This window comes from Acanthisitta chloris, unplaced genomic scaffold (assembly GCF_000695815.1).
Source record: "Acanthisitta chloris isolate BGI_N310 unplaced genomic scaffold, ASM69581v1 scaffold21475, whole genome shotgun sequence".
NCBI classification, from domain to species: Eukaryota; Metazoa; Chordata; class Aves; order Passeriformes; family Acanthisittidae; genus Acanthisitta; species Acanthisitta chloris.
This window is the reverse complement of record NW_008672426.1, coordinates 6,568-65,365: the sequence shown is the minus strand read 5'-3', so window position 1 is coordinate 65,365 and position 58,798 is coordinate 6,568. Positions and strand designations below refer to the sequence as shown.

At 39.1% G+C, this 58,798-nt stretch overlaps 1 protein-coding gene across 5 annotated transcripts; it reads left to right on the top strand.

Annotated features, from left to right (window-relative positions):
• The first annotated feature begins 10,457 nt into the window (after positions 1-10,457).
• On the top strand, positions 10,458-54,006 carry CNOT4 (CCR4-NOT transcription complex, subunit 4). Of its 5 annotated transcripts, XM_009074516.1 has the most exons (12): positions 10,459-10,699; positions 18,119-18,316; positions 20,574-20,660; positions 21,207-21,308; positions 22,068-22,193; positions 27,081-27,205; positions 30,419-30,574; positions 33,184-33,241; positions 33,537-33,786; positions 35,666-36,163; positions 52,452-52,664; positions 53,451-54,006. In XM_009074516.1, exons 1-12 carry the CDS (start codon positions 10,526-10,528, stop codon positions 53,750-53,752), a joined length of 2,289 nt encoding a protein of 762 aa, XP_009072764.1. In that variant the 5' UTR covers positions 10,459-10,525; the 3' UTR covers positions 53,753-54,006. The 5 variants fall into 5 exon arrangements, with proteins under 5 accessions (XP_009072766.1, XP_009072768.1, XP_009072764.1 ...); XM_009074518.1 differs by lacking the exon at positions 30,419-30,574 and having other exon boundaries at positions 10,458-10,699; XM_009074517.1 differs by lacking the exon at positions 30,419-30,574 and having other exon boundaries at positions 10,526-10,699; positions 27,081-27,214.
• Positions 54,007-58,798: the final 4,792 nt, after the last annotated feature.

Here is a 58,798-nt window from a genome sequence, read left to right as displayed (position 1 = left end):
AAGAGTATTAAGCTGTGTGATTAAGCTTCAGAGCAAATAATTCTTAGTTATATTCATGTCTTGGTACCATGGAAGAAAGGTTACATCATACGCTGATTTGCGCTCTCTCTGTTCAAGAGCAGCATCTCAAACAGTCTGAAATTAAGAACAACGTTCAAGGGGCCTCTTAGCTAAAGGCAAGGCCTGTGGGGTGCTCAATCCACCTGCTTATGCATAAACAGAAAATTTACTACTCGCCCTTTTTGTCGTATGAGGGTTTTTTGGTAATACTGATATGTGGCTGATACACTATTCTGATTTGATATCACTTGATATTGCTGTGACAACTCAGCAGTTTGTAAGGAGAGTTAAGGACCTTAGAAGGTTTCTGAGATACTTAGCAGGTTGAGGAAAAAAGCCACAACCTATGATCGTGCAGACTTACAGTTTAGTTTTCTATAAGTCATTTTGGTAATTCTTAGGAGCTGAAGGAGTATGTGTGTCTTTTTAATGCATGATGCTACAAATAAGAATGCATATCTCTTTGCTGTGATCAGCTTTTATCCATCTGCCTTTTCTGTGGTTTTTTCCCCCCTGCTCCCAGCAGTTCTAACTTTTGTCATTGTTTCCCATGATGATTTCAGAAGTGTGTGTTAACTGCTGGATACTGCTCCTGAAGAGCAGAAGTGCTGCATTGTTAACAATTAAAGATTCTTGAATTTTTGTAAAAAAATCTAAAGAGAAAAATTCTATGTGTGGTGAAATGCCTTTGCTCTGGCTGCATTTTCCTGAATTATGCTTTCTGTGGCAGGTACTGTCTCTGTAACTGTTTCTTCAGGGTCAAATAACAGGTAATCCTTCCGCTATACAGGAAGGTATTTATCTAATAGATGATTAAATCTCTGGAGATCTCTTTGCAGGAGGTATAACTGAATATTTTTTCCTTCATTTGGATAACATAAATATCTAGGAATTAATAAGGAAACTGCTTACAAGGATTTTGCATTGGATACCACAACTTGTAATTAATGGGTACAGCTGGATAGGCAGGCTAGGGCTTCTAAAGATGCTGCAGTGGTGTTCGTGCTGCACCACAAAAATGCAAATGAGAGGTTTTTAGAATGTAAAAGCTGAGCTGTCCTTCAATGCAAGTTTTTTTTTTAAAAATCATACTCTTCGTTGTGAGCATACTGCATTGCTAGTGCTCTGTGCCAGGTTGTGCTTCAATGGTGGTATGGGTCTTGTTCTTCAGGCATCCTTTTGGATCAGACCAATTGTAATGATTGATAAGTGTATGTGAACTAATGCAGCTGGAACTACAAGTCAAAAATAAATCATCTTGGAAAATTATCCAGAGGGTGATAGCTGCAGGCAAGATGTTGCAAATGGGTTATATTCAAATACGGTCTTGCAGCCTGAAGTGGGGTGACTTTTTTTTTCCTCTGTGTGTAAGAATTTCTGGGTCATGGCTCTCTAAAGGCTTTGGAGCTCTTCAGACCTGAGCTGTTATTCATAATTGGATCAGAGAATACTGGCCATTATTAGGTATGAAATCTAATACAACGTAGCACGAGAAATCATCATTACAGAATGGCATATTCTCACCTCTTTTCTTCCGTGAAGAAGGAAATGGACAGATAAAAACTCTGGTAGCTGGAAGCCTGGAACAAATACTGGTTTTCTTGTCTTTTGGATGAAGGCATCCTAGGAACATGTGAATAGGCTGAATGGTACCAGTAGACCAATGCAAATGGGAAGATGGTGAGAGGGCTCCCTAGGACACAGGCAGAGCTGAGCTGTGTCAGGGGAGATGGAGGAGAATATCCTGAATGGCTGTGCAAAGGGGAAAGGTATCAGTGATGTGGTGACTTGGTCAGTGTGTTGTGTGTTTTGCACTGTAGGTTTTGGGGTTTTTATGCTTTCAGTTGATCTGTAGATCATGTCTCTTAAAATGTTTGTTTGCTCAGCACCCCCATCAAAATCAATTTAACAAGTGTGTAAGTATTCCACATATAATTAATACACCTTGGTTGATGCTAGTACTGAATTCTGGCATTAAGTATACTAGTAGAGTTCACTAGTTAAAACCAGAACCTGCTGTATCAACTTCTCCTAGTGCCACAGTCAGGCCATGCCACTTTAATTTACTAGTCCAATGATTTGTTCACTTTCACTGCAGAAACCAATTCTCTTAAGGTCAAATTTTTTCTTGTGTTATCGTCAGGAAAGGAAAATGGGGATACACTACTTCTGAAAACTTAAAGGATTTGGAGACATAACCTATTGTTAACAGTGCTACTTTTGGATAACTGAATTGGTTTCCAGTTTTGTGAACATACTGTTTTCCATTGAGAGCACATTGAAGAGTTTGTGTGACTTCTGTACATTATGCTAATTTCAAAATTCCATGTAGTTTTTTTAAAAAAAGGAGTCATTAAATGTGGCAGTGACTTTGAATTAAGAAACAAACCCTCAGAAATCAGAGGGATTTATTATATTCTGAAACAGCAACAGCTTTAGTATGGGTAATACAGACTTCATGCTGAGTCACTTAAACCACAAACTTTGTGTAGTTGTAGTTCAACATTTATGGTAATTATCAATAGAAAAAATACACTTAGTAGTTTAAATTGAGTGGAGGGCTAACTTGCAGTTTGTATTAAAATTGAGGATCTTAAGTCAGTGAGTAAAGGGCAGCAGAAGGATAAGAAATTCATAGGTGAGATGCTTCAGTAATTCATGGTTCAGAGAGTTGCAACATTGGATAAATTTAAGTGTAGTTCTAGCTTGTGTCTCAAAATTTACTTGGGATAGTACCAATGAAACCTCTGTATTCAGGGTTCTTAATCTGCAGAGGTAAAAGCACTGGAGAAACTGGATGTTGAAAACATCTGTGAAACAGGTGGCAGTGCAACCGGTGAAGTTGAACTGCCATCACTCGCTTGTCATCTGCCTTCCTGTAGGGAGTCTGAGTGGCTTAACAGTGTTGGCTCATTATGTTATCATTAAAAATCTTAGTCGTCTGCAGCATTCTGCACTGGGGTGCCTAATACGGTTCGTTAGTGATTACCTTTACAATTAAATATTGTCATATCACAAATTACTGTGTGTATGTTCATTAACCAAGTGTTTAGTCTCTCAAATCACATGTCTTACACAGAACACTTTGTTTCTCCAAGATGCTGTTCCGACTGTCTGATCCTACTTCTGTGTTAGTATATGAGTCGTCCACGACAGTATCAATATACCAGTCTTGAAACACAGAGAAGACTGATAGACTAGAATGTGGGAAGAAGTTTTCCAAAGCTAGTAATGCTTTACAGAATAACAAGGACGACATTGTGTTTGAGTATGTATCACCTTGACTAAGCATTAAATAGAATTCCGTAGTATGGAAAAATTGAACTATGATACACTGATGTGTAGATAACTCAACTGCAGAACGAGTGTCTTGTGCTAGAGTGCTATGTGAAAAGAATAAAGGCACTGCATTCCCCAGATGGCCTGTTTAATAGCTGCCTGTGGTTGCTGCATGATTGGCAAGTTGGTCTATCTAGATCATGTTTCTGACAGTGACTGGTAGCAGATACTCTGAAGAAAAAGTACAAGAAATGGAGTAGTGCCCTTTTTCCCAGTAGTGAGATATTTAGGAAGTTCAGAATAGTTCTCATGGAACTTATTTCATGTTTAACAGGAGCTGATAGATCTGTGTTTTGACAGATTATTTTTCTATTATGTTATGATCTCTGCAACATCCTTTGACAAAGATTTGTGATATATAATTTGCTGTATGCAAATCTGTACAGGTATAGCTATTTTGTTTCACTCGTTGCTTGAGCATCTCCTGCTTATGTCTGGAGGAAATAGCCATACTGGAATATGTATACCAATATTAAATGGTCTATGTGTGTGACATAGGCTTTTAAAATATTTAAACTATTAATTGTGTAGCCCACATCTAATTCATTATCCAAATGCTTTAGACATACCATGTCTATATATAGTGGTGCTGTAGGTATAAAAATGGAATGGGGGCATGTGGAAAGAGGAAATAAGGAATCCTGGAACTGAATGTGAATGAATGTTGGAATTTTAATGTGGACAATTAGCAATATTATGCTTTTAATTTCATTGAGTGAGTTGTCCTATATGCTAGGATAGTGTCGTTTTGGGTAATTGTGTCTAAAGCTTTATGTGCTTGTAGATTAATTTGTCAGACTTTTATTTGGCTTTTTTCTTTCTCAGCAAAATTTAGCATCTTGATTCTGCTCATGACTTGGAAGAATCTGAGTTATTTGAGTCAATATCTTACTTGGCATTCATGTGTCACTGATAGTATGGAGCCCTTTATGCATCAGTGTTCAGAGTGCTGTAACAATAAGCCTACGGCAACCAATCCTCGGCTCAATTTAAAGGAGGGAAAAGCTTCTTTTTCTTTGCCACGTAACTGTCTTGAAATAGTTTGTGTTCACACTGGATTTATAAAGAGAGATTAGTTCACTTTCAATTTAGCAGGTGTCATCTGACTCTTTTTTTGTTATTAGCTGCCTTGAGGGCATTAGATAGAAACTTCTCTGGTGATTTCTTTGGGTGATTTTTGTGCTGTTGCCGAATATGCTAGTTGAGCAGTTGCTATCCTAGGTGCTTGTTTCTATGTTTTCACCATACTGGTGCTCCCTAAGCACATACAGGGAAGCATAAAGCAGAGGAGTGTCTATAGAGATTTCAGTTTTGACCTCTGAGCTAAATAGTTTGGGGATAATCATAGCCAGTGTAACTCTGTGTTTAGATATACTGAGATGGTTGCCTGATGCCTGGGCATACTTTTCAGACATTTGGGGCTTTGTCTGTGTCTTAACTTTTCTTACATGTTGTTTGTACTATGATCAAAATGTAGCTGCAGATCACAGGCAGAGTAATAAACATTATTCCAGAAAGAAGACATGGGTGAAAATGGACTTTGCAGTTACTGAGCATGATTTTGCAATTAGTAATGCAGTTTGCTTTAAATGTTCAGTGCAGTCAGGAAAGAGAAGTAGGAAGTGAGCTTTCCGTTGGTCTCAGATGAAAATTGTCTTAGGTGAATTCAAGAGCCTGCTTGCTTGCTGCTGAGGTGTCTTTGTTCTCAGTCAGTAAGAGAGCCATAAAACTTGGAAAAGCCCCTTTCAGCACTCCTGCTGTCTATGTCAGTGTTGCTAACCATGCAGTTGTAGAATATCACTGTATTTTGATGTGAGTGAAGGGCTGCGAGGAGAAAGGGACCACTCTTAGGGCTCAAAAAAAAGAGGTACGGGCTGACATGACAGAGAGATGGCCTGTGGAATTTTCCTGCATTTCTTCTGAATTGTGTGGATGACTTCATTAAAACACTTAGTCAGGTATCTTTATTACTAGACCATTTTTTCATGATTTGGGACATGCATATGTGAACTGCTTGCCCTATGGGTTCTCTGTGGGCCCCTGAATGACTAACTCACCAAATCTCCTTAAGTTCTGTGTGCTTAAAACAGGAAAAAACCAGGCTTTTCTCTGCAGCCTGCCTATGAAACATTTTAATGTAACTTCCCAGTGGTCACTGCAATGCAATGAAGTGATAGCCTTTCTTACTTTCAGAGTCTGGAGAAGACTGATATTGCTTTCCTTTCAGCAGTCACTAGTGGAAGGAGGTAGCCCAAGCATAGGCCTCAGGCCACTCTGCCCTCATGCCAGCCTGGAGGAGAGTGCCATGCTGACAGAGCTGTTGCTGCTCTCCTGATGTAAGGAAGGGATAACCCACTGTAGCTGCTGCTTGCCTTTCTGCCTCCAGCTTGTACGTGTGATCAACCCAGAGGTGAAGTGTGGAAAGGGAACTGATCCTTCTGCAGAGTGGGAGCAGGAGTATTGGTGGGGGGCTGCCTTCCCAGTGGTGTTACCATCCACACTGCTTTTTTGAGACTTCTCGTGACTGGTGAGTTTCAGGAGATATGAGGCCGTGAAAAAATGTCTGAGTTGGTTTGCGTAAGTTTAATGGGCCCTTACTAAAGGTTCAGTGCGTAGACTCCGACCTGTTTCACTTCAAGTGTCAGGTATGTTTGAACTCTAAGTGAAACATTAGCTACACATGTCTGAATTTTTTCCTTCAAGAGGCCCTAGATCTCCAGATATTTTCTGGGATGTGAGTCCTTTATAGAGGTTTTTCATTACTAGGTTTTGAGAACTGTCTGTGACACTTGCGGTGTCCTAAAGTAAGTATCAAGGCTGGATTCGGTCCATTGTGTCTGTATTCCCTGGAGCTAGCTGCCTGCCTGGAGGAACTTTAAGGACACATGTGCTAAAATGTACTGCTAGCAAATGGAAATGGTCTGGTGTCTGCTGTGGAGAGATGAGGAGGAGTGTGTGTCAAGTCTCAAATTGGTGTGCTTGGGGAAAAAGAATGCATAACAAGCTAGTTTTTTCCCTGACCCCTTGCTTTAATGACCCGTTTTAAATAGGGAAGATAAACTGCTAGAAGAAACTTGTTCACCTCAAGGGCAAAAGGAAAGGCAACAAACATCTGCATCCTAAACAGACTGAAATCACTAGCTGTATTAAAAGCAAAATTCTGTTGAGGTGAACAGTAGGATCACTTTCTCCCTGACTGCCAAGTTCAGAGTGTATCATCAGGAGAAGCAATTGTTAGGTGGAGCTGATTAGACACAGCTGCCATCAGCTGAGTAAGCACTTACAAAAGTTAATAAAAATTTATACTTTTTTCATTTTGCATGTGTTTGGAAAATAAAGGAACTTATTAATTTGTATAATAGGAGGGAGACAGCACACAATTACGTATTTCTGTAGTTTGGTTATTACCTATTACAAAATCACTATGTCTTAAACATGCTGCTGGATGTTGTCCACCTCTGTTTCATCCTCGTGTGAATGTTTTGGCATAGTCTCCTGTAAACAGGATGTGGAGCTGTTGAAGGCATGTTTGACTACAGTTGTTGGAGTTTTGGAAAGTGTATGGACAAACTCTAGCTGCTTGTATAGCTTCTGTACACGTGCACAACCTTCCTCCTTTTCTTCTCCTGAGATGCTATTAATTTAATCTCTTTGAACTTTATTCCAAAGACCAAATACTTCGGATTAAACTCAGCATGTAATACTGCCTTTTGTATTTTGCTATCGCTGCATTACTTTTCCTGTGACGTTAATGTGGAATTGTTTGGAATAGCCTTAGAGCTGACTAGTTACTCTGTTTCTTGGTAGTGCACGTGCTTCATGCAGAAGGCATTAATGATGCCTCACTATGCATGTTATTCTGGTTTTGAAAACAAAAGCACTGTTCTGATGCATATTTCAAACACAGATCCTGGTATATAAACCCTTCTAAAATGGAGATACACTTCAGTGGAGAATCTCTGAATGGGTTGTTTGAATGGGCTGTGCCCAAGTACATAAATATTTCCCCTTACCTAGTTTCAAGAAATATAGCATACAGCTGCTCCTTATTCTTTGTTGTGAAGTAACAGGCCATATGCTGTTTGAAGCAACTATTGGCATTATTGCTGGCAGCTGCTGAACTCTTACTGTTAACTTAAACCAGCTCGTAAGTGTTAATTATGTTGCAGTTTTGTTAGAGCTTGTCTGAATATCCCAGAGGCACTAGCTAATTCGTCATAGTGTTTTTTTCCGTATGAACTGATGACGTTTCTTAGTGGAGATTCCAAATCGTAATTTTGTAAGTTCAGAAGTTTCACTGTGGTGGTGGAAGTGTCTTAAAAACTGTGCATTTGACTACAGCTTCACTAGTACTAGCATAGCTTTACTTAGATGTGTTTTGGTAGGCTCAGAGCTGCTGAGTGTGTGGTGAAATGAGTATACAGTCAAAGGGAATTTGCTGTTTGCTTACTGATCTCTTGTGATCTCTTGTCTTTGTGACAAAAATCCAAATCTCGACTGAAGAGGATCTGTTGAGTTTATCCTGTGCTTTTCTTTAAAATCCCTTTGATTTGGTAATGGTTTTGCTGCTATACAAGTTGGAAAAGTTTACAGGAAATGTAAGGGCTGCAGTAAAAATTATTTAACAGCTTATCTGCATAATAAGCTGTTAAATAATGTTCTGTGGCCTTTTAACAGTCCCTCCCACTCTTCAGCCAGTGGGGATGTGTTCTTGAAAGTAAGACAAAGCTCCCAAACAAACTAATCCTTTCCTTCCTTCAAGTCAGATTCTGCTAGTGTTCTCTGTAGAAAACACTGGTAAAGTTCCAGTGCCTGGTTTTGAGACTGACAAAATGATTGTGAATGTAGCATGGATGAAAGTGTAGATAATGAAGTAAAAGCTACTGTATTATTGTGTAAGTTTAACTTTCTGATTTCAGTCATTGCGAAGGTCAGAAAGAGGACCGTGTTGCTGCTAGTGCATGCCACATAGAGAAATTATCCTTACAGCATCTAAAAGCTGTTGTGTCATCCTTAATTTTATGTGAGCATCCAGTGAAACTTTCTCTCTAGAACAGAGGTTTACCAGAACTGCACTTTGTGCTTAGAGGATATTCTTCCTACTAAACTAGTTGAGATTGCAGTTGGTCTGGGCTTCTGATATCAGCCTGTGATCACAGGTTAACCTGATGACCACACAGCCATTCCCATACAAAGCTGTATGTATGTTCTCTGCTGTCGATTTGTATGGTAGTTTGGTTGTGTGTATGTGTGTTGTTGTTCTTCATGATTCTCTCCTAGCTGCTTGCAGAGAAATTTCTGTCCCTGAAGTGGTGTGCAGGACAGGGACAAGTATTGCAGACGGATGCTAAACAGATCCTATCCTCTAAGGTGTGAGATCCCAACCTGAGCTGGAACCTTTTGGGCTTTGGATGTCAAAGGTCATAAACAGGACCTGTTGGTTTGGGGTTTTTTTTCTTTCTTTCTATTTTTTTTCTTTTTTTGGTGGTTGTTAAAGTATCAAAGCTACTTGAGGCTAACACCACACCATACTGAAATCTGTGAGGAAGGGTTTGATCTCAAAACATTCAGTCATCTTATTTCCAAGGACAGAATTAAATGTCACTCTTCTTCACGTAGGTGGATGTGAGAATTTGGTTTTGGACTTGCTCCTAAAAGCCTGGAGAAAGATTCAATAGTGTATGATCTAAGAGCTTTTGGTTAGAAATGAAGTAGAAAACTCTCTGGGAAACTAGAGGGGGACTCCAGATTGTTTGTGGTTCAATAATAGTTGTATTACTGATGTTTTGGGGAAACTTGTGATTGCGAAAAGATCTCTGGGTTTTAAAAAGACTTCTGAACTCACTTGCTTATAAAGAAGTGGTGTAGTTTGTTACATATAGTATGACCATCCAACTGTCAGTTCTAGTCACATCTTTTCGGTGATTTTTCAGTGGGTTTTTAGGTTTTGGTTCTTTTTTCCTTTTATTTTTCTTCCAAAGGTCCACCTAAAAATTCTGCTCTTGTCCTTAATTTTGTCCCATATATGTGCATGCCTCATGCAGCAGATGGAGACAGCTTGCTGAGACTGCATACAATTGCACATACCCAGAGTGGTACTTAGATGAAAAAAGAAGAAAATGTCCAAACTGATGAAGTATCTCAGCGACAACTCCAAGCGCCTTGTTTTGAGTCTGAGTGTAATTTTCTTGTGCTGCATCCTTAAACTGACAGAATAGAAGCATGTTCAAATGACTAAATTCAGGAAATGAGTTAAGAAAATGGTGACTTGAATTTTAGTCCTCTTCAAAATTCTCATCCAGAAATACTTTATTGTGGCTGCATTCTAAGTTTAAACTTAGGTGTTTTTCAGCCATGTGCATGTATTTGGGCTTTGGTGTGATTTGGGTGCTGATGAAAAGCATAGTTTACTTGTTTAAAGTTGTTTGACTCCAGTAGAAAGCTGTGTATCTGACTAATGCTGTAGTCCTAAGTCTGATCTCAGATCAGTCTCTGGACCAAAAAATGAGATGGACAAAAGAAACAAATCCTCCTGAGTAAGAAGCTTTTCTTGGTTTTGTTTGGTAATTCTGCAACCTATTAAAGTCTGAATGGATGACATAAATGTTACTCTAAATCTCATTGTTCCAAGTCTTTGACCAAAGCAATAAATTGGTCTTAAGCATGAAGTCCTGCATGCAGGATTTGACTTTTAATTTATAGAGGACTTCGAGAAAGCAATAGTTAAAGGAGCTGATAGAACAGAAGCAATGTATGGCATACACTGTTAAGCATTTCTTGGCAACAGTGTATTTTGAAGCCTAGATAGGCTAGTGAACTACCAAAATGCTTGTCTATCCATGTGGGGAGATGCATCACCAGTGCCATCTTTCTTATTTGTGTCACTCATGAGTAGGAAGGCACTCCAGTTTATTAGGGAGTAACTTGCATGTTGGTAGATAATGGGGGGGGGGTGGTGGTCAAGGAAGAGAAGTGATGAAGAACTGAAATATTAAAAGGTCCAAAATAAAAGATGGCAACAGTATTAATAATTTTTTTCTTTTTTCCTTCTTGCAGACCTTCAAGTGCTGACCTTCTTGGTCTATTAAGTTATTATAAACTTTTGCTGCTCTGCGAACATACAAAGATGTCTCGCAGCCCTGATGCTAAGGAAGACCCTGTGGAATGCCCTCTTTGCATGGAGCCTCTGGAAATTGATGACATCAATTTCTTCCCTTGCACCTGTGGCTACCAAATCTGTCGTTTCTGTTGGCATCGTATCCGCACTGATGAGAATGGACTTTGTCCTGCTTGCAGAAAGGTAAATATCCTGGAACAGCAGCTTGTCTTGGCATATAACACGAGGCTCTTACATTGTGTTGATACCAAAGACATCCTTTTCCTTCAGGGAAACATTCATCTAGTCATGGCCTAGATCATGGGTGAGGTGTTGGATCTTTCAGATTCTGTCTGCATATGTGTTAAAGCTGTTATGAAGCAGCTAGTCTTGGTTTATTAAATTCAGAACTGGATTCATAGGGGAAGCTGTGGATCAGAACCAAAGCATGCTGATGCTGAGAGAACTGCCAGAAGTAAAAATCCCTGGAGTTGGAGTGCTCATGCATTGATAGTCTTTTCAGGAAGGACAGTGAGGATTCCAGCATCAGAGGTTTGATGAGGGCCAGGGTTCAGCTCAACTGGCAGAGCTGACTGAGGCAGGCTTTAAATATAAAGCACTGGAGCTTTAAATCTGTATGTTAGTGGACACATGTAAAACCTCTGGAAAATATATCCGGTAGTGTTCAATTTGAAAGTGTTTCAAAATCTAGACCAAGTCTGTTTGTCTGGTGTTCTGATCTTGTTGCCAAACACTTCAGGTTAGTACTTTGAGCCACACTTAATTTCTCCCCATGTCTTGATATCTGGCTGATATTTTGGTTGGCCACAACTATGAACTTCAGCTTCTCTAAGTTGCTTGTTATTTTCTTTGGAATTATTTTATTCCTCCTGTTAGTGTTTTGCTTAACCTCATTATTTCCTTATCTTCAGTGTTTAATAAAATTCTTTTTCAGTATCTTCTCCTTAACTCTAATTACTTCCCTTGATTGTAACTTTTTTTGCCGGGGCTTCCTCTTTTTGTAAATGCAGCCACTTAGGTCTTGCCTTTCTCCTGCTGTTTAATCATGATCCTATACTCAGTATATGCCTTTGTTGTCTTCCTGTCTCATGTTACAGCTTCCTTTTGAGACCCCGAGTAGTCTTACTTGGTCTCACTGTCTTTATTCACTGCCACAGTGTTCTCTAAGCACTTCCAGTCTTATTTTCTTGTTGCTCTTTTGGCCTTTGACTGCACTAGAGCTATCACTGCTAACCTGTGTTTGGATGCCCCTGCAAGCCTGAAGGCTATCCCACAGCAACATGTGTTGGTTAAAATATTTGCAAATTTGATGCAATATTTGAGCTCTGTGTGTTCTACAAGGAAGATCCATATGTCAAATGGCCAAATCATTCTCCACGTACGATAGCTGCTGTAGATGACATGTGCTGTACAGCAATTTCCATAGTATAAGTGAATTTCTACTCTTCTGGTACAACGTGAGATTTCTGGAATTTATTTTTTTGTGTAAGTTGCTTCATTTACCTGGATTTATTGCACTATTTTTTGCCTGTTCGGTATTGGAAGTTTGTGAAATACATTTGAGAAGATCCCAGCAGCAGCTTGCTGTTCACTGCATGTCTGAAATATGGATACTGCCACAGCTGAACTTTTAAATGTGGAATAATCTGGCATGTGATTGGATGTGCAAATACTTTGTGGAATTGGATACAGTTTGCTCAGAGTGCTACAATTGGAATGAAGCATACAGACCATTCCAGGAGAGAAAGGAGACCTCTTCTTTCACAGTGGATGAGGATTCTCTTCTTGATGCTTTCTTCATCTACACACTACAAGATGCTCTTGTAGAGTTGCAGCTCTGTCACTGGATTGTAGGAGTTCGGCATGGAGAGGGCTGAGGAGGACACTTGTTTTGTGGTATAGACAAAGACATTGTGATGCAGAGACTTCACAGGATCTTGGGAACAAATCATTCTGAGCTACAGAGTTGCAGCATCAAATGTGTCTGAAGAAGCCACGTTTTGAAGTGTGCTGGACAGATGGAACCAGGTATGTGTATTTGTGTTCAGTATATCTAAGTAGTTCTTATCTGTATATAGTAAGGTTTCGGGGGAAAGACTGCAGCACTTTTTTCACATCTACTGTGGTGTGCATTGGTTGTGACAGCTTAAAATGCTAAAGCACAGAACATGGCAAAGCAACAAAATTTTAGCAGGAAAGTTTATGGTGGGTACAATGGCTTCAACAGGTATGTCATATTTTTATTATCTGTATATCAGTGCAGGACACTTACTGCAAAATGGACTGTGAGTAAACATATATTAAAAGAAGGCTGAGTATGTTATTCACAGTTCCATAATGGAAAACTGCTACTTGTGCCAATGTTATTGAAAGCAATGTGACTTCTCCAGTGGTTTGAGCACTAGTTTATGGACAGGAGGAATGAACAAATTCCCTGCCCAGGAATTTTGGTTGAAAGGTTTGGGGGGGATGTTGGAAAAGTCTGTGATAAAATAGTTTGGCTATACACTATAGTGGTGCTTATGCCATTAGTTTGATAGTTTTTAACTGTGCATTGCATATATACTGTTATTTTCTCAAGCTTCTTTAATGTACTTCTAACTGAAAAGGTGTTAGCTTGTGAGTTTTTTCTACCAAGGAAGAAACACTTGTATGTGCTTGAACTGTTACACAGCTTAACATCTGCATGTGCAGAATATGTTCGTGTCGTTGCAGTCAATTGATTTAGTTTGTCTGAGTTTCCTCCAGTGAATAACAGTAGTACACAAACATTTGCTTTGTTTTGATTTGTGAAAGTAAGGTGCTAGTATGAATTGAACTTGAATGCTGGCTGTGAACTGGTACTTCTTAGTCTTAACATATTAAAAGCTTTCTATACTTTGAATATTCTGAAATAGAATCAGAAATTGCATCTATTTAATTAACAAAAAGCACTTCCTTAAAAAAAAGAACTGTCCAGCTTTGAGTTCCTGATGCTCTGCAAAATTATAGGTGTAGTCAATTGTAAGATGCTAAGCAGGCTTTCCAGTCAATTGGTTTCTTAACTATGAGTGCAATAGCTGCTAACAAGTCAAATTAGAATAAAAATATGCTGTCTTAAAAAGAGATTTCTGAAGCCAAAAGTTGGTTTACAGGTCACCATAGTAGCTAGTTCTGGTTGTAAAGCCACCGATTTTTATCTCTGCAGTGTTACTACTTTTTCTTTTTTTAAAAAAAATTCAGCAGCCTCTAGGTACTGTATGTCATGTGAATAATACATACCATTTCAGTTGCTTTATTAGAGCGTAGCACTCTCAGACCTTAGTCCCAGTTTTGCACTCGGAAAATCCAACAATAAAAAAACCTAGCTCCTTCATGTTTCTTAATTGTTTTGCCTTTCCACCAAATAATGGAACTTGATAAACAGCTGTTCCTGTGTTGTGGCTTTGCCTTTTTCTTTAGTTTCTTGTCTTAGTGAACTTTTTCTCCTAGCACCTTGTGCTAGAGATGAAGAGAAATAGTAAACTGCTACATGCGTGACCTATAAATTAACATAGTTTCAGCATGTTTTTGTCCGTGTTTCTCCTACTACCTCTGTGTAAAAGGCACATTTGGTCTTAATTCATGGTCTCCAAATGTCAGTTGTTTCCTCTGGTGCTTTTAATCCCACAACTGAGTATTGGTGCGACAATTGATAATTTGAAATAGATAGGAAATGGCTATGTTTTCTTCTTGATGTAAGTGGTATGATGTATACTATGCATAAACCTTACTGACTTCCTCTATATTTCTCATTTCAGGACCTACTCAGTAGCAAGGCAACAACTGGGAAATGCTGGTACATCCATTGTGTGGAAGGAATGTGACCCATCTGGGAATGACAAAAGCAAAGTGCTTGCTAAATCCCAGCTCAGCTTTCATAATTGGGAAATGGGGAAAAAAATCTGAAAGAAAACGAAACTTAAATGACAAGACAAACTTAGTCAGGAAGACAGAATTCTTCAAAGGCCGTCTCGATTAAAGAAATAAGACTTCAGAAGAGACAAACTTTTGCTGAAGTTCTTATAGGAATACCAGCAACTTGCAGTTATTGTAAATAAAATTTGGTCGTTTTCCATGATGGCACGCTTATTCAGGTGGCCTCTGTTTTTTGTGGAAGAGAATTTGTGTAACTTAAGTGGAGGGTGTCAACTAAACTTAGTCATCGAATCAGTGATGTTGGCATCCCTTAATGTCTTGCATCTGAAAATGCATAAATGCTGCTAACACTTGAGGTAGCCACTTTATTTGGATCTCAAATCCTCTGCCAGCTAAGACATCAGTGACAGTAGGTTAAACAAGCATTTTGTTTTCAAAAAAACCAAAACAAAACCAAAAAAAACCCAAAAGTACCCAAAACCAAACCCCAAACAACGTGTGCATGTCAGTAGCATTGCCATTTTAGTTGTTTCAAGTTCTGAGAGCTACTTATACCTGTAGTCCTCTCCCTACCCCTACTTTGTAGGGTTGGTCAGAGAATAAACAGCAGGTGAAATAGTACTGAGAGATGCACCAGCAGTCAATCCACCTTGCTTGGCTTTCAGAGCCATGTTGCAGCAGTCTTCCCTGCATTCATCTGTTGGTAGCTGAACCATCATCTGAGTTCATTAACTTCAACATTGTGGGAAGCAATCACTCTGAAGATAATTTCTTTTCCTATTTTTAGACTGACTTTGTCTTTATTTGAAAGGAAAAGGATTTGTAATATTGAATATTTTTTAGAATTAGTTTCTGGTGCTTTGCTTACTTGCCTTCCCCCCTCCCTTGAAATATGCAATATATCTTAATCTGTTACCATGCCACACATTATATATAAATAGGAAAATCATCTCTCACTTTAAGACTGTGTTTCTGATTTATACTTGGGACTCAAGAGGTGCATGCAGATTAATTTACAGGTCCTGCAAGTTGGGATATCCAGGTACTCATATTTCTTAGAAACATTAAACATGTCATAAGAGTGCTAAACGTACATATGAAACACTTCATATATGATACAGCTCTGCAGTACAGTCAGTACAGTACACTCAGCTGTACAGCACAGCTCACAGTACAGAGTGAAAACTTTAGACGATAACATCACAAGCAAGTGCAGTTACCCATGGTGGCAAACCAACTGCTGCTGCTTCCTAATTACTGAAAACCTTGTTCAAGCAGCCTCTTATTTTCTGCAGAGATGAAGACATTTCACTGATTCTGAAGCTGCTGCTTAGTTGTGTGCCTACCACGAGTTCTTGTGCTCTCCTGTACAAACAAAAAGTACTAGTTTTACTATGGACCTATACATGTTCTGTTCAGGGTTATGCTTGAGCTACCCAGGTTGTTTCCTGGCTTATGTTCAGGACTTTCAGTAGCTGTGCAGAGAAGGAACCTAGTGTCTGACCTGCTTTACACTGAGAATATGCTCTGAATGTGGCTGTACCTGACAAGAAAAGAAGCTGATGGACTTTCACACTGTTTGCTGTAGTTTTCTGGGACCTTCAAGAGCCTTACTGAACCTACTGAAAACTGAATGCATTCCTTGCACAGTACCAGAGAGCAGTACACTTGCAAGCCTTGCCTTGGGATGTGAGGGATGTGGACAAGGAATGAATCTGAAAGAATGGATTGTTGATAGGATACCACATCCCTTGATGTATGGCAAGCCATATTTTTGGAACTACATCTGTTTTCTACTGGTGCACTTGTTTTCTTCCTGTTCCTACCTGAACTCAACTTGACTGTGATAACTGAGTTCACTCACTCTTTGCTGTGCAGTCTTTTTCTCCTCTAAAACAAAACAATGTTCTTTATTCTGTGTGATTGTCTAACACAGACTTTGAGAAGTTCATTAAATAAGTATAAAGCCTTGCAGAATTACTCTGCATCTCAGAAATCCTGAGATAGATATAGATAGATAGATAGATATGTGTTAAAACTCATGATAATAATAGGCTATATCAAATCTCAAATGACCTTACAAGCAGATCATTGGTGCTCATCAAGTACATCTGCATAAGGCATTTGGTGTTACCTCTGCATAGCATAACTTCTTAAGGAATGGTACAGTTTTGACTGTTTTTCAAGGATAGCTTGAGTCCTTATTGTGTTTTGATGTTAAGGACACCTTTGGCTATAGCTAAAATATCTTACAAGGTTAAATTCCTTTGTGATACTAAAAACATTTTCCATAGGACTTGGTGTTTAACTGTCAGATGCCATCAACTGCAGCATATATTCAGGAGGTGTCATAAGTATAGCACTTTAAACCGAAAAATGAGACTTGATTTGTACAGGGATGTACTTAGAAGATTATCAGGTCTGAGCACTTGGTGGCTCTTTGCGTGGCATCGTGCAACTATCAGGAATATATGCTTTTAATCTAAATCTTATTTTCATCTGTTACTGTAGATTTTTCTCAGGTTATAGATTATTTCAGCTGGTTTTGTACTCTGTCATTAACAGAGGACAGTCAGGAAAAAGTTAAATTCATTTTGGTCAGACTTGCACACTAAACCCTTTGATTATTGTAGTGCAGGCAAAGAAAGACCTTAGTCCAACATACTGGTGAGTTTGAGCTTAATTTCTTTGTCTTAAGTCTTTACCTTAATGCATATCTCCTGTACTCTTCTCATTTTTTGCTTCATCTCAATGTTTAGAAACAGTTCTTTTTATTTGGAATATATTTTTATGCGCTTGCTTTTTGTGCTTAGCATTACTTTTTTATATGGTGTGAAATCTAACTTTTCAGTCTGAAAAAACTGGGACAGGTAAGGAACATGGGACTGCCCCAGATTACTACTCAAAGCAGAGAACAGGGCACTTTAGTCTACAAGACCCGGCTAAAATAGTATCTTTATAGCAGTGCTCTGCATGAATAGAGCAGTCTTTCTAGGTAAGTCTGAGGGCACTTGTACTTCTGCTGGATACTTCTGAGATTAAAATCTAGTGTTATGTCTGTGTTTGAGGAGTTACCTCTGGATGATAATCTTGAGGTTAAAAATGCACTTTTGTCCAGGGAAGCTAGAGACCAATTTTCAAACTAGGGCTCAAGCATGGCAAGAATATTGTTAAATCAGTATGCAGGAACTGTACTGGAATCTGTTCTCTTCACTAGAAGTTAGCCATGTAAAGGTTGAGCAGTGTGATGGTGTTAATGTGTTGAACTTGGACCACTGAAGCTACATAAGTATTTTGTTTTCTTGTAGTCTAATACACCTAAGTATCTAAATCTGTATCAGACAACTAGAGGATATGCAATGCATGCCTTCACCCTGCTTAGTATGCTCTATTAGTGAAACTTTTAACAAGATGTGTTGGCTGCCGTGTTGCAGCTGCTTGTAATGTTGTAGTTGACTTGGCAGCTGGGTTAGAATGTGCCTATTGCCCAAATCAGTATTATGTCTATAAATAGGAGAATTCCGTTAAAATATGCAAGATGTTCATCTTTCCCAAAGGATTGAATATGCTTCTATAATGTGGGTGGTCCTAACAATCAGACCAGTGTAACAGAATGAAATTTGTGCATTAAAATGTCAGGATTACTGATTTTCAAATGTATTGTTTCTTATCTGGGTTGGTTTTAATGGTATTTGTTATATTTAGCCATATCCAGAAGATCCAGCAGTGTACAAACCACTCTCCCAGGAAGAGCTGCAGAGGATAAAAAATGAAAAGAAACAGAAACAAAATGAGAGGAAACAGAAGATATCAGAGAATCGCAAACATTTGGCCAGTGTACGGGTTGTACAGAAGAACCTTGTCTTCGTGGTAGGGCTGTCTCAGCGCCTAGCAGATCCAGAGGTGAGCACTTCACACTTGCAGATCTTGCTCTTAACTTTCTCAAGAAACTATTGAAATACCCTTGTGCCCACCCTTGACTTAGAGTATGGAGGGAATGTAGTACAGGATAAGATATGTCTTCAAAACTACTGTGCCAGATTAAATTCATGTTATCAGACTAAATTGTCTGGAGAAATGTCACACAAGTGACTGTTGCTGAGGACTCAGAGTATAGTCTGTATTTTGGTAGTCTGGGAAAGAACAAATGTAAAAAGCTGCTTTTAGTGAAGGGGGAGAAAAGGGAGGATAAGGAAGGAAGAAAAAAAGTTAAAACGGATCTGATGTATAACACTTCAGTTTCTACTGAAATGTAGCAGCAAGTATTTGTAAGCAGCTGTCAGCACTGGCTTGGCATTATTTGTTATTGAAAAATGAATGTGATTTCTTTGACCGGATAGAGGAACAGTGATAAAGTGAGTTATTTTATTTAAACCTAAGATAATTCTACACTGAATACTTGAAGTAACTAGAAGTGGTTTTTTTGCAGGGATGGGGGTATGCTGTACTAGGTGTGTTGGTAGCAGTATTCTCAGTGACACACCAGAAGATACATACTTATTGAATATGGTTTATAGCACTAAGATTGCTTGATTTCCAGGAAATCTAACCTGAGAGACGTGGGTTAAAGTATTCAGTATATTCAAGTTTTCTAATTATTAAGCAAGCAAAAAACTCCATAGATGAAGATTATTTGGGAAGGGAGGTTGGCCACTATTTGTTGTTTCTGGAAATAGGTATGTGGATCATAATGGAGTACATGTGGATCCTCTTCTACTGACATGCTCTTAGGAAAATTGTCAAGGCTATGCTGTCAGATCTCATCAGGAGTATGATCTGCTGTACTCAGGCATATTGCAGAGGAGTTTCTTCAGGATTGTGAGTCTCCTCTGGAATGATGCCCAGAGAGTGGGTGCAGGATATTGCAAGAGGATATAGACCAAGTGAAGAACAGTCAGAAAAGACCAGCGAACGACTGGTTGTGTATACAATGTGCCGTGTAGTTCTACAGGATGATCCAAATGTGGTACTGTTAGATCTTGAAGCCATTGATGCTCCCTTGAGAAGGGAGAGGAGGTAGTGAAGTTCTTGGATTAGTGGAGTTTAACTGCACTATTCAGTGTTAATATGGAGCTGAGGTAACAAATCTTGGTTTAAAATCTGTCAGGTTATTGTCTAGAACTAGAAATACCCTTATCTTACCTAGCTTCAGTCTGAGACTTTTGCACCTCCTTCTGTCACAGGAATGGCAAAAGAAAGGCTTTTGGTGTGTGTCAGATGTTTTTCCAATTTCATTGGCACACAGGTAACCATTATTCAGCAGAGTTGCTTAATATGCTAGTGATGTGGCTGCTTTGCACAGCATCCCTAAATGGTGTGTTATCACTAACTCATTCAGGGAAGGGCAAGATAGGCATATGTTTTTTCTTTCAGGGATGTGGTACTCATTCATTTTGGCATGATGTTGATTCTGAAAGTCCCTACCCTACATTGTCTCCCTGTACTTAGTTTGATCTTCGGAAAACTTAAGACTATCTCAAGCTAATTGGTTTACTCTCTCTTTGGAGAGGGGCAAGTGAGTCAGGATTCAGCATTTTGTACCTAATAATACAGTTGAATGGAAGTTTAAGGGGGTAGGTTGTTTTATAACTAGAGTGAAAGTGATTTTTGGTTTTTTTTCTTCCCCTACATTGTCTCCCTGTACTTAGTTTGATCTTCGGAAAACTTAAGACTATCTCAAGCTAATTGGTTTACTCTCTCTTTGGAGAGGGGCAAGTGAGTCAGGATTCAGCATTTTGTACCTAATAATACAGTTGAATGGAAGTTTAAGGGGGTAGGTTGTTTTATAACTAGAGTGAAAGTGATTTTTGGTTTTTTTTCTTCAGATTATAAAGTAGATATATAGAGGAACATTTCATGCTGATTGGGATATATCTTGCCAGGATATGGTTTGGGTAATCTGAGTACTGAAAGCACTTTTAAAAATTTGGCATAAAATATGGAGTATCTGTCATTAAAGTTCTGAGGTGGCAGCATACTCTGTATTGCAAGTAACCATGTTTTATGTGGAAAAACAAATTAAATCTACATGCTGTGCTCCTCTTTGTAGGAGAGATGTGTTTTATATTAGGTAAAGGCTTTAGTTGCACAGTTTCACAGAAGAAAAAGTACACCTCTGTGTGAATTCTAAATATACCACTGTGACTTTGTTTCCTTGTAGGTTTTGAAACGACCAGAATATTTTGGGAAGTTTGGTAAAATACATAAAGTTGTCATTAATAACAGCACATCATATGCAGGCTCACAGGTAAGTCAGAGGCTCTTGTGAGTTTTGTTTTATGGGGTTTATTTAATTCCTTTTAGAGAAAATAGATGTGTGCAGAGTGAATCCAGAGCTCCCTATTTCTGATTAAGCAATAAGTTCAAGAGAAGAATAAAGAAAAGGCATTGCAAAAATAGAATTACTGCTAAGTTATTGAGGCATTGTCCAGCCAAGCTCTGAGTTGGATACAGGATGCAACGCAGAAGAATTAAGAACTGGGAGACAAGGTGAGAACCTTCAGAGAAGCAGCAGTGTGGCATTTATTCACTAATCTGCATTTTGGGAATAAAATGCCTTTAAGTATTTTTAGAACTTTCAAGCAATGTTTTTGATGCATTTATTTGCTCAGTTCTTTATGCATCACATACGAGTTCGTATGAATTCTATCCCTTTTTGACAGCTTTCCTGTTAAAAGCGTCTAGCCTTGAATATACCATTTTATGAAGTGAGCTGCTGAAAAGGCAACTTAATCATCAGATCTGTCTTGAGAGAGACAACCAACCAATAAAATGCTGTATGTTTTCTTTCTAGGGTCCAAGTGCCAGTGCATATGTAACCTACATCCGGTCAGAGGATGCCCTCAGAGCCATACAGTGTGTCAATAATGTGGTGGTAGATGGCAGAACACTTAAGGTGGTAATATTTTTACATTTTTATGTATATGTGCTAGGACACCAATATCAGTGCATAGTATAGAATATTGTTTGTGTGGATAATCTTGTGTTGATAAACAAAAATGTCCAATTTACTGGGTATTGGGTTTTGATCTCTTTTCCTAGCACAAAAGTTCAGTGAGCTTCTAGCAGGCCATGTTTTGCTGGGCTAGCAGATAACTGTCTCAAAACTTTTGTTTTAAGAAGGGATGCACCATCTCCCCATTCTCACAGTGGCTTTTTTGTTGTCTAGTGTAATAGTACAATGTGAGAACCTGACTGTTTGCTTTTGCAGAGCATTTCTGTAGCCCAAACACCACATCTCTCAAAAGCTCCTTGGCAAATGCAAGTTTTTTTCCTTGTGGTGTCTGTGTAAATAGGTGTCCAGGCCCACTTGGCCAAATTGCTGGCTAGAGAAAATCATCGAGTTAATACTCATTTCCTGACCCTGTTACTTACTTGTCTCGTTATGATTATGAGTGCAGATATTTATTGAGGCTCTAATTTTGGCATTTATTTAGATTGGACGAAAATAGAAATACATCCTAATTACAGATCTAATTCTCAAATATATAGATTTCTTACAGATAGGTGTTTTAGTCTCTCTGCATTAAAAAATGCATTATGGCGGAACTCCAAAAATCAGAAAAGTTTTTGCTAAAATATGTGGGTTTTTATTTTATGCTGTGAGAGACATTCCAACTTCTACCACTTAAGTAATGATTTTTTTTACCTTCAGGCATCATTAGGTACAACAAAATACTGCAGTTATTTTCTAAAAAATATGCAGTGTCCAAAGCCAGACTGCATGTATCTACATGAGCTAGGAGATGAAGCAGCCAGTTTTACAAAAGAAGAAATGCAGGTAAGTGTAATGAATGGGAAACATGTGAAATGTGATGTCTTTTATTGTCTATGATTTGGTCTAATATCTGTAATGTAGCCTGTTGCTGAATGTTATGGCAGAGATGGATTTTCAAATCCAGAAGGTGATTAACCAGTTTGGATATTGGAGAAGAACAGTTAGTTCATTTTTTTCATTGCATGCTGTTCTCAAAGTCTGAGAAGTCTGGTGAGTATCCATGAGTCAAAAAGATGGAGATAAACTCTTAACCAAGAATTCAAATAACCTTGAGTTAGCTATTTGCCCTTTTTTCTCATACCAGTGCAAGGTACCGTTATTTTAAATCTCTGTGAAAGCAGTTAGTGCAGATCTGGGTTTTCCTGTAGCATTTGTATGTGTGGACATTTATCATGGATTGACTTACTGTACTGTGCTTGACCATGGTATCTGAATTCTGATATCCCTTTTAGCCTGTGAAGTATAGAAAGCATTTGCAAATAAAACACTGAGGATAATTATAATAGGGCATAAACAATGATGCTGGGATTGTTTTTACTATCTCAACATCAAAATGCTTATCTAGGGTAGGGCACCAAGTAAATAGATAGTTTTACTGTCTCAGATGTGCATTCTGAGGTCTTTTGGGTCTGCCTCTGTCCTTACACATGAGGTATGGTAAAGCTGTTAAACTCAGTCTCAAATAGGTTAGCCTTCCATCCGTGCTGTAATTTTTGCATGTGTATGTTCATGAAGCAGGGTAGTCCCTGCCCCTGGCATCAGCACAAATGTTGCTCCAGTAGAATTTGTGGTGTGTTAGGCTGGCTGGTGTAAGCCAGAGAATGAGGGTTCATATCTATTAAATGCTTTTTCCACAAATTAGCAGTTCTTTCTGAGGGTTTCAGCTACATCTTCATGATGAACCTCTTGCCAGTTCAGATGAATAGTCCCTGTAGTATATATTTTGTTGCTGATAATTGCAATAGATGGTAAAATTCAAGGATATGTTGCAAACCAGGTCACCTTCCCTGTTCGTATCCCTGTATTTCTCCCACCACCTAGATATGATGTGTTATACATGGTTGAGGGTGTGTTCCTGTCGAGGCATTTTAGGTTTTACAGAGCTGTCAGTTATGAATTTATTTAATTCATTTTGAACCTGCTGGCCCTGTCAACTCTATAGCCTTTTGTGGCAGCAAGCCCCAGAAGTTCACCAGCTGTTTTATAGAGTGCTTTCTTTTGCCTGTGTTAAATTCATCTCCAGTTAATTTTGTCAAGTGTCTCTTAATCTTAGCCTTGTAGTACTTGCTGAAAGCAAGAACCTGTATTCATTGCCTTTGTGATGTGGGAAAATGATCTAATTTCTCTCCAAATCAGTTTCTGAGCTTTTAAACTCCCTTGTCAAGCAGTTCCTCTCTTTCTGTGATAATTTCTGTTGCCCTTCTCTATACTTCCTAACTGTCGTCCTTGAGGTGTAGGGCTCAGATGTTTGATGTGGAGGAAGCAGAGTTTAATTTCTCAGTCCTCAGTGTTTTATGTGTAGTGTGGTATGTGCTTTTTTTCCCATTTTGTTTTTGTTTGGGTTGTTTTGTATTTTATTTTAAGTGCTCTTTCTAATGATGCCCAGCACATATTTTTGTGGCTATTGCATAATCAACTAGAAGTTTCAGAGATCTGCTGGCAGTAACCTCAGCATCTCTTCTCTGAGTTGCAACGCCTAGTTCACGGATAAATAGAGGGTTAGTATGGGTTAGGCTGCTTTTCCCTTCGTGTGTTACTTGACATGTCTCTGAATTTTTTTTGCCACCTTTTTTGCTGATTTCTCTGAGATTCTTTGGAGTTACTCATTATAAGCATGGCAGTTGACTACCCAAAGATCCTGGTATTGTCAGCAAAGAACTTGCTTTTCACTCCTTTCTCTACCTGCCTTTGCTAGGTAGAGTCCTGCATCCGAATGATCTGTGGAAGGACAGCGAAATCCTAAGTCATTTGCTTTGTCTTGTAATGACATCTTATATGCATACTGCAAAGGGGCCATATTGACTAGGACAAGTAAGCAGAGAGGAAGCTGTTTGGTTAATAGTTGGACTTGATGATCTTTGAGGTCTTTTCCAACCTAAATGATTCTATGATTCTGTAATTCATGATTGCCAATGGTGTTGCATAAAACTGATGCCAGTCATCAGTCCTCATTGCTTGCTTCTCTACCCTAAAAGAGTGACCAGTAAGTCTTACTTTGCCTTTGCACCTTTAAACCAGCTTCAATCCACACAAGAGCCTTTCCTCCATTCCATGGCAGCTTAGTAAATAACTGGCATGAAACTTTATCAAAGACTATTTTTAAAATTGTGTGTCCTCTTTATTTATCCTTACTGATTCTATAGAGAATTCCGTCAGGTTAGTGAAGCAAGATTCCCCTTCACAAAAGATGTTCAGATCCAATCCCAGTGGCTTGTGTTTATCCACGAACTTCTATCTGTCTTAATAAGATAGATATACAATCTTTGTGGAGGGATGGAGGTTTAACTTAGCAACCTGTAGTTGACAGGATGTTTTCTACAGCCCTTTTTGTAGAAGGCAGTGGCAATCTGTCAGTCCTCTGGCTCAACTGTCAGTTAAAATTGATAGGCTACATCCTTTAACCAGGATTTTAGTTTCACATGAGTTCCTTCAGAAGCCTTGAGTGGATTGTACTTGATTTTGGTGACTTACATGAATTTTCCTTCTCTGTTCCTTGCTACATTGCTTAAACTTTTTTTGATCTCATATTGTTTTCTTCGAAATGATTGGAAATGACACAGCTGATGAAAAGTGCATTGTGCTTTCAGTGTGCCAACTTTCTTGTATTTGGATTAGTGTCAGTGAATTTCCAGGTCCATTTAATGTGATTGAATGTTCACTGTTGCAGACTTTGCTTCTCTGTTAAAAAATTGTCAATGGATGAACTTGCATTCTAGGTTAAATAAGTGTTAATAAAGCTAACCTTGTGACAAACTGAAAGGAATTGGTAGAACTCCGGGAAGTCTCTGAAAGTGAAGTTGGGAATTTAGGTAAGGTGGGTTGGAGATGCTAAGTTTGGCCTCTGGGTTGCTTGTTATAAATAAAGCACAGTTCCTGCAAGCTCCTATATAGGATTTTAATCTTTCTTGCAATTATGTGACAAGTAAGCTAAGGTAAGACTGGCATCTGATGTACCTGGCCATCATGTTCAGTCTTTTGCCACTGAAGCAAGAGGAGATACCCAGGCAGGTTTCTTCTTACTCAGACGCTTAATGTTTGCAGTGCAAATCTGTGCATTGAGCTAGTTGCTTATATTCTATTCATGGTGGATGGTGAAAGAAGCATTTCCAGGGTGCAGTATATCTCAAAGTTTGCATTTATGTGAACCATACTCTAGAACCACAGTTTTTTCTACAGTAGCTAGCAGCTTGGATGTAGACATTGACGAAGTGGTTAGGATGATGTATACACCAGATGTTTCAATATCCTTTTTTGAGGGTTGTGTAGGTTGACTACATAAAGACATGTTCAGAATCAGCCAGTAATGGAGAACTGGAGAATTAAGCAGCCACAAACTGGAGGTATATATAGTGTTCGACTGACTTAGAGTATTCAAATGAGACATGCAGTTTCCCATAAGGGAATGTAGTTTCTCAGCAGTACTGTTTTCTGAATTTTGTCAAATAATTGTGTGTATTTTTTTTTAAAAAACCAAGTTATATTTTTCTTTTAGCTGATAAAATTTTTCTCGGAGGGTATCCTTGTTGCTGATGCATTAATACCATTCTTGTTCCACCAAAACACTTATGAAGGGAATTAATTTACTAATGTGAAAAATGTTAAATTTGAAATGTACTAAGTAGTGTGAGAGCTTTTGAATCAATAATGATGTGATAGGTTTGAAACACATAAGTTATCTAAGTTGCAGAAGACCTGACCATAGATCTTGGCCCTTGTTTCCTTAGCTAAAGAACATGTTTTAGTATCTGGAAACAGTAGATAAAAGCTGTTGAAAACTTCGTGTTCTCTGTTCTATTTTGTGTCTTGATTCAACACATGACAATACTTAACTTGCACATACTGAGTGTTAGCTTGGAGTGTCATAACAACCTACAAAAAACATGAATGCTCATCTTGAGTTTGTTTCAGATGTCACTTTAAATGTTGGGGTGGGGGTAGATCTTGCTGGGTTTGTTTTATATATAGCATGGAATGTTATCTGTAAGGTAGACTGAAACACACTCTTTTCCTTCACTTGCCAGTTGGATTGGACCTCCTCAATTTCTGAAAACAAGGAATTATTCTCAATTGATTCAATTAGTAAAAAAAAAAAAATTCAGTTTTTCAGTTATTAGAAAGAATGATTTTTCAGTTATTGCTTAGGATACACTGCTTGCCATGTCACACTGAACACTTAGACCACCTTTTATTAAGGTGATGTAAAATTATTTCAATTTTGAGACTTCCGGTTTAAGAGGAACTCACTACTTTCCCATCTCTGAAAACATTAGTGTGGTTGATATATCAAGTGCAGACTGCCTGGGAAATTTAGCTGTTTACAATTTATAAGGTATATTGTGAAGCTCTTGATTAGAACTGAGGAGCAAGTTCTAATAAGGTTGTAGCTATTTTTCTGCTTTAGAAGTCTCAAAATATTATAAATTGGTAAGTGCATCCAACTGATTTCTAGGCAAACCTTAAATTTGTTGAGACCACATTTGTGCTGAGAGTGAGAAGCACTGGCTTGAGTTTGTCAGGAATGACCCATTGAGTTGTAAAAGCTCAATTACTAATTACTTTGGGATGTACATACATACTTTTTATATCTGTATATAAAATGATATATAGAAATTGTAACTATAAAAATTTGACTTAAACTAGCATTCATTCACTGAGTTTCTCTTTCCTTAGGCGGGTAAACACCAGGAATATGAACAGAAACTACTGCAAGAATTATACAAACTAAACCCCAACTTTCTCCAGTTATCTACGGGTACAGTTGACAAGAACAAGAACAAAGTGACAGCACTGCAGAGGTATGATGCGTAACTACTGATGCTGGACTGCCTGGCTATGCTTTCTTTCTGGTTATTCCAAAGCAAACTTCCTTATTCCTATTACATCCTCTAAGTTGCCTGTTCTTTTTGGTACCTATTATAGGATAAGCTCTGACAGCAGTTTTCTCAGTGGATAGACATGTACCACTTGGTTCTAATACAGAGTGTGTGTGTGTGTGTGTGTGTGTGTCTGTCTTGGGGAGGAAATGTGCATTTGGATCAGTGGTTCAGAACAAGATATTCTTGTTCTGAAAGAAGACCTTGTATTTTATATTGGCAGAATCGCATCGTATTTGTTAAAGACCAGATGTCAACTTTCTTGGTATGGTCTCATTATGAATGCAGTTTGTACTCTCATAGCTGAGACACATTATAGTTTCAATATTTGTTTTTTACATCATAATTTATAGTGCAGTCCCTGTGTTTTTCACTACATTGTAATTGCAGATATCACTTACTATGAGTTGATAAAACAATATTTTTCAATATTTTCAAGCATTTTTTAGTAAGTTGTGAAAAGATTTCTGTCCATAGGAGTATATAGTAACAAAAAGATAAATGGAAGGTCATGAGTCATGTGAATTATTCATTTGAATGTCATATTTAAGGTAATTTCCTCCACTCCTTTTTGTAGATTGTCATAAAGGAGGTGGGCAGAGTGGAGTGTGAAAGTTAGATTTCTCTTCATAGCCACGATGGCCTTGTAATCAGGGTTTGTGTGGTGTGCCAGTGTATCCACTACTGAATTTTTCAGACAATACTTTGCCAGTGGCAGCATCACTGCACAGCAGTCTGAATAAGAAAGAGGGTACTGTATCTAAAATATTACCAGTGGAGCTTGAATAAGCAGAACATAATTCTGAGAACTGGTATCACAGCTGGTGTACTGGGATTATTCTCTTTAACTTCTGGAGGAAGTGTCATATCTTTGACTGCAAGGGATCAGAGCTTCCAGTTGGATCCTGTTTTTTAAAAGACAGTGCCACTTCTTATTTGTTGGGAACTGGTACAATATTGACTTGGAAGGTCAAGTGCAGCAAATAAAACAAATGTGCCACTTCTTGTATTTGGGTATTGATTATTTAATGTTCCAAGTCTGAACTGATTTTAATCTGAAACCCAATTAGATCCCTGCAAAATAAAATATATTAGCAAGGGAAGAATGCCCTGTCTGAAACTGCAGCACACTTCTAAGCCTTTAGAAAGCGATTAGGAGCTGGAGCTTGGCTAGTCTGGAGTGCTTATGGAAAAAATGGCACATTACTCTAAAGGCAACAAGTGGTGTAGAGTTAATTTCTCTTGTCACTCTGTTCTTTGCTAATGGCTAGGCACCACCTTTTGGGTTGCCAAGTGAATTTCTTCTTGCAGCTGGGATTTTGACATGTTTCTTCATCCTGTCTCATCAGTACAAAGTGTAGCTTGTGAGCTGCTGAATGTGTGGTGTTCTCCTTCACAGCTTTCTATCCAATTGGTTTCTTGTTTTTGTCTTACTCTTTGATACCGTAGTAATATTTCAGGCAGTTTGTCACAGCCTCTGACAATTTTCTGGTGGTTCTTGTTTCTGGGGTGCAGGATTCCTGTTCCATTCTGGGATTGAACAGAAGTTGAGTTTCGAATAGTAGATGTTTAATTTTAAATATCTGGTAATAGAAAGCAGTTTGTTAAACTGATAAATGTTTTTCCACAATTGTTTTCTAATTTGAAAGGTCCTGCTTGCAGACCTTTTATTCCTGCGGATGGCAACGCTTAAAATTCCCCAGTGCCACTTTATGTACTCATCTCTTGGTATGTCACTTCAGAGTCATGGTGACTGTTCTGTTACAATTGCAGTTATATTCCACATTTAAAACAGATCCCATGTTTATTTTCCTGATGGCCTTTTTCTAAAGAGCTGAAATGAATGCTTTCTTATGCCCCAAGTGGAAGTACTTGTTAAGCACCTGCTGATCTTTTAGAGAACAGCCCTTCAGAAGCATGCAGCTTTGAACTTAACCAAAACAAATAAACCCACAGGCACAAAAATCCACTCCAAAACATAAACCAGTTTCTTTCTCTTTGCCTTTCTCCTTGGATGCAAAACTGACTTTTAACTGACATTTGAACGTTAGTTTTAGTATAGAGGTAGATTGACACTGCAGTGGACATAAATTTGGATATTTAAAATAAATGTTCATGAACTGAAACTTTTCACATATGTAGATTACAGACCATTTTTCTGTGGGTGAGAATATTAAATGACTGATGTTGTGCTGCTGCTGTGTCTTCATTCCTTGATGTTCTGTATCTGATTGGCTCGCTGTCTCTGACTTATTCCAAATGTGTGCAAAGCGAAGGTGAAATCTGTAAGTCAGGTCAAGGCTCATCTGTGTGCATGTTGTACTGGTATATGAGAAGATGGACACAGAACAGCAAATCTTAAAATGCTAACTGAGATTTGAGGGCAGCTACTACTACTGATTTTATCTGAAGGAGTAGGTGTAGGAAACACTTGTGTTGCTATGAGCAGCTGCAGCAATTTCTGGATCCTCACTATAAAATTGCTAAGTTGAACTAAATACATAGAGTATGGACCATGTATTCAGAACATACTAATGAAGGGGAGCATCAGGAGGTACTTCTGGGTTAAAAAATTTTTTTAGAAAGCTTCTTGAATGAATATTGTGTTGGTCTGACTGATCTCACGGTCTGTAAGCAAAGCTGTGGATGCTTGTGTAGGTGTAAAACATCAACTTCATCTGTTGTAGCCAGGCTTGATAGGGCCTGGAATATGAAAAAACATGTATGTAAAGAAAGCTATTTAGCTCATGACTTACAGAACTTGCAGATACTTCAATGAGGTGTGCAGAGGTCTGGATACTTGAACTGTTGATGGCTTTTTTTCCTCCCATTTTTATTCTAATTTTTTCCTTTTCCCCAAATGGATAAGTTTAGACTTCATTTATTCAGTGAAGAAAACGGAATTATCCTTGGTTTTCTCTCTCCCCCAGCTATCTCATTAATTATTTTTTGAGTCATCACCATTTAAAACCTGAGAAATAATATCCAGATAAATCTATTCTTATGGGTTGTCTGGCACAAGGATTTATTTCCCCAGTGTTTACAATTTTTCAAGCACTTTCTTCATAACTCGAACTCTTTTTTTTTTTTTTTCCCTTTTATATTTTATTTTATTTTACTCTTGCCTTTTTCCAGACCCAACAGTAATAACAAAGATGCCTGGCCATCATTACAGAGTTCAAGTAAATCAGCCAACGGTTTAACAATGGAACACAGGAAAACGCCTCCTGTATTAGAAAATGGCACAGACCCAGAACACATGACTCCAGATGGTGCAGACTCAGATTTCGGGTAATTGTGCTGCCTTTTATACTTCAGATAGCTTGCTTTCTCTCTCACTGATTGGTGTGGAGGGAATGATTTTCCAGTCTCTCTCACTCTCTGGTTGGAGAGCTGGATTGAAATCCTGATCAGGTCACAAAAAGCCGGGCTTACCATAGCCCATGTCAAAAAGACCGATTGGCAGATTATGCAGGAGAACCCTAACATGAAGTTAGTAAGAGATGGTACAGGTAAGGGCTGAGGGGAACTGAAAAACCACGGGATCAGCAGCTTGTACAACTGCGTGGTCCCAGCCAGAGCTGAGCCCTTCAATTTTTTTCTATACAGAAGCTTCCACAAAAGTGACGTGCTATTTGCTATACATCAGGAGGCTTGTCACTTGGAAAAGCTTCAATAGAGGGAAGTTAAATGTTAGGGCTGAATATCTGTCGTTTCTTTACAATGGTGTGTTCCAGAAACACAACTGCAGAGGTAAGGGTTCCCCTATTACCACTCAGTTACAGGAACAATAGGGCAGCAGATTCAACTGAGGCTTCTTTGTGTAGAGGAAGTAATTCATCTGCCTGCAATAATCTCTTATTGCCAGCCAACATTTTTTCTTCCTTGGTGCCCTCCTTGAATAGAACTGGTGTCCTCTTCCATCATAAGCATCACTTGCAGTTCCAATCTTAGTCTGTAGCCGTGCTGTTTTGTTTTTTATGGACCCCCTTAGGTAATATTGCTTAGGCTCATTCAGAGGTTGAATGGGAAACTAACAAGGTAAACCCATACATAAACAGAGTGCTGTTGAAAGTGGTACCTTTTTGTTAGGCTTAATAGCAGCCGGTTGAGTGATCAGAGAAGCTGTGGTTGCATCTCACTAGTGATACAAAACTTCCTTCTTTTTCTGGAAAGAATGTATTAAATGTAAGTAAAAATATTGTAGCCAATAGATGAGTCTTGTTGATTCCTGAGGGCTGGAAGCTTGCCTTGCAACTAAAGGTTCCTTAGGCAGGTTCAAGTATAATAAACATTTTCAGCATTTATATAGTTGTTACAAGTTGCCTTATGCATAGCTTTTTAAACTGCAGCTTTATGATTTTGTTAGCTGTGAGAAAAGAATTTGACTGGAATATCAACTCTACAATCAGAATTGATTGTGTAATAAAACCAAACCAAGTCTACAGCAAACTTTTGTGTTACAGTCACACAGAAATTACTAACCAAAAGCAGTTTGGTTCAAATGGAAGAACTTTATTCATGCTGTTGGATCACTGAATAGAAATTATTTGTAAATCTTCACTGGAGTAATGCTTGTCTATAAATAATGTTCCTCTGATTTTTACTTTTGTAGTCATAAATACTTCAGCTCCATTTATCTGTTAAAGATACTGACTCAATCAATGCTCTTTTCCCCAAAAGTTTTTATTGATGGATTACTCTTACACAATTTCTTTAGAACAAAGAATTAATTCTGCTGCGTTTTGACTAGTCATTCTGGGATGAGAAGAAGAAATATGAGGGGAAGCAGTCTTAGGAATTGTTGACCTGTCTGTGGCTGTTTGCAGTATTTAAGCTTTGCAGCAGCAAGGATTGTTTGAAAGCAAGGTGTATCTAGAATCTGAAGTCTGCACCCAGATGTGTTATCTATATTTGTTTTGTGCTAGCACATGAGGACTGTAATTTGACTTGTATCAAGTTCTGGCCTTTTAAGGGAACTGAAGTCTGTGTTTTTCTGGTCCTTGTTTGTGGGGTCTGTTTTGCGCTGTGCAGCCTGATGCTTCTGCATCTTCTCTCATGGGCAAAGGAAAGTGAGAGTACCTTTAAGTTGTAAAGCAAAGATTTTAATGCAAATCTGAACTAATACTGTTTCATTAGTGTGGTATTTAGCGTAATTAAGGTAACTCACAGGTGCCTGTCAGAATCCTGAATCCTGAGATGTGCCATTTGAGCCAAGTCATGGTAATTCACAGTGAATAGCTTTCTGAGGTGTTTTTCTGCTGTATCTTTTATTTTCTTTAATTTGAGCAGGTTTTTTATGCTATGTCGTTTTCCCCTTCTGTCATCTCAAAACTCAGGTTTGTTGGGGTTTTTTTGACCTTGGAGCAAATTTCTGCTGTTTAAAAGCTTAGAGGCTGATGGGAAACTTAACTTGCCATGAGGACTAAATAGTTAATGTTTTATCTCTCCCTACATTTATTTAGGACTTGTATGGGAACTGAAAACTTAAGTATTTGGAAAATAAATCTGTTCCCATGTTTCTCTCCAGTAGTATCATAGATGGGACTGACTATTACAAAATACTGCCATAGCAGGAGAGTCCTGTTGTGGTTTTTTGTATGGCATGGAGTTGCTATGAACATGTTGGAAACTTTTCTTTTGTTACTTAGGGCAGTCAACAAGCAGAGTGGACAGTGGTGGAAAGAAGCATTACAGTATATGGCAAATGGTTGGAATGCTTATGGTTTTAAAAAAGCGGTCATAAAAACATAAGTGGACTTCTTTCCCCCTTAATTCCTTCTAATTAATTTTGCTTTGCCTTATTTCAAGGCTTGTCTTCTGCTACGAAAGCAAATGTTGATTTTTCATGTTAAATTCTTGATTGTCTTACTTGTTCTTTTCCTTTCCCACTTTTGCAGCCCTATCGATAAACCTTCAGATTCCCTCAGTATAGGAAATGGTGACAGCTCCCAGCAGGTAAGAGACAAAGATAAGTGCTGTGAAACTAACAGCTGGGTTCAAGGACTTGCTGCAACTTGCACTTGGAGAAGCAAGTACTTTCTGAAGTGTATCATAATTTTAAACAAAATTTAAAATGCTGTTGATAAGTAGATTTTTGTTTGACTTTGTGCTGAGCTATATATTAACTAAACTAATTGTGTCCAAAAGGTTTGAGGAAGTTTTAAATTTGGATTAGTAAAGAATATTTTATCTATAAATAATAGATAACTAACCCATGTCCTAACTGTTTCTCTTCCTCTCTTGACTGTAGATAACGAACAGCGACACACCTTCACCACCACCTGGTTTAACAAAAACCAATCCAGTTATACCCATCAGTTCATCTAATCACAGTGCACGGTCTCCTTTCGAAGGGGCTGTAACAGAATCACAGTCACTCTTCTCTGACAACTTCCGGCACCCTAACCCCATCCCAAGTGGGCTTCCTCCGTTCCCCAGCTCTCCACAGACTTCAAATGACTGGCCCACAGCACCAGAACCACAGAGCCTCTTCACATCAGGTGTGTACACAGGTTACATGGCTGGGTACTGCTTGCTTTTGCAGCTGAGGTCTAAAGCTGTGTAGAACAAAAAGCTCTTGGTTCCATACTGTGTTTTCCACCTTCATAAATGATGAAGATTTGTCACTTAGGTAGTGCAATTCATTTGTAGTTAAGGGTATCTTCTAAAGGAAACTTTACAGAGCTTTCAGGCTGCATGGCTAAATTATCTGAGTGCTTGCTTTAATTTTTCTTAGCAACATGCCTGTCCAAATAATAGGGCGTGACATGTATGCTTTAGTGTTTAATGTCACAGGCTTTTCATGAGAGTGGGGAAAATACGTGGTGTCGGTATATATTGGTGTAATAGTCTGTGATAATCTATAACTCCAATATCAGAAGCTGTTCAATAGAATGCAGAGTTTTCTTTAGTATCCTGTGTGGTTATCTGAAGGTTCCTAATCTTTCTCTTTCTGAAGTGAGGTTCTATAAATTCAGAAGAGATAAAAGTACAGTTAATTGTGTCAGCTGAAAGTTACCTGTATTTTCCAGGTACTTTCCTATGAATATCACTTCACATGAATGAAACATCCTTTTAGGTGTATTTATATAATCTTGGGTATGGGTAACAGTATTTAAGAACTCAAACATTATAAACCTGAGGGAACTGTTAGAAAATTAAACAAAACAATACCAGTGAAAAATAGAGTGTAAATGATATGATAGAACAGAGTTAGTTTACTTAGTGATTAGTTGTCTTTTGATGTTTATCTTGCTTCTGGATGTCATCATTCTGTTTGAGCAGAATTGATTACCATGGAAATTACTTGCTGCTGAGGTACTTTAAATACCAGTTTTGTGAGGTTTAAGTGGCAGTGAGAGACAATTTGCAGGTAGTAGAAGTCTTGTTTGTTTTATAATTAATATAAAATGTATGGTTACTATTTAATTAAGAATGCAAAGGCCAAACTAATTTCTGTCTAGCAATTATTTATGTGCTGTCATGGATTTTAGAGTGAAAATAAAACTGCAATTTTCTTTTCTAAGAGAGAATACTCAACAGAACTACTTAAACCAGCAGACTAGGTCCCTGCCAGCAGAGGGAGTTAATGTTGTGAGTGATACCACCCGATTCTTGGTACATGGCCACAGCTTTGAGGAAAAATAGTGTGAGAGCAGACCCAGCATTCCCTGGACCTGAATAAGAAACTTAACCTATAGTGAAATGAAGTTGTAATTGAAAATGCAGGCAAATTCTAAGAACTCTTTTTTTGCAATGCTGCCTCAAAGTATTGAACAATATTTTGTAATGCTGTTCCGTGTTTTATTTTATCAGTGTCTGCTCAAGAATTCAGCTTGTTTTTCTTCATAATGGTAGAGAGTATGGGATTTTTTGTTCCTTTGTTTGTTTGGTTTTGGTTTTGTTTTGTAAACCACTGCCCAGGGGTTCCTTCTTTTGAGAGAGGGGACATCTGCCCACCTTTCTTGCACAGCATTAATGCTGGAAACAAAGTACTGAACTGAGTAACAGCCTTATTTATGTTCTGTTTGCCGACACTTTCATTAAGTAATGTGGGTGTAAAGCAAGTGTTTATTGATCTCTTTGTACTTGGTACTATTACTGAAAATGTGTATTTGATAGGGTTTTTCTGTAGTTCAGGAACAGAGCAATTCTGCAGTAAAACTACTATTTCTTAATTCTGCCACTTGCCTTTAGTAGAAATCTGAGAGTTTGATCTGAAAATGGTGTTCTAAGATGAGGAATTAAGGCATCTTGGGAATATATAAAGAAGTATTATATGAAAGATAACTAAGCACGTATTCAGATCCACAAGTTGAAATTTTTTGTACAGTTAAATAGTTACTAATTCTTGTTCTAAATCCTGTTTCTCTCTGACAGAAACTATACCAGTATCCTCCTCCACAGACTGGCAAGCAGCTTTTGGGTTTGGTTCCTCCAAACAGCAAGAGGACGACTTAGGGTTTGACCCCTTTGACATCACCCGCAAAGCCTTAGCAGACCTGATTGAGAAGGAACTGTCAGTCCAAGACCAACCTTCCCTTTCGCCCACATCTCTTCAGAACCCTACCCCACACACTACAACTGCCAAAGGGCCAGGTTCTGGATTCCTGCATCCTGCTGCACCCACAAATGCCAACTCTCTCAGTAGCACCTTTCCAGTCATGCCACAGAGGTTCCCACAATTTCAACAACATCGAGCAGTTTACAACTCCTTCAGTTTTCCAGGCCAAGCAGCTCGCTATCCTTGGATGGCCTTCCCACGCAATAGCATCATGCACTTGAACCACACAGCAAATCCCACCTCAAATAGTAATTTCTTGGACTTGACTCTCCCACCACAACACAGCACAGGTCTGGGAGGGATCCCTATATCAGGTAGGTGAATTGGGACAGCTGTGATTATGACTTAATTCATGCTTTCAGCTTCTCTAAGCCAGGACAGGAAAAGCAAATAGCCAGCTACAAGCAGTAGAGTGTTCTCTTGACTGTCATACTAGGTTTATGAACAGGGGGAGGAATATTGTTTTAAATAGGCCCTTTCCATGTAAACAAAAACAAACGAAATGTTTAGCCTTGTAATATTGAGCTTTATAAGGAAGGTGGAGTATTCTGTGCCCGCTTAATTTTGTGCCAAAACAGATTGGTATTTTGGTTCCTCAGTCCTGCCAGACTGGCTTTCCTTAAGAATAGGTCCTGGAGCGCATTGTGACTTTCACTTTGACATGCAGGTGCTGACCAGAGTTCTTAAAATTGTGCAAAACTTTGTAATGATGGTAATTTGTGCCAGATGTCCTGGCTGAGTTGTTCCCTCTTGCACGTAACCAAATGGCTGCACAATAAAACATTCAGTGCTGTTCATTTCTGTACTTCAGATGGCCTTAATATTATGCTAATCTTTTGCTGAATGGATGCTTGCAATGTGTGTAAGAGGATTCATCCTGATTTGTGAGGGTTGTGATGTTGGAGAAAAATAAATGTGCAGTCAGGCCAGTTCAGGCTGCCCTGAATGGATTAATAGGTTCTTGCATGAAACGCTACAACTAAGGAGCTAATTGTAACAGTAATTGTCTCAACTAAAAATTCACTTCTGAGTTTGAAGTCCTTCTGTGCTTCTGATTTAGCTTGACCCAAACAGATTCTCTTTCTGTAACATATGAAAAAAATTGTATTAAATGTATAATGAACTGCAGGTAGCAAGTCTCTGTTAGCTCTTTGTAGTCTTGAGATGGAGAAAACTGCTTTCTGAGATGTTGCCAGCATTAGTTTCTTTTCATGGGTTTTAGAAGTACTAGCTATACTATGAGAAAGTGACCTACAAAAAGTCACTAGTTTTGATGCTCTAGTACATGAATTAATTTTGGCTGTTAACTTCCCTGTGCTTGGTCCTCTTTGAAGGCTTGTTGCAGCTGCAGAACTGCTGTAGCGTCTTTAGGCTGACTCGTAGTATAAATATGGTCCAGACTACAAGTAGTTAGAAACTCTTTATATTGGCAGTGGCGAAGTTTTTGGACTAAAGTGACTGATACTGTTTACACTGAAAAAAAAAAGCTATTTTTGATAATGAGTAAAAATTGCAGCATCCATAGCTGTGTTATTGCTCATTTTCCCCTAGACTACACAGAACTTCCAGAGAGACAGCAAGACAGTATGTTTCAACTCTGGCTCAGTTCTAAAACCTGCTAGTTTGAGGGGCCAGTGACAAGACTGTCTTATGGACTAGGGGGACCAGAAAAATCCTTCAATGTTGAATAAGATCTGTTTGTAGTACAGGTTGATTCTAGGTTTGCAGAAGTATTTTTTAAATTGCATTACTTTAATTGCAGTTGGCAGTTTGAAAGTGGAGCTTTCTGTGTTTGTAGGCTTGTAGATCTTTGGTGGAACTCCTAAAGAGCAAGTTGCGTGGTGTTGGTTGATGCACAGCCCATGCCATGTACTTCCCCCATATGTTTTAAGGCAGCAGAATTGATTTTTAATTGTGTCCTTGTTTGTATGCAAATGCTAGAACCAATTAATGTCAAAATAGTTTTGGCAAATACAGTGCTAAAACCAGAAAATAAACATCTGCAGTAGTCTTTATGGAAAGTTCCTTTGAGTTGGTTTTAATCTGTTGTTACAGGAAACCTTGTTAGTTGCCTGGCTGACAATTAGATAGCAGCAGTTGCTGTAGTGCAAACACTTCTCAGCTGATCTACACATCAGCTTTGATATGTCTTCAAAAAAGTATTATTTGCACACACATAGATTAATCCTTTTTCTTTTGCTGCTGCCAGAAATCAGCTGAAGTCTCATAGTTCTGGTTCTGTTTGCTGGGTTATGGGTTCGTGTGTTATTTTTAGTGCTTAGGGTTTTCTTTAGCGATTTAGCTGCTTCAGAAGTACAAATAATTTGGAAGTCAGGCGATGACTTCATACCTCTTGTTTGTGTGCTGACTTAATCACTTCCAGTTTATTGGTTATTCTGTCTTTTCAAACCTGCATTATTGTACAGGTCTCTCGATGAATTCCTTTTATTTTCTTTTTGAAAATACAGCTCCTGTTCTTTGTTTGGTTTTAATCTATCAGTAGCAAGTATATGATTACAGAGTTTTCCTTGCTTCCTCATTGGATGTACAGATACAGCTGTCTGTGATTGAGGGAGGAAGGTGGTGTGTAAGTACAGAGGACTCACATCAATGAAGCTACATTATAGTGCTTTATTGCATACGCTAGCTGACCTGCTAGGAAGGCAGTGTGGATCACATTGGCTATTTAGTAGTATGGAGCAATTAGTTGTACTACACCCTAAGCTCCTTTTTCTTAGCTCTTTGTTAGTCTGTTTTAGGGTGTTTTAGTAAATGTTATCAGCCTGGCTGTTTCAGGTGTAACAGCAAAAGAAACCAAGCACAGGTATAAAACTTCACATTCTGTCTCTAGTAGAGACTCTCAGCTGCTGTAAAAGTTGCATGTTTCTTAAGGTCTTTGATCACAGCTTTTTACAGGATTATAAATTCCTAAAGCAGCTGATACTGGACCAGTCATTGGAGAAAAAAAGGCAGGGGAGGACAGAACACATTAATTTTTTGTGTCTGCCTGGTCTGTTTAGTCAGCCCTTTTAAACTTTCTTATTTCATTTATGTCAAAACAAGCAGATTAATAACTTCTATAATTTCATGTGATGCCAGTATACTGTTTTCTAGGCTTTCTAAATCAAAGTTGAGTTGATTTCACAACTGTATTTATGGTATGGAAGCTTGTGTGAAGAAAATGGTGTCTGTCAAACTGCTGCTGCTTCTACTTTAGGCATTAGCATTCACATGGATTTGAAATTCTCATTTGTGACACGTTAAATGGATTTTCTGAAGCTACCTTTTGTTTAGTTGAGAATCAGAAGTGTGCTGTATTCATTACCCCTCACAGTTCCAGGTAGGGTTGTTTTGTGATGTGTATCAAACTTAAATGAAGGGACACAGGTACTACCTACACTTCTGGGGTTTTTTAATTAAGCTCTCATTTAAAAATAATTTATATGTGGAATTTGGTTGCCTGTTCTCAGAGGAAGTAGTATTTATTCACTAATTCTGTGGCTTCTGGTGAAGTGACACGATTGACTTAATAGTTTTGTTATGAATATACTTGAAATGTGTCATATTCATCAGGCATACGTTTGTCCCCAACCCATATTTAAATGAACTCTTTGATTGATTGATTCCCAAAGTAGCATTTTATTTCCTTCCCCCACCATATTGCAAACTGTAGCAGATGTTGCATGTTGTCATTTTCAGGGACAATTTAGGCTTGTGGCTGCTCTCTGGCGTGGGATTGATTAGATGATTTACTGTGTAGTTACAACTGTAACTGCTTCAGGAGAAAAGTTCAGTGACTTGTTATTCATGGACAGTGTGATTGTTGGTGAAAGTAATCTTACCCTAGACTGTGTGCAAACTATTCTAAGAATATTGGACAGTGGCTGTCCTTTATTCTGTAAATAATGCCAAAGGCAAGATTGATTCACTGACAGCAGTGTGGGTGGGTGTCTGCCTTTATTTTTATCTTACTATAGGGTAACAGGAAACTCTTTGGAATTTGATAGCTAATGTGCTATCATCTTTGCTACCCCATTTCCTGGTGGTTTGTTATAAAATAATAGGTGTAGTGTTGGATCATAAAGTAGGTCTCAGATTAATAGTGTGTTTTGAGAGAGATGATTATAAAGTGAGATGTCTACACATTAATAGTGGGAAAGTAGGAATATATAGTTTTATTTGAGTTTACTGAGTGGTTGGTAGCCATTGATTTTTATTTACATGAAGAAAGTATAGTAACATTCACACAGTTAAAAGCATGAGGAAAAAGTTGTAAATGGTTAGTCCACTTTTCCTGTCAGTTCTATGCAAGGTGAAGTACTTGACATTTTGAAACACTGGTTAATATTTCATTTATTTTCATAGTTATTCAGAACATAATTCCATATGAGCAAAAACTTAATTGTAAGCCCTTATATATTCAGTAAGAATGACACAGTTTGAACGCTTCCAAGACTAATGCTGCACAATATTCTGTGTTTATTGTTCCCGTATAAATGGTTGAAACCCCCGAATTGGAAGGGACCTACAGAGATCATCAAGTCTAACTTCTGACTCCACACAGGATAGCCTAAAAATTAAACCATACATCTTGAAGTATTGTCCAAATGCTTCTTGAACACAGGCAATTTATGAATGTCTTACAAATATTAGAACTCTAGGGTAGAGAAAATAGTCAGGTTGCCGCAGAAACAGATAGGAAGCGTAAAGAATTAAACTCTATTTAGGATAGGGGAAGTAAAGTTTTACCCATTGTCATTGAACATAACCGCTGTGAAGTTGGTAAAAATCTTTTAGCCATGAAGCCAACTGATGTGAAGATTGCATTAGGCTTCTGTGAGCTGTTCCTGAAACTTCAAAACCTGGGACTTGAATGCCATAAGTTTGCGTAATTGAATACAGTGATGAATCAAAATTTTATTCTCAAGATCTTTTAGTTTTGATGTTGTGGCTTATATCTGTTGAATATGTACATCCTAACTGATGAAATTATGTGTATTTAAATGTGAGATTGATACAATAAACAGACAGCTCTGTTAATTTTGGGTGCCATCCAGCAGTCTCTGTGGTAGTGGTGTTGCATTCCTTATCAAGACACTGATTAGCATGCATGCTTTCGTGTTGTGCCTGCATTTAGGTTTTTGTGAAGCACTAGCTGTAGCAGGGAGGACAGAGTCAAGAAGGTTTTATCAAGGAGGTCCAACTTCTTTCCACTTCTTTTTCAAGCCCTGAGCTCTTCCATTTCTGAGCAATTTATGGTGTTGCATCTTCTCCTACTTTAAATTTTCTGGCCTCTATGCCCCCAGCTATTGAACTTGTTCTGAACATCAAATTTTTTCATCCCTATATGTTTGCTATGATCATATTATTTAAAGGCCTTTTATTTAGAGTGCAAAAAAGGGTGAGATACCACAATTAGTGTTGACATTCTTTCACTTTAATTCCAAGAGTCCTTGTCTGTCTTGGTATTTTCTCATAACATAACCACATTTCCATTTGAGGCACACAGTTCTTATTTGGTCTTAGTCTTTTTTACTTTGTCTCCTCTCTGTGTTGATTCTGTCTCCTCAACAACAAAAAACCAACCCAGGAAAACTCCCCAGAATCCTCCCCCCCCACCAAACCAAAAAACCCTCACACCTTGTTTTATACAGTCTCAGGGGAAAAAGAAGTAAATAGTGGCACAGCAGCTGATATTTCTGTGGTGTCAAGGTAGTAATTTGATGTGGGGTTTGGGGCTTGTTCTGCTACTATGCCTTTTAAAAGAAGGTTTGGTATAGCTGTTGAATTCAGCATGTTGTAAAAATTAAAATTCTCCTAATGATGTGTACAAAATGCTTTTCATTCCATACCCTAGCAACAGGCAATGTGACTTAAACAGTGCTGCCTCACATCCCTTTATTTGGATGCCTTGGTCAAAAGAGCATTTTTCCTACACTTTTCCTCTTGACCTGACAATGTGTGAAAGGTTTATTGCCTGTTTTATGTATTGATTGCCTTGCTTCTAACACTAAGAGATGCAGTAGTCCATTAATTTTCTGTCCTAATCCTTTAAAGAAGACTTGCTCACTTGGTCTTCCAGCAGTTGGGCAGAAAGTATAGCAGCTGAATGTCCCTCTTTTCTGTGCCCCCTGGTTAGATCTATGGCTGCCTATAGCTGAAGTCTTTTTCTGGTTAGGCATAAATATTGAAAATAGGAAATCTGGTGAAAATCTGGGCTGATACAACTAATGGTGGTAGGTGTCATGTGTGGCACCTGCAAAGGCTTGTATCTTTTCCAGAGTGTAGAGCCTCTCCTCTCAGAAGTGGGTGTGTTGCCCTGATAACAAGGTCACTCCTCAGTTGTAAATAAAGGTCTGAACAGTGCTTTGAAATTGTAAAATGGAACGTACTGTTTATAAACAGCCCTCAGCTGTTTTCACTGTTGCATTTACTGATCCTTGCACAGACCTTGAGTATCCTGTTTTCCTCAGCAAAGCTGACTTATTAGTACAGCTTTTGCCATTGAACATGTTGTTCTTATCAATCAGTCTTTTGCTCACTGCATCCTATTTCCTTCCATGAAGGTTCTTAGGCTTCTACCCTTCTTTAGGAGATGCTTTTGTCTGTCTGTATTCTCCACCCTGAAGTTCATTCTCCTTTTATTTCCCATTATAACTCATTTTCTGTTTCACTGGTGAAGAAGAAGCGTTTGGCACAATTTGAAAATAAACTTTTGGCTTGCTCACTTCTGTTGCTCTGGAGGAGTTTGGTGCCTATTTTTATGCACCCTGGGTGGTGCTGCTAGGTTTAAAATAAAGCAAATGGAAGTGGAAATTTTGGATTCATTTCCAAAATATTAAATCAGTGTCAAGATTGAAATCTGCTATCGATACTCCTTTTCTTGCCTCTGGTATCTTGTCCCTTAACTCCCATACACTTTCAACAGTTCCTATGAAGGCCTGCCTGCTGTAGTGTGATCTTGGCATGATCTCTGGGAGAGCTTCATCCACAGCACCTGTCCTTTAAAGGCTGCTACTTCTCCATCTGTTCCAAATCTCATCTCACACACCCACCCTTCCCTTCCAGTGCCTTTTCAGTGCTAATATTGCAACAGTTTTCTAAACCCTGTGGAAATTTTTTTTCTATGATTGTATAGGAGATACTCTGGAGCTTGGTTTTAAGCTCTTAGAAATCTGTTAAAATCTTTTATTGCAAGATTATTAGGCACTGCAGTGAAAGACAGGCATCCTGCCTTTTTTTTTAGTAGTAAGATGCCTATTTTTAAAATGTGCAATTTTATTTCGGAAGAAGAAAATGTGACAGAAAAAAAGTGGTTAAAAAAATCCTCCAACTTCTCTTGGCTGCAATGTATCGAAGGAATGACTAATCACATTAACACTACTAGGTTTGAAATAAATGCAGAGTTGGTTGAAATTAGGTAGCCTGAGCAGCAGACCCAATTTGCATTCTGGACCACTAGTCCTGACAGCTTTTTTTGGTTGCTCTTCCCAGAAACAGGGAAAAATAAGTAAGGCAGGAGGTATTTCACATCAAATTTCCCAACTGTCTGTAGTAGTGTCACCAAAGGAGGTTCAGCTGCACTAAATGTTGGGCCTTTGCCCATGTTTTAGGGATGGAAGACTGCATTTATTACTTACTGCAATTTTACTTACTGTATTACTGTATTACTTACTTTGTAGGACTGGCTTACCAAAGTTTGGAAAGGTTGTTTCCTTTCACAGGTAACCCATAAGATCTCAGAAAGGCTTTGCAGTAGCAAAGCAGCAGCTCTGTTGTCTGGTGAAGCATGTCTCCCTCACCCACAGGCAGATGCTTAGCCTCAGGGTGCTCTGTTCTCCTGGTTGCTTCTCTGAAATACAAGCTGTCACTTCAAAATAAACAGCAAACCACTTGCATGAGTTAAAAGGTGTGATTGTCTTAGTGATGTTAAAAACCTGACATTTTCCTTCTAAAGACTGGAAATGAGTGCATTTGACAGTGTCACCTCTTAGTAGCAGTGTCTTAACAAGTGGCTATGCCTTGACAAGGACCTGAAACTTTGGCTCCTTTGAAATCCACTTCAGAAAATGCCTATTATGACTGATCAATTTCAGCAAAAAGCACAGCCAGTTCGTAGGCTTTCTAAGTAAACTTGTTTTGAAAAGCACCAACTTGAAGAACCATTGAGAAAGAGCAAACATAATCTTTTAAAATTGTATTGAGGGAGAAGCATAAAGGAAATAGCCTGAAGGAGTAACAGCAATTGAAAGAGCAGCTTTAGAAAAAGTGTTTCTCCTCCCAGTGATGCCGTATCATATTTGAGGGCAAAAAAAAGATATTTTCCATCCTTTACCATTTCATAATTCCTTCTACATCACAGCCTCATTTAAACTTCAGCTTGTCTTCAAATGAATTATTTAAAGAAACCCATGTATTTCAAAAGTAGGTCACTTCTATTAGAAGACAGTATTTAGTAATCAGAGTGAATTTCCTGTAGTGGAAGGTGAACACTTGGCTTTCTTGCAGTTTATCTGATTTTCCCACAGAATGATTGAAGTAACCTACAAATATACATCAGCCTTAATTGTTTGCATCAGGCATGGGAAAATTAAAAATGAGTTTATCACTTGTCAGAGTATGTTTTCACTGTGCTGATGTTGGTCTTGCAGTCTGGGTCAGAGCACTCGCTGATTGGTTGGGTATTCCTGGAGTGAAGCATATTCATAATTAGAGAAGTTCTTGCTCATTATTAATATAGCTTTGAAAAAATGATATTTTTTTTCTTTCCCATTTCCCGTTATTATATTGCCCATAGGGAAAATGAAGAGGGCCTACAAGGGAGCCAGAGAGGGACTGTTTGTTAGGAACTGCAATGACAGGACAAGGGGTGATGGGTTCAAACTCAAGGAGGGAAAGTCTAGGTTGGATGTGACAAAAAAATTTTTTTACAGTAAGGATGGTGAGGCACTGGCACAGGTTGCCCAGGGACGTGGTGGCTGCCCTGCCCCTGACAGTGTTCAAGGCCAGGCTGGATGAGGCCTTGAGCAACCTGGTCTAGTGAGGAGATGTCCCTGCCCAGGGCAGGGAGGGGTGAGACTAGATGGATCTGTAAGGTCCATTGAACCCCTAAATTCTGTGATTCTATGATTTGGGTTTTATTTATACAAATATCTATGCATGTACCTGAAAGAGCATTCGTGCACACAGGAGTTCCATTTGAGGTCAGAGTTTGTTCTCTTGACAGACAGTGTAAGCTGGTGAGAATGAACCCTGGCACATGATGTGAGAGTAAGCAGCTTAGGTTAAAATGAACTTTTTTTTCCCTTAGAGGAATGGAATTGCATGTCTTTCTGAGCTCTTTAATCAGACTGTTCTGTACATAGGATTCAAGTATCTATTTCCTTTGTTTCAGTGTCTTAAGTCTTTGTGCACTTATTTTAGTTTTATGGTAATATTTAAGACTATCAGTATCAAGAACTGGCTGTTTTCTTGTGGAATCCTGTTGGTTTTTGGTTTTTTTTGTTTGTTTGTCTGTTTTTGGGGTTTTTTTGATGAGGATCCTGTTAGCTCACATGAAAAAGAGGTTATTTTTGTCTGAAGTGGAAGCATTGCAGAATATATTGTCTCTTTTGTATGCAGGACAGTGAAACCCAGCTTGATTCAAGCCATGCAGTTGACCACGATGTACTTTTGGCAGTAAACTATTGTAATAAAAAATGGTGGGATGCTCTGGCATCATCTGATAGGAAGTCAGGCATGTTTTTCAAAGGGAGTTAGAATCTCAGCTTGAAATTTGATTATAGCTTGAAATCGGGTGGCTGACTGCTGTAATTACCTATTACATTTATTGATCTCTTGAGCCATGGTAAGTCAATCACAAGAACTCTCCAGAATACCTGATGTAAATTTGCTAATAAAATTCTGGCACTGTACAATGTAAGCAAATGTGAGTCTGCCTATTGCCCCCTTACTGATTTGTAGCATGGATTTCCCCTGAAAAGAAATTTGTTTTCTGACTTGTAACACTTACTCAGTCACAGGAAGCTTAAAAGTTGTACCATCAGAAAGGAAAACTATTTAGAAAAACTCATGTCCCCTTTTCAGTGTGTAGAATTCAATATATTCCTCTTCTGCTTGGTAGTTTTGCTAACTGGTAAGTTAAGCTGCAATGGATTTATTTTAAATTGAAGAATAGTGTGCTTCTGTTTACATACCTCTCTTTTAAATTGGGTGGAATTAATGTAACTGTGGAAATCTATGTGGAATCAAGATAAAAGCTGCTTTACTTGCATTAATTTAAAGCTGAGGGTACACTGATGTCTGTTGTCTATCAAACCCAATTCTGTAGGTGTGTGTATGTACATAAATGCATTTGTGTATGTATGTGTGCTTCTTTTGTTTCTCTGGCTCTTACAGTAAAACTCATTTGAATTCTACACTGTGGAAGGACTCTTAGAAAGCTGTTTTCATGAATTGTCAAGTTGTTTCCCATGCATAGAGAATGTTTGTGAGGCCTTTAAATAAATGTTCCTCCAAACGGCTTTATCTTCTAGTGCTCCTGTCACTTTATATCTCCCAAATGTGAAGTGGCTACTTGTCTTCCTGATGGGCAGTACCACTGTTTAAAAGTGGACAGTTTCAGTGTTCTTTAATCTGCCAGTGACATTTTCAGGCCTCTGCAAATGGATGAAATTTCATTCTTTGGTTTAAGCATTGTGGGATTCCTAGCAATCATAGATACACAGAACTGAAGAAGTCTGAGAGCAAAATGCTTCAGACCATAGGAGTTTACTGGGAATTTTACTCATGGTTTCAAAAATTCCGTGAGCAAAGAAGCTTATTATTCATATTAAAGCGACACAGGTACAGGTTTTATCATAATTGTTTTGTTGATTATAAGCTTCAGATGAGAGGCTTTTGAGTTTATCTAATGTGGTGGGCATAATTTCTTTCTTGGATGTGGCAAATTACCCTCTTCCCCTGTCAGAGGGAAATACCGGACAACTGTTAGCAAAACAGAAATATTGTAGTGGAAAGTAATTTTGAGATGAAACCAGAGAAGCCCATGTCACTTCTCAGAATAGGCCAACAGGCTGTTTCGGGGGAAGCATGTGCTGTCTGTGAACACAGTAGCACGAAGCATAGGCTGCAGCTAACAGGGATGTCGCTTCAGAGGGTGTGCTTTTCTGGTGGCCCCATTTGTTTCTAATGGAGTTGGAAGACTCCTGGTGAGCTTTCTGGTAGTCTTTTCTGTGCCTTTTATTTCCTCTCATGTTTCTTTGCCTTCAAAACTGTTATGTACAATGTCCATGAAGATTTCATAAGGGCCTTTTTACAGGCAAATCATTGAAATACCTATTCCATTACCAAATACACTGTGATAGTTTCTTCACTTCTTTTGTTGCTACTCTATGCAGTCAGGTATGTGGCATTGCTAAGGTTTTTTTTTTCTCCCATATGATGATTTTCCTCTGAATTTATTTTGCTCATTGGAAGTTTTTCTGTAGCACTGTGTGCGCCTAGGTCACACATGGCATACTGACGGGTTCTTAAAAAAGAAATAAATGATGCAACCTAGATTTGCAGGACTGCTTGCTTTTAAGCAGGACTAGAATATTTAGGACTCTTGGCATAAAGGCTTTGCACAATTAGTACAAAATTAAGCTCTTGTAATAGCTTGTAATATAATTATTGTCAGCAAATGAATGCACTTATTTTACGCTTAATGTAATGGTGTTGTGATCTTTGCTATTAGTTGTATTTATTTAAGCATGTACAATGTGAATTTTGACCCGTAGACTTTTATCAGAATTGGGTCAATAATTTGAAATGGTCTATTCACTGTAGGACATTCATTTTAGTGAGTTTATCTTACAAGTAAATTGTAAGCTGTACTATCCCATTACCCACAAAAAAAAAGATCCAAGTGCATCAGCATCTCCAATGTGACACAGCCAAATCTGGAACACCTTTGGGTCTGCATTGTGGTGCCATTGTCAGAATTTCAAAAGTCACAGAACGGCCCATGTCAGTGCAGCAGACACTTGTGGAAACAGCTTCAAAGTACTGATTATGCACAGCAGAACAGTGTTCTGGCTTGGCCATCATCCTCTTCACTGTTTCTCCCCCTGCTTTGCTTGATTTGAAGGAATAGTGTTAAGGCATTGCAGGGAGAGAATGATGAGCTAACACTTCCAGACTGTCGTAGGATGTGTAATAATGGGGCAATGTTTTTATTTAGAAATCCATTAAGTAACCAGTTTTCATATAGATTAATGTTCTGAGTTATCAATTGCATTCTTTTTTCAAAGTAACTTGAATTTTTATTTAAATTAGATGAATAAGTTACATTTGTGGTGAAGCTTTTTTCCTTTCCTTTGCTTACTCTGACAGTGGTCGGCTTTGAAAATTTTACATACAAGCACTTTTATTTCACATTGACAGAACACCTCAGACACAGGAAAATTTCAGAACTGTGGGATCTGTTCACCCCTGTAAACAAGTTTCCACTACACCAGATAGGGTTATGAAATGTGCATCAAGGGAACACTGGAGTTCAGGATGTGCACTTGAGCCAATTTTTCATGTGAATAGTGCTGATTTCAGTGATGCTTCACCAGGTTTTTCTCCTCTAGGAGACCAAGCCTGAGGCATGAGGGTAGGAATCTCCTATATATCCTGGTGTGTAAAATCTTTTCTTTGCAGTCAGCTGGGTTTTAACTTGTCTTCTTCTATTTTCCTGCTGTTCCTGGACATACTGCTTCAAATTAAGATGATGCTATGGAAGGAGGTGGTGTTTCCACTCCTTGAGAAAGGGTGTTGGTTTTCATGTCCCTAGATTGTTATGTCCAACTGAGAAGTGTGCTAGGTAGCCAAAAAATTACTCCCTTCAACTAGTTAAGTTTAGAAGTAGAGAAAGATAATAGACAAATGCCCTTTTTAATAGGTCTGTGTTAACTGAGAGCTAACCTTTTCTCATTTTTAACTATGGTATTAGCTTCATGGTGAAACATCAACTTACTTAACAGGAAGAACAAACTAGCTGAGGGCCAAGTAGTGATTTCTGAAGGGATTTATTTTCTTCAGTTCTTGGAAGTAACTCCTGTCTCTGGGGTGGACTTGCATTTTCATTTAGGCTCTTGTTTAAAACCTGTCAGGCTCCAGCAAAGACATCCTGATTGAGCAGTTCGATTTGGGTGTTGGTGTGTGGTGCCTGGAGATGGCTGAGGTTGTAACTGGTTGGTTTACCCAACATAGCCAGTAACTGAGGGCTCGGAGGGTAGTGCAGGGAGCATTGTAGAGCATTGCATTCTCTAGTGATCCCATCTACTTTAACACCTTAATGCATTTTAATCCCTTACTAGATGCCATGTTACAAACATACTTTGATTTTGGCACTTTTCCTTAGAGGCTGGTGGTCATGTTCAATAGGGTTTTTACCTCTGCATTTATCAGCCAAGCTGGAAAACTTTGTTACAGGCACCTGAGTAATGTGGTGCTTGTTTGGGGTTTCGTTTGTCAGAGGGCAATATTTCTGTCCTAGCTTGGCTTTCAGCCCCACAAACCCAGCTGTCTGGAAAAGACGGTAATTTTTTTTTTCCCGTTCTCTATTTTATTGCTTTTGTAGCCACAAGCACAAGATTTTAATAAACTAACTTTCTTATTGCTGGCAAACAATACAGTTTTTGTAGATACTGAGTCCTTTTAGGCCTTTCATTTCTTGACTTCTGTGGTGCCAAATGGATTTCGTACAGACAGTTGAGATCAAGGGCAGTCTTCCTCAGTTTCTTACTGTCCTATGCTTTGAGGGCATATAGGGGTTAGTAATGTCCATGATTAAGATCATCATGATCTTGCAGATGCCCAGCTCACAGGTATCGAGATGAGTATGTTCACTCATGCATGGACTCAGTAAGCATCTTCTGTGTGCTTTTTGCACTGTAGTGGAAGTGAGTATTTAAACAGAGCTGTGTTTCTTTGCACAAGCTGTTGGAAGCAGCAGTGAGAAAATCAAGTGAAAACTAATAGTGTACCATGAAGAATCTGTTGCAGTTCTTTCTATGATCATGAGCTGGCTACTTCTGTTCTGAAAAGTTAGTTTAGAATTTATCTCAGATGGGCTTATGGATGCTCAGGATGGTTGTGAGTAAATATCTAGCAAGGATATTTTTGACTAATATTTTCTGAAATTTTGTTATTTTTAACCTTGGGATTTTAAGTTTGAATGAAAAATGTTGCACCAAACTCTTTAAAAGCATTTATTGTGTAATTAAGATTGGAAAGGAATAAGTGGGAACTCTGGAAAGAACAGGAAGTAGATTTGATTTACAGTAGGAGAAAGTAAAGTAGAAGTGAAAGCTAGTTGTATGCACTATGGCCCAGTGCAAAATGAACACAGAAGGAATTGCTGTAATGGGGTTTTTACATCCGAAGGCACTTGTACACCAGGCCCCACAGAGCACATTGCTGCACAGTGTTAGGTACAGTCATGCTTGTCTGGAGACTTGATTGCATCTTTGCACTAGGGTGTTACTAAAAAGGTTACTTGCTCGAGACAGAGCTGCAGTTTTCTTAGGGCTATTTTTCCTTCCTATCACACTGAAAGTTTGAACTCCAGGTACAGCATGATGCATGTAGTAATGGGCAGGCTTTGGGGTTTGCTCCCACTGCCTGGTTTTTACCTGCCTTTTCCTTGTTTATGGGAACAGACAGATGTTGTCTTTGTTCCCAGCGGAGGTACCTCATGCTGTAACCTTCGAGGAAGAGTGACTCCCCAGCCTCAGCCAATAAGTGGGGATAACAGCAGTTGACTAAACCTTCTGGAGTCTGTGGTCAAACGTATTCTGCAAACTTGCCCAGGCACAGAGGATGATATACTTAGTACATTCTTTTCATCTGTGCCGTTATCCCTGTCCGTGCTCTGGGTGCAGCATCAGCCACAGGCGTTCTAGGTGTCAGTTGCCATCCTGCTACGTGTGAACACTCACTCCTGCAGGTGGATGCTTGTGCTGGAACAGCTGCATTAAGCATGCGTAGTGTTAGAAATTAATACATTGCTCCCACAGCCATCACAGACCAAGTCAGTAGAGCAGATTGGCATAATGATTTGTTCTGAAGTTCAGTTAGTGGCTTGGGCTGAAGTGTGACTTGCTGGGATTTGTGACTGAAGTCACCTGTTGTAGTTCTGTACAGAAACAGAACCTTTATATGTAAAGGTTATTCTAAAAGCCTCTGGCCTAGTGAAGGAAAGTGCTGTATGGAAGCACAGGATTGCAAAAGGTTTATGGTTTTGGGTTCCCTCCTGTCCTGGTTTACCACGACACCTCCCCCCAGTTACGAAAAGATAATTGCTCGACACGTCACTTCTTTCTTAGCATTCAGCTTCACAAAATTGCTGAGGCAGGTTTTGATAGCAAGTGGAACTTCTTCCTTCACTCTCCAACTTAGAGTTGCAAGGTAGTGATAAGCTCTAATTTTCCACGGAGACTTAAATCTCTTTTGTTGTTGATGAAGTAGCAAGATTGAGTAAGTATGTATAACACTTCTGATAGACATCGAAGTCCTTCAATTAGAATAGGCAGGGATGTTTTGAAAAAAACCTGTTGTATTCTATGTGTTTGTCAGAAAGGCAACCATGTGCCAATATGCTCCCAAGACTCTATTAGCTTCTGGTCAATTATATTCAAAAAGAAAGTATGACTTTCTATATTGGCTGGTAAATACTAGCACGTTCATGCCTAATTTGTTTTGTTTTGAAATACGTAAAGCAAGAGATGGATCGTAGAGCTTGATAGTCTGTTCTACACAGCATGGTGTAAGTTTTCTATTCAGGGATCATTTGCTGTAGTGCTAGTAGCCACATTATCCTGTTCTTTATCAGTACGTGGCCTGAAGCATTTAGGCAAGTAGTTGAGACTCAGTTCTTTTGGTGTCTAACTGGTTTGCTTCTAACCAAAGTTCTGAGGATGTTTCTGTGTCAGGAATTATTCTGAAAGGTCTCTAAGGAATTTTTGCTACTCTTCTTCAACTGCAAGAGGAAATTGCACTCCCTCCAACTTCATTACCATTTCCTTCCGAAGAACATCTGTAGGGCTGTGAGTGAACAAGCTATAACAAAACAAAAGACTTCTGTGGTATTCCTCTGCTTCCCTGGTTTCTCACGTTGGGTTTCTATTGCAAAGCCCTACCTAGCCTTTCTTCATTTTGATATACTTCAGAGAAAATAACCCTTTTGAGCCTGCTGCCCATTAAAAAAGCAGCTGAATTGCAACAGAGGTATTTGCATCAAGTACCTGGTACGGTTTCCCCTATTAGTAACAGAGGGAGAGCCACTGTGCCCTTGATTATTTGAGTCTCTGGCCTGAAATGGGGAAATACGTATTGGGGGAGGAGTTAAATCTTTCTCCCGTGCCCTTACATTTGGTTTAAAACCTGCCAGCTCCTCTGAGTAATTCATCAATCATAGAAACATTGACCCTAGTTTTTGGACAGGGAAAGTATTAAATGCTTAGCTTAAAAAGTAAAAGCAAAATCCCATACCCCGCCAAAGAAGGACATCTGTTTCTAACTTCAGCTTTTTATTTTTTTATCTTTCATTTTTTTTGTTGGTAAATTTCCCAGACAACAGCAGTTCTGTAGAGAGTTTAAATATGAAGGAATGGCAGGACGGGCTAAGGGCACTTCTACCGAACATTAACATCAACTTTGGTGGACTGCCCAATGCTTCTTCCCCCTCCAACGCCAACCACAGTGTACCAACGTCCAACACTGCCACCACCGACAGCCTGAATTGGGACAGCCCTGGCAGCTGGATGGACCCCGCAATCATCACAGGTAACCGTTTCTCACTCCTTCAGCTCCACTGGCAAACCATCAAATGGGTATTTGGCACAAACTGATTTACATTTGGAAAAAAAATTTTAAAAAATGAAAAAAAGACAAAGTCAGTTTGCGGTGGTCTCTTCCAGCTTCCATCCACAAAACCTCAAGGGTCCAGGAATTTTTGTGGAACCACTAGGTATTACACATGTCACTTAGGCCTTTGCAATGCATGCCTAGGACCTCTGCAGGCAGTCAGGTGGATCAGTGCTTTTCTGTAGGGTCCATCTGTAGGTGTCCCTTCTGCTGGATGGCATGTCCGGTACGTGCGCCGCTGGTCCTGAGGCACTGAAGGCAATCACTGGACTTTGTTACTTAAAAAGGGACATACTCCACTTGTTTATAAAGCTCTCTTTTATAAGGCTGTCTGGTTGTGTTTCCCTGTTAGACTGAAGCATGATTCAGGTAGGCAGAGTAGAAGGCGAAGCATGCAGTGTACTGGCAGCTTGGTGTGGTAAGGTCACGTTGACAGGGATGCAGTTCTTGAGCAGGATGTTTGATAGAAAAATGTGTTTTACGAAGAAGTGCTCTGAGGGGGGACTTTCTCCTATCTGGATTTAATGTTAATTGTTTTATGGGCAGGGTAATTATACATAATAATGTAAAATGCATTTTCTGTACAAACTAATCATGTTTTTTTCACTGTTACTTTTTGTTAGGTTAAATTGACCTCCTTCATGCTCAACGTACTGTTTCTTCTCTGACTTGCCTGTATCCCTGTTTTTTTTCTTCTTTTCCTAGGTATCCCAGCCTCCACAGGAAACAGTTTAGACACCCTTCAAGATGACAATCCTCCACATTGGCTAAAATCTCTTCAGGCCCTCACAGAGGTGGACGGCCCCAGTGCAGCTCCATCACAGACACACCACAGTAACCCCTTCAGCACACAGATCCCTCTGCACAGAGCCAGTTGGAATCCCTACTCTCCTCCTTCAAATCCCACCAGCTTCCATTCCCCACCTCCAGGCTTTCAGACAGCCTTCAGACCCCCCAGTAAAACACCCACAGATCTACTACAGAGCTCAGCGCTGGATCGTCATTAGGAAAGGAGGAAAAAGAAAAAAAAAAAGAAAAATAAGACCCAAAACGTTAGAAATGCAGGAAGTGTCCCACCCTGACTCCTCCCCATGCCCACTTACTGTTCCCTGTCATATCTTTCTTTCTGAAGAATCCAGTTCTTGATCAAACCTCCCCCCCAAATGCAATGCCATCACAGGGTCATGACCATATCTTTTCGTTAAGTTTCTGCAGAACCAGTGTTTGAAACACACTGAAATATTTTCTAACCATTCTAAGGGAAAAAAAAAAGAGAGAGAGAGAAATCAAAATGCTTAAGGGGAATATTACTGTCTTATGTCTTTTGCACATGAGTATTTCTGCCTAGTGGACAAGTGTCAGTCTGCAGTAGGGGAAAATTACAATGCAGAATCAAATGCAGAAACATGAAAAAGGTATTTAATTTAAATGAAGTTATTGAACACATGGGGCAAGCAGTTGCCCAGCATTTATTTTGCATTCAGTGTGGCACTACACAGAAGTTGCTATGTTGGGGTTTTTTTTGAGCAGGGGATTTTACTGTTTCAGTCAGAGTTTGACATGAGGTGTGTTTAAAGACAAAACACTTAGTTATGAGTAACTGGCATGTTGCTAAAGAGTGGTTTAAAGAGGGGAAAATAAGATTTTTTTCTTTAATTTTGGCTTTAGATTTAAAGTTTAATGTTTTAAAAGTATTCACAGATTTAATACCTAGCGTATACATAATATAAGCAGCTGAAACACGAGTGATATTTACTTCAGTCTTTCTGTCTCCTCTGTCAGTCTCTCTTTCTTTTTTTTAAAAAAAAAAAGATACACCTGATTAGGGCACTCTGGGATAGCACTGCATTGGGGCCACATGATCACCATCAGGAGCAACCTCTGACCTCCTCTGCCTGCAGCTTTTACTTAACCCTGTAGTTTCTGGACGTTTGTGCAGTATTGAAAAGACAGGAAAAAAGAAATAAATAAACATGGTTATAACCTGACGCTAAAACTAAAACCAAGGAAATGTACCTCTTTCTTCAGAATTAAAACTAAAATCTTAAATAAAACAGAAAACTTGATGATGAATTCATGTTTGCTTTTCAGTTTTTTAACTCTGGATTTTTAATTACTGCATCTGGTAAAACCCATACGTCATTGCATGTTTTGGGGTTGTTTTCCTATTCATCTCAACTGGAGCTACTTTATCATGGAAATCCTGCTTTGCACGGTAACTTCTGTATTGAAAGGTGGAAAATGCATACACACTTCAAATTTTTAAAGGTATTCTGTTGTCTTTACTCATGACAATATCTAGAGACTGTCAGTCTTTTATTGGTGGTATCCTTTTGAATCTGAAGCATGAAAAGCTTGTGTATGTTTACTGAATTAAATGCCATGGCAGTTGGGGTAGATAGCATGCAATAATAATGTGCCTGAAGGTGTGAAAGGAATTCTAGTTGCACCTCCCTGTTTCAGTCAGCATCCTTGCTTAAAAGTGAAAAATATTGTTGCTGCACAACAAGGGGTAAAGAGCTCTTAATGTACCCAGTGCCTCCAGTAAGCTCTTACACTTCTAGACAGAGATATTTAAAACCAGCAATCTTGTGGTTTAGGTGCTGAATGATGTAGCTCATGAGGATGGCAGAGAGCCTGAAATCCTAGAGATGCTTGTGCAGAAGGATTTCTCACCTGATGTGAGCTGCATAGTCCAGGCTGGCTGCCTTCCCAAAGGGTTTGCTGCTGCCAGGGGCAAGGAAGGGAATTCCCACTGATGACCTGTGAACACATAGGTGGATGCAGGGGGAGGCTGACCTTACGGGGAGTGGGAGCAAGTCCTGAGTCGATCACTGGACAGAGGAACCAAGTATTAAATCTGCATGGTGATTCTAAATACCCTGCTTTGTACAACATCACTTGGTGGCTGCAGGCTCTTCTTGCTCTTCTCCCTCTTGTGTTGCTGTTCGGTGCTGTTATTTACTCTCTGTGTTACAGAACTGTATGTACTGTTTCTCACCAGGCATTGTTGCTGCTGATGAGTTTGTGTGCCCTGGTTACTCGGGAGAATGTGCACACCCTTTGATGCCAATGCTCCCCCAAAAAGCAAACTATGTTGTCAACCAGCCATCCCCTGTATAATCCCCCTCTGTAACTCTGGTGGTGGAAGGAGAAGCACTGCAGGCTGGGAACAGCCTCTCCTGTGGTAGTCCCTCTGCACTGGGTATCCAGCCCAGTGGGAACAATCTGCTGGAGGTGCTGATGGAGACATAAATGGTCTTTGGTTTGGGTTTTTTTCTCTCTCTAGTTGCTAGACTGTTTTCTACCTTTAATATTCTCTTTCAGAAGGATGCCCTTCCTGACCCTGAAAACGAGCTTCCCAAAGCAGCTGTAACTGCTTTCTGTGTACCACAGTGATCCCTGAAGCTGCTGCCACCTTCGGGTTTTGATTAGTACCTTTGTTGCAGTTTAGAACGTGCTGAGGGAAACCTGTGCCCATGGTCTGCTACCACTAGAAAACAGGCTTTAGCCACTCAGGAGAGTACTTACTCCTTACTGCCATGCAGCAGCTTGTGAGTTTGGCCTACTGACAAACTCAGCCTTCAGGAAGAGGTTTGCAACTAGACCCACTTTTCTCTTTATGGTGCTGCTTTCCCAAGGAAGACTTCTTGGTAGGTAACGGTGTTGCAACATTAAAGTATGTCAGTGTTCAGATTGATGCATGGGTGCAGCTTCTGCTGCTTTTACCCTCATTTTATTTACTGTCTGATGTGGATTCCTGCATCCCCTTCGTTGGGAACCAACCTGGTGTTTCAGTCTCTTCAGCCATGTGGATCTGAACTAGTTTCTCGGGAGGGTTTTTTGTTGTTGATGGATCCTTCCTGCAACCAATTCTGTGCAGGAACCTTTAACAAAAAGAACATCCATGTGTCTGCTTTGTCCATGTGATCATTTCAGTGTGTGGTCTGTTGTTTTTGTGTTGTGTGGACACTTGCAGCTCTTCCTGGAATTAAGTGAAGAACAGTGCTTGACTGAGAGGCTCGTGACCCAGGACTAGAAACACATTTAGTAGATGGTGTCTGGTGGAGTTGAAGCTGGAGGAAGAGACTTGGGCCAGACTCCTCCAGAATGGGTATGAATGTGTGTTGAGGGAAGGGAGGGAGTTGTTAGCTGTGAGCTTGTTGGTACAAGAAGCTGTGTTGCATTTTCAAAGAATTCTCAATTCAAGTGTAGTAGTTTGAGGGTCAGCAGTGCTGGATTGATAGTAAGGACTCCTGGCTGCAGCTTCTCTTTTTTCTGCTTTTTAATATAAGAGAATTATGTTTCTCTAGATTACAGCAGGGAATAAAATGTCACCTTTTAGGTAAGGTGAAGAGCCATTGCATGAATTCCTTTTCCTTTTATAACTTTCATTTCCTACTTGCAAATCAAGTGTCAGCAAGTATGTGCCCTTATAAATGCAGTGTCTTGACAGGGCTGTTTTAACCATACTTAAAACACCATTGCCAACTCCCATGACAGTTTTTAATCATGAAGTTGAGTTTTTATTCTACTTTGTCTGCACTCTGACTTTTTGTTTTCCTTCTCCTCCATCATAGCCACTGTTGTCCAAAAAGGTTTTTTTCTGAGATGCACATTTAATCATAAGCATTGAAGATACTGGGGTTTAGGGAAAATGGGGAGTAGCTTTGATTTTTTTGTTTTGCTTTTGTTTTGGGGTTGTGGATTTTTTTTCTGGTAGTTTTGGCTTTGTGGTTTTGTTTGCTCTGCTTTAGTTTGGGGGTTTTTACAGTTTGGTGGAGCTGGTTATGCTGTATGGAGATTTTTGGCTTAAACACCTTTTTCTGCTGTGTGGCAAAGGTTCATGCATCAATTTCCATCCTCACACTTGCAAGGGAGTTTAGAAAAATACACTTTAAAGGACTACAAAACCTGGGTGCTTCTTGTTCATCCCTCTCCTCAGAGCATGTGGAAGTTGCCTTAAGTTGCAAAGGAGCTTGGATTTGGTGTTGGTCTCTAGCACACACAAACCCACTGCATGGCAGATGTGTTGCCTGGGACTAATTCCTTATGGGGAAATCTGTAGTGCTGGAATAAAAACTGCTCAAATCTGAGGCGTGTCAAGAAATTGAGAAGTGGCAGAGTGCTGGAAGGGTCACGGGTCTGCAGTTGTCACTGACCCTACTCCTAGGCCTTGTAGGTACTTGTAACTTCTTGAGGGGAATGAACTCTCTTCTGGTCGAGCTGCCAGTGATGTGAATTTTCAGTGTGTCCAGAGCACATAATGTGAGGTGCTGTTTGGCATGAATCGGTGCTTTTGTTGTTGCTTTGTATCATCTCCAGCAGTGTATGGCTGTGTGGCTAGCTGTGGAAGTGCTTTCCACTTCACTGTTTTATGGTTATCTGTTTGAACCAAATGCAGATGTAGTAACTGTAAGAGCTTGTGCTCCTTCCTCTTCGCCCAAATTCCAGCGTCTGTTTTTACCTGCTTTGGGACATTACATTGATGGGAAGCAGCTCTGGAGTCCTCTTCTGTTAATGGCTGTAACAGAAAACAAAGCTCCTGAAGAGGGAAAAAGTGAAGTATGGTCATAACTTTGGGTTGCAGTGTAAGAAATGGCATAGCCTCAGTATGTCGTGATCTACGTACGAGAGCATCGCCTGTGAATGAGATCTTCATCTTCCCTTCTTTCTGGGATTTGCCTTTGCCCTAGACATGCCACTGTTAGACTTGTGTGGTGAGTGAAGGCTTCGGAGATGGAAATGGCCAAGTGAAGTTGTTGCCATACAAGTACAGGGAGCTAGAGTGACTTGTGAGGATGCAGGAGTCTGAGCTGCTGCACTCTGGAGGTTTGGGCTGAGTTGGGTGATCCTGGCAGCAAAAATTTTGTTACCAGATTTGCTGATTGAAAGCACTGGTTTAGGGTGGTCTGATGCAGTGACTTAGGTGTGGAAGTAATTTGAAGAGAGGTGATATGACTGTGGAGGAAAACTATTAGCAAGTCCTTGTTAATCTAAAAGCAGTGGGAGAGTGATCTGCCTGACGTGGTATTCAGAAGGTTCATCTCCTC

Coding starts and splice junctions, on each gene's coding strand:
- CNOT4 (XM_009074516.1), top strand. CDS start 10,526: ATGTCTCGCAGCCCTGATGCTAAGGAAGACCCTGTGGAATGCCCTCTT. Junction 27,206..30,418: donor AAAGTGACAGCACTGCAGAG/GTATGATGCGTA, acceptor GCCTTTTTCCAG/ACCCAACAGTAATAACAAAG. Junction 52,665..53,450: donor GGACCCCGCAATCATCACAG/GTAACCGTTTCT, acceptor TTCTTTTCCTAG/GTATCCCAGCCTCCACAGGA.